Below are 72,089 nucleotides of genomic sequence, written 5' to 3'. Positions count from 1 at the left end.
TGAATCCCCTGTTGCGTTCACCACGAGGTCACTGAGCCGACATTAACATATTTAAATGACCACGTGTACTGAAATAACATGGCGGATATCGCATCGCATTTACATTCGACCGAAATCATTCGTTTACGATGAAACTAAGTTGAATATTACTTCCAATTCATAAAAATTCAACGAATTATTTTTTTGTGCGTATTATAATCATTACTGAATAATAATAAACAATTGCAATACTTCGAAAACAAGTAAGTTATTCACTTGCGAAACACAGAATGACCAGATTGTGCTACCGTGATCATTTGCTACCGGTACTAACAACTAAGCAATGTATTCGTGTTTGTATTTATTCGAAACTTCTTTTAGAAAATACTTTACTTTTCGTAAACTTTACTGAATTTTTGGGGGGATTCAATTCCAACATTTCGCGATGCCAAACCAAAGGCCTTTCACTCTTTGAGTGTGACACCTAAACCAGAAGTTTTATGGTGTATAAACTGGCACTAAATGAAAAAGCCGTTGAACCTTATTCAAATTTATAAGTACATGTTATTATGTATTTAATTATGAAAACTGACTAAATTAAATGTGATCTTATTTTTAATTTGAACAGAATTATGATTTATATCAGTAATGACGTTTTCATCCAATATTAATAGTGCAATTGTTAAAATGCCTACCTACACATTTATTGTTTTTGTTTCTGTTGCCCTGAAATAGACATTTGTAAAAAAAAAAAATTTAAAAATCATGCTTGATTCAAATTCAAAAAAAAAAGATGTAGCCATGTAGCCCCTTCCTGTTATCTGTTTCCAACTTCTTCCAGAGTAAAACTGGTGAAGCCATGTAATTGCCATACAATCATAAACTGTGGGAAAACTTATATGTTATTGAAAATCTTTATTTTGTTGTCTGTGAATTAATATAATATTTGAAATGGTGTAATGGTGCAAAATATTCTCAAGCAATTGGTTTTCTGGTGGCACTACACTGTGCATTTATGCATGATCTCAGCTTACTAAGTGATGATGGTGGTTGAAATGGAAAACTGAATACAAAAATCCAGTAACATCTCAAACGAATTTCCGTCTGCTGTGAATGCATGTTTCGTTACATCAAATAAATAACCCAATTTTATTGAATGTATCCAAAAACATGGTACCAATGATCTGAAATTTCAGGAGTGCTCGCTGAAGGTTTATCAATCTTGCTTATTGTCTTGTTCTTTACCAATCCTGCATTTCAGTTACTAGAATTTATACTAAAAAAAAATAGTTTCTGTTTTTCTTCTAATAATTCGGCCACTCTCAAAAACAAATATTTTTCCATGGTCGAAATGCAAGAAGAATACAAAACTACTGTGATTGCATAGCGATACCTGTAGGGCCATTGTCAATTAGTTCGCCTGATCAACACAGCGTTATACATAGGGCTGATATTGAATCACGGAGAGTAAAATCTTGTGATACTAATCTTTAGAACCGCTCAGATTGGTACATACCGGTATGTCTTATGAACCCACATGTGTATATCTTTAACAATACTCATTTTAAACTTTTTTTTTTTTACAGTGGTGCTGTGAACTGCTTCAATTTTGCAAGGCAATTTTTTCTGGGTTCCTACAACATGGAGTGTCAGGGACTTTATTGAAATTTCATAGAATCCTGAATATATCTAGAAGTGAAAATTAAATGGTTTACAGTATTTTATACCCATTAATAATGATGAAATGTAATAATATCACTGCACTAAAAAGACTTCAAACAATTATTGTTACTTCTCCATTGAAGGTTATGAGCAGACCAACCTTTACTGGCTTCCTTAATTATTACATGTACTTGCTCTGAAAACATAGCTTTTACAATTGTTTAAATTAACAGATGTTGTTCTATGTACAATGAATACATTTTAAATAATAAACCTTACTGTATTAATAAAAAATTGTATTTGACAACATGAGAATGATTCTGATGCCCAGTGGTGATGTTGAAACAAACCCAGGTCCTGGTAATATACTAAGACCTGATTAACAAAGAAGTCATGTACATCAAGGTTCACTCAGATTTATGAATGCAGTTTCTTGAGCAAGTATACATGTATGACAAATAGTTTTGTTGCACTTGTGTACTCTGAGATTCTGAACATGGGTCAGTGGAAGTTTTTAGTTGTCAGTACAAAACTAGATTATGGGAAATCACTTTATGATGAGTTGTACCCACATAGAGTACATATTCATTCACCTGTTTGCAGATGTTCCTTGTACTACTTTATAATCAAATAACGGGGACTGTGACATTTCATGTCTTGTTTTGAATTATAAATACTCGAATGTTGTTGGGCATTGTAACTCAATTTGCGCGACATAAATTTCATCGTTTAAAAGGCTATTATTAAACTTCCAAAATTCGGGACCTCTTCCACAATCAGGAATTTCAAAGGTCATAAGAATCATGCTATGATCAGTACGAATGCTTGGCATAATATTACAACTTTTGACTGAGTTTTGTAACTGTTCTGGTGACCATTAAAGTAATCTAATCGTGAACCCAAATTTTCTTTATTACTTGGTACATGTATGCAGGGTCAATGGATTGACTTCCATGAGATGTGTAACAAGGTGGTAATAATTGTAATTGTCATGGCAACAGCCAATTAAACTATGTTTGTGATATGGTAAAAACATCATGGAAATCTAATAACAATGGCAAATATTTACCATCTCACAGCATAGCAAGTTTGACCATTAGGTTGCTAGTTTTCAGTTCAGTTTTCTCTTCTGCACTGATCCACTGGCAACTACTGTAAAATACTTTCGCTGAATATTAATTTTCGCAGTAAAGACTTTTTAGGTATTTTGTGTGTGATTTATTTTCACTGATATTTGACAAGTTGAATGTAAAATATATGAAAATAGGTATATTCGCTGTATTTTATTTTCACTGACTCATTCCTTAAGTGAAAATAGCAAAAGTATTTTACAGTATCCAAAAAATGTCTTGTTCCTGAATATGTATCCTAAATATTTACAAAAGTAATTATTCAATCACTCAAGCTAATCTTTTAATAACAACACGAAAAGGTGGTTATTGTGCTGTGCATGTGCGACATTTGTGTTGATAAATATTGATTTTCCCACAATCCAATGCGTTCTTCAAATGGAAACCACAAGTACATGTATGAGGGTTGACCTGGTCGTGACTGAATACTGCCCTTCGATACCTTCCAATCACCTAAAATTACGTAATTAAAGCTTGGAAACATCTGTTTGTACTTGTTGATCTGCGCAATAGTCAAAGTCGCCATCTTATATGAGACCCATATATCTCGCGCATGTGGGGCGCGACGACTACTGTCCTTTAAGTTCTTTCAATTTGCATTGTTAAATATGACTGGTTCCTTGTTTTACTCAATTTCCCACTTTTTTATATTGACAGCTAGCTATGGCAGGCCAAGATGTACCAAGCAGTATATCACAATCAGATCACAATGGGTACTATCAAAACTTCTTGGAAAGTAAGTTCAAGCTCAGTAAATGGAAATCCAATCATGTTGCAATGAAGAGAAAATCTACCACCATTCTCGAACATGAATTAAGAAAAGTTACATGTTCTGACGATTGTTTGGATAAACAGCAGCGAAAGAGTGGATATGACAGTGGTCTTGAAAAATGGCAGCAAGGGAGTGTAAATGACAATGGACTTGAAAAATGGCAGCGAGGGAGTGGAAATGACAATGGACTTGAAAAATGGCAGCGAGGGAGTGGATATGACAGTGGTCTTGAAAAATGGCATCAAGGGAGTGGAAATGACAGTGGACTTGAAAAATGGCAGCGAGGGAGTGGAAATGACAATGGACTTGAAAAATGGCAGCGAGGGAGTGGAAATGACAGTGGACTTGAAAAATGGCAGCGAGGGAGTGGAAATGACAGTGGTCTTGAAAAATGGCAGCGAGGGAGTGTGAATGACAGTGGTCTTGAAAAATGGCAGCGAGGGAGTGTAAATGACAGTGGTCTTGAAAAATGGCAGCGAGGGAGTGTAAATGACAGTGGTCTTGAAAAATGGCAGCGAGGGAGTGGAAATGACAGTGGTCTTGAAAAATGGCAGCGAGGGAGTGTAAATGACAGTGGTCTTGAAAAATGGCAGCGAGGGAGTGTAAATGACAGTGGTCTTGAAAAATGGCAGCGAGGGAATGGAAATGACAATGGACTTGAAAAATGGCAGCGAGGGAGTGGATATGACAATGGTCCTCAGAAACAGCAGCTAGGAAGTGGGTATGAAAAAGGTCTTGAAAAATGGCAGCGAGGGAATGGAAATGACAATGGACTTGAAAAATGGCAGCGAGGGAGTGGATATGACAATGGTCCTCAGAAACTGCAGCTAGGAAGTGGGTATGAAAAAGGTCTTGACAAATGGCAGCTGGGGAGTTTAAATGGCAATGGTCTTAAGAGATGCCAGAAAATTGAAAATAGAAATGGTCTTGAGAATCAGCAACTAAGAGTTGGCCATAGAAATTACTCTATTAATAAACAGCATCTGAAAAGTACATGCATGTATGAGCAGGATCAACAGCAGGAACATAACATCGATTTAAGCCTGCATTCGGGTAAAGACTTTCTAAATGTAATAAGACCATCTTCTGGGATTATTAGTTCTGTTACAGAAAGACATACTACATGTATGTATACCCCACAATTTCCATATGCAAATTCTGCATTTGCTCGTCGTGAAATGCTGCATGAGAATCAAGTAAGGAATACTGGTCCAGTGAACTTTGACCCAAGAATACAAAATCTGCCTCTTCTTCACCAAAATGGAATGTCATCTCACTATGTCCCAGACAAATCTGATGAAAACCCCAACCCTACTCGGGGCAATAGCAATGGAGTTCATCATTTAAACACCGACGCAGTGAAACTACGTCATCAACCAAAGCATCCAAATGCTAGACCATATAGTCAACTAAATCACCCATATCGCAGACCTCCCAGTTCGAATCATGGTTTCAAGCCACATAGAGCCCCAATTTACATGCCATTGGTGAACCAAAGAATTCAAGTGCCTTCTTGGTGTCCTGTACCCTGGGCTAACTCCTTTAGCACCAGTCAGTTTCACTCACAACATGAAAGGAGTATTAATTCAAATCAGAAATATCAGGCAGAGGCGCAAATAAAACAATATCCAAGAACTTTGGATATAGGGCAACCAAACAAAACTCCTAATGTAAGTGCTGCTGGATACTCCTCTATAATGCTCCCAGAGGAAGATACATACAAATACACTCATAAACAACTGACAGTACATGAACACATGATAAATACTGACAAGAAGCCAGCTGATGAACATCAGACCTCCCCTGTTACAGTGGAAATTGCATTACAGAGAACCAGGGCTAAGCTACAGCAATTGCGGGAGTTAAAGAACCAATCTTCTGGAAACTATGAACGTTGCAATAGTCTTGGGCAGATACAAATAATTAATGTAGTAAGCTTGAAACCTTATCTTGGTGAAATTGATAAAATGGAACTGATGTCATCAAATGATAACTTGAACACAACAAGCAGTTGTAATACAGATGCCTGTAAGTCCAGAAATTCTCTTGTAGATACAATGCCCAATGAAAGTGGTCAGTGTTTTTCTGACTTCAGTTCTGATGCCAATTCTTTATCTTCTGTTGGAAGTTGTGCAACTTCTGACAATGTAGCAACACATAGTAACAGCCATTTTGCTGAAAACTTGACTATGCAGAATAATGATGTAGCAACACTTAATAGCAGTCATCTCACTGGAAACTTGATTACACAGAATAGTGATGTCGCAACACCTAATAGCAGTCATCTCACTGGAAACTTGATTACGCAGAACATTGATGTTGCAACACCTAATAGCAGTCATCTCACTGGAAACTTGATCACGCAGAATAATGATGTGGCAACACCTAATAGCAGTCATCTCACTGGAAACTTGATCACGCAGAGTAATGATGTAGCAACACTTAATAGCAGTCATCTCACTGGAAACTTGATCACGCAGATTAACGATGTAGCAACACCTAATAGCAGTCATCTCACTGGAAACTTGACTATGCAGAAAAACAATGTGGCAACACCTAATAGCAGTCATCTCACTGGAAACTTTATTACAAGAACTGACAATGTAGCAACACATAGTAACAGCCATTTTGCTGAAAACTTGACTATGCAGAATAATGATGTAGCAACACTTAATAGCAGTCATCTCACAGGAAACTTGATCACGCAGAATAACGATGTAGCAACACCTAATAGCAGTCATCTCACAGGAAACTTGATCATGCAGAATAACGATGTAGCAACACCTAATAGCAGTCATCTCACAGGAAACTTTATTACACAGAATAACGATGTAGCAACACCTAATAGGAGTCATCTCACTGGAAACTTGATCACGCAGAGTAACGATGTGGCAACATGTGATAGCAGTCATCTCACAGGAAACTTGATCACGCAGAATAACGATGTAGCAACACCTAATAGCAGTCATCTCATAGGAAACTTTATTACACAGAATAACGATGTGGCAACCTGTGATAGCAGTCATCTCACAGGAAACTTGATCACGCAGAATAACGATGTAGCAACACCTAATAGCAGTCATCTCACTGGAAACTTGATCACGCAGAGTAACGATGTGGCAACATGTGATAGCAGTCATCTCACTGGAAACTTGACTATGCAGAAAAACAATGTAGCAACACCTAATAGCAGTCATCTCACAGGAAACTTGATCACGCAGACTAACGATGTGGCAACCTGTGATAGCCGTTTCTCGGATCTAGGTCAAAATGCCAAACTGAATACAAGGGATTTCAAACCATTTGAACAATTACCAATCAAAAAAGAGTTTATTGAAGTGACTGGTAGCAGTGATAATAAGAACAATGAATCTATGGATATTTTAATTACAAATATTGTATCCTGTGAAATGGTACCTGCTGAATTCACTGTGAAAGAGAAGTTGAATTATGAGTCGTATATTAAGACTCATGGTCAAGAAAGTCTGAGTGATGAATCATTAATAACAGTAAGTAGCCCTTTGCATATGACCAACGAAAAGTGTAATAATAAAGTGGAACCTAAAGAAATGAGTCATTTGGCCAACTCTGATGAAACCTTTAATGAGATTAGAGCAGTGCAGATCACAGAAGAAGAGTTTAGTAAAATAGGCAGCGTGGAGGATTCTACAGAGAGAAATCTGTTTGCCAACCCTGGTGAAACTTTTAGTGAGATTAAAGCAGTACATATCACAGAAGAAGAATTTAACAGAATGGGCAGTGTACACCCAGTATGTGATGGATTGGAACTGAATGTGTTAAACTCTGATAAGTGTTCTAAGGAGAATAGCACATCACCAGCACAAGGGCATTTTGAAGAATTTGGCCAGCTAACTGTTAGAATGAACTTTATTGAACAATTTGATGGCAAAAGTGAAATGCCAGTATTAACACCAGAGTTGTCAGTTTTCAACTGTAAATACGACACATCAGTAGATTCAACTGATATGCCAATACTAGAGTGTGAAATGCTTGATTCAGTTGGCTCCTCTAACACTACAAGTTTAGTAGAACCACATGGTTCTAAATTAGTATTAGATGGACCATCAGTGGTAAGCACAACTGGAAAGGAAGAATCAAACATAGTGGAAGCGTCCATGGTAGGTGAATCCTCCCAAGAATCTAGTCACAAAGTTGATGCTGGACCAGCCACACTGCAGTATATGAATTGTGAAACTAAACATAACTCTCCTTTGCAAGGAGTGAGTACCGGTACTTGTCTTGCCATTGAACCTTGTGAATCAGCTCAACACTCTGATAATGATTGTACCAATAAATCTAGTGATCTGGAGATTGCAGCCACTTGCCATGAACAACACAGGTTCAAAGATGTTACAGTCACTGATTACAATCACAATCTATCTAACAAAGATACAGTTCTTGTGCTATCAGTGGAAGAAAGTAATTCGCAAAAGCCAAGCATGGATAAATCCCATTCTTATGTCAAAGATTTCCCTTCAAAACAAGAATTTATGAAAAGTTTTGTTGTGCAAGATTTATCAAAACTCAACCGAACTGAATCTGTGGCTGAATATTTGAGTTCAGGAAAAAACAATTCCATTTTACCACTACTACATTTCCCAATCTCTACTCATGTGAAGTGGAAGAAAATTTCAGTGCTAAATAAGATGCATATACTTCCATGCATTCTGTATGGGAATCAAACCTATTGTTTGCAAAAACTGATCATAGATGTCTTCTTTTCATATGTGGCCTCAAATCCTCATAATCTGTTCAACCTATTTGTTAAATGTCTCAAAATCCATGAAGGAATTTATGCAGAAGGCAGTCAGGCAATATATTGTGAATTATTACCAGCGTCTTATCGCAAGCACAAAGATGTCATCAATGTTGGAGACGTAGAACAGCATGCACTACTTTTATCTCACCTCTGTAATCCTAATACATGTATCCCAAGATGTTTACGAAACTTTGAAATTCCAAGCATTGAACGTGGTGGGATTATTATGATGCCTACCTTATTAGTCAAGCAGACTGCATTTCCTGAAGTGAAAGTTCGTACATTCAGGGCTTCTCTCCATGGTCTAGGTGTTCTTGAACGATCAATGTCTCTGCATGAACAACAATATTTGCAAGCTGTAGCATGTTCAAATGTTGGTACCAAATTGGTCCCTCTTTTAGATGTATTGATACACTTTGATGAATTGACTGCCATGTAGTGGATTTTACTTTATAATATCTACTTAACCTTTTTACCACCATTTCTCTCTTTTCATCACAAGTCCTGTTTATAGTCTGCACTTTCTGTCAGAAGATAGGAACAAAAATAGCCAAATTTTTTGAATAAAAACTGCAAATTGACTTAAATTCGGTCTGTTTCATATTGAAAAATATATGAAAAAAGTGCAGACAAATTTGGATGAGAAAGTCTGGTGGTGAAAGGGTCAATCCTTCAATGCGGTCACAGACTTGCATTCCATACACCACAGCAAAACACTTTTATTTTAATCGAACAAACTTTTGGGAAGAATCCAAAATTTCTAGTTACGAGTTAACACTGAGGGCGCTGTTCAAAATCAATGATGCCATACCAGTGCAGGGTTCATTCAATGTTAATTTACCTTCTATTGCATTTATTGTATGCTAGATTATTAAAATAAACCATTTATATATCTCTATTATTTATGTAAGCACATGCACTACTAATCACAAATGCACTATGTTCTTTTCAGCAGATATTTTTGTACCAAGTTAATTCTGTTTAGTTGGCATGAAAATTTACAAAATGTATTTCTGTTCATAATAGAGTTGGATAAAAATCATTTTTAGGTAATTTTTACATCTTGATATCTGTAGATACTTTATATTTCTGAGGGACAACAAGCAAGTGTGTCTATTTGACTGGATGCTGTATAATCTCAGATTTGTTTTACAGAATTAGTAATTTACTGTATATTCATATGTGTAACAACCCCCCCCCCCCCCATTTTTATTTTATGTGTATCTTATTAGTCCCTGAACTAGGACTTGTAGTTTAGTCTTGTGTGTGTGTGTGTGGGTGCGTGCGTTTGCGTGTACATCCAAGACTGTATCTCGGCAATACCTTGACCGTTTCTCTTCAAACCTTGTATCTACTTGACATCTGGTGCAATACATATGCTAGACTGGCAAAGTCGGGACTTCTTTTTTGTTTTGGTTGCAAGATTAATCATTATGTGTAGTTGATGCATGTCACTCTTATTTGAAAATTCAACTCGGGCTAGCCAACTGGCAGCCATTTTTCTGTTCCATGCATGCATGAGTATCTTGCACATGATTCAAACATTATACCTAGATTGAAATAATGACCCACATAAAATAATTTGGTTATACATGATCAAAAATGACGTACTACTGACTAAAATCTGGTGTATTGACATGTCAAGAACCCGATTATGTGTTTTCTTCAAAATTTGTAGGAGTAGCCATAACTAGAGGTTGAAGCACGTCACTTTGATTTGTAAAGTCTTTGTCCTTTTTAAACAATATTCAATGTAATTCTGTCACAATCTATATATTCTCTGCTCTTTTATACATTTTTTTTTTCAACGCTTACTCCATAGTGCTATTAGTAAATTTCATGCATGTTTTAAAAATAATCTATATTGTATAATTTTCTTGACTTTTTCTGATCAGTGTACAATCATAGCTTTTTGTACATGTATGTAGTGGAAAAAACACTTTTCTGCATTGGGCAGTCATTTTTATGGAACTTTTTAAGAATTTCTTTTCATGATGATGTAGCAATAACTAATAACATTCCTTTTGCCCATTAATATATTCATTTAACCTTTTAAACTTTGTATTTATTTTTTACAATATTTGTTACAAAAATAAAGTGTCTAGTTATTTTAGAGCTGCAGTGTCCAAAGTCTTCAACTGTGACCTGTCTGATAGTAATTTTGGCCCCAAGGAAGCCATAGAATGCTCCATTTAGATTCAGAATTATCAAAAACTCCACACCCTGGTAGGGAGAACCCTATCTCCCCAAGCTGATTAAAATCCGATGTAGGTATGAGGCTTCAATTTTTTTTTTCATGACTCTTTATATTATATTTATTAGCTCCGCTGTCGACACAGCGAAGCTGTTCATATTACTGATTGTCCGGTGTTGTCAACTTTACAATTTCAACTTCTTCTTCAAAACTGCAAGTCAGAATGTTTTCAAATTTAATATGCAAGTACCTAGGTTGGTTCTTTCTCAAATTTGTTCATTTCATGTCAAAATCTCAAATTCTCTATTTTTTGGTGAATATTTTTGTCACTTTTTTGGTAAAAAGTGATATTTTTGACTTCTTGTAAAAAAACGCAAGTCCGATTACTTTGATATTACATATATAGGTACTACATGTTGACCTCTCTCAGATTTGTTCATTTCATAATGATATCTTCAATTTTCTAATTTTGATGAATATTTTTGGTGAAAAGTGATATTTTCGACTTCTTGTTAAAAACAGCAAGTCCAGTTGCTTTGATACTATATATATTGTTCATTTTCTAATGATATCTTTAGTTCTTAATTAAAATGTGCATTGCTAACAGCGGAGCTATCTCAGCCGACAGGCTGCTTGTTTGAATATGTCAATTTCTTTGGTTTTTCTTGCCATTATTCAGTTCTTAGAAAATAGTGTCCCAGTTGCCAAGAGGGTCATAAAAAAAAAACAAGCAGCCTCTCGGCTGAGATAGCTCCGCTGTTAGCAATGCACATTTCAATTAAAGAACAGAAGATATCATTAGAAAATGAACAATATGCATAGTATCAATGCAATGGGACTTGCTGTTTTCAACAAGAATTCAAAAATATAATTTTTAACCATAAATGATTGTGGTTTTTAACGAAGAAAATATCACTTTTTACCAAAAATGACAAAAATATTCACCAAAATTAGAGAATTGAAGATATCATTACAAAATGAACAAATATGAGAGAGATCCACATGTAGTACCTATATATGTAATATCAAAGCAATTGGATTGCGGTTTTAACAAGAAGTTGAAAATATCACTTTTTACCAAAAATGACAAAAATATTCACCAAAATTAGAGGATTGAAGATATGCAAAACAACCTGTAACAAACAAATCAAATATTGTTATAATGGAGTAGTATATAGGTGAACACATTGTTGTCTCATATGTATGTTGTACATTACAGCAACCACATGACATGTCAAATGTGTAATGTCGAAACCATAGCAGCATACAATGTACAATGAATACATACTTTGCTTTCTCTTGTTGGAAATATACTCTTTAGAGTTGACGATCTTCTTTTAACAATTCAAACTCTTCTTCCAATGCAGCTTGAACTTGCGCACTACCAATGATTTCTTTGACAACATCTTCAGTTAAAAATCGTCTTAGAACCCTAATACAACCATCAAAACATTACACAATAGTGACTAACAGATTCATACACACTTTACAACTTAAGAACACATCAAAGTTAAAAGCTAGTTAGTGGCAGAATGAGTTCCTGTTATTACCTATCACTGGTGTAATCAAATTTAAATCTCTTTTCAAAGGCTTGATTTGATGGTTTCATGGAAGGCATATCTTGGAACTCTACATGAGCACCATCTAGACCATCTTCACCATATCTCAGCTGTACCAATGCATCATTACTATTACGTACAGTACCATCATATCGTACCATAACACTTTCCATAGCTTTAATCAAACGTCGCTGGATATACCCTGCAATAAAAAATGTTATTTTAATATTAGTACAAAAATATATATTAACATTCAGTTTCATCGCACCACACATAATGCTATAAGGGTTCTCCCCAAATTTAAATTTAAGATAAACAATTATAACAATAGATACAATGTAGATGATTAGCATATTTTATTAATGTGTAAATTAGACAATAGGCTATGCTATTTTCCTGGGGAAACACTGGCTATCATTTATTACAAACATAGAATGCACCGATACTGCTATGTTTCTTACCAGTTTCGGCAGTTTTGACAGCAGTATCAATAAGACCTTCACGTCCTCCCATAGCATGGAAATAAAATTCTGTAGGTGTCAAACCAGCAAGATAAGAGTTCTCTACAAACCTTCTACTTTCTGGACCATAATCATCTTTAATGAAATGTGGCAGTATTCGATGGCGGAAACCAAATGGGATACGTTTACCTTCAATGTTCTGTTGACCCACACAAGCAATAACCTTGGAAAAACAAGTACATGTCCATATTGAGAGATATTGCTCTGGAACAGCATTCAAAATCAGCCATTTTGATTACATGTATATATATATAACTTATAACGAATATATAAAATTTAAATATAACAAGTCATTGAAAATGACACAGTCCCCGTTAAGTTCTCTTTGTGCTTGTCATATTAAAGCGGAGGTTGTCGCAAGCGTGTCCTTGAAACTTGAGTTCCAAGTGGCGTATACAACAGATTGTTTATTTACATGAAAACACGTGTTTCGTGTCATAGTAATATGGCCAAAATAAAAACAGCCGTTATTCAGCCATCTTTGATCTGAATATGAAACACAGAGATATGTAAGATGTATGTGCCAAATACGAATGAAAATGGTACATAAATTGTGGAAATATAGTAGTAAGGCCAAAAAGTCAGATGGCTGTCAAACGGCCATCCTTGACCAGATTTTGAAACAAATTGTCATGGACATGCATCCTAACATGTATAAAGTACATGTATTTGCCAAATTTGAATGAAAACTGACAGAGCACATCCAAGATACCGCATAAAAAAACAAAAACAAGATGCCTGCCAGTCGACCATCTTTGATCCAATTGCGAAATATATCGTCATGGACATGTATCCTAACATGTATAATCTATGTACCAAGTTTGAATGACAACTGACAAAGCATGTCCAAAATACAACATTTTCAAAAAACAAGATGGCTGCCAGACGGCCATTTTGAATCGAATCGCTAAATCACTGCATGTGCATATGTCCCACATAAGGTACTAGGCACATGCAAAGAATGAACGGAATCGGTCCACAGGATTCTGAAATATGACGTTGGATAGACTGACGCACGGACACACGGATGGTCGGACGGACTTCCTCAGGAACTCACGGACGGTCGGGGACATGTATCCTAACATGTATGATCTATGTACTAAATTTGAATGAAAACTGACAAAGCATGTCCAAAATACGACATTTTCAAAAAACAAGATGGCTGCCAGTCGGCCATCTTTGATCCAATTGTGAAATAAATCATCATGGACATGTATCCTAACATGTATAATCTATGTACCAAGTTTGAATGAAAACTGACAAAGCATGTCCAAAATACAACATTTTCAAAAAACAAGATGGCTGCCAGTCGGCCATTTTGAATCGAATCGCTAAACCACTGCATGTGCATATGTCCCACATAAAGTACTAAGCACATGCAAAGAATGAACGGAATCGGTCCAAGGGATTCTGAGATATGACTCCGGACGGACGCACAGACGCACGGACACACGGACGCACGGAGACCGAATTATAAGTCCCCGTTTTTGGACTTCGTCCGAACGGGGACTAATAAGTCAAAGCATTTAAGAGATATGGCTCTAGAAGCCCAATCATTAAAACAAAATGGCCGCCAGTCAGGCATTTTGAATCCAATCTGAAAAAGAAAATGACGAGCATCAGGAACCCGTAATGTCTAATGCATGTGCCAAGTTTGAACGAAATCCACCAATAAATGCCAGAAATGCTTGATATTTGATGATTGTTTAGCACAAAAAAGGCCACCATTTGGCCATTTTGAATAGGATCGTCAAACCAGTATATCTGTCTATCTATGACATGATGTATAATGAATATTTAAAATTTGAACATAATCAGTGAAAGCAAGTCAGAATATGGCACGAGAACCACATTCATTAATACAAAATGGCCGCCAGTCGGCCATTTTGAATCTTATCTGAAATACAAAATTATTTGCATCAAGGTCCCATAATGTCTAATGTATATACCAAGTTTGAACAAAATTCATCTGTAAACAGCCGAGAAATAGTTGATTTTTAGGATTTTTTAGCACAAAAATGGCCGCCATTCGGCAATCTTGAATCAGATCGTGAAACAAATTGACGTGCATATGTATAATATGATGTATGTGTGAAGTTTGATTGTGATTGGTCCAGGCATTTCTAAGATACAGGTCCGGACGCACGCACAGACGCACACTGCGTCCGAACGAGGACTAATAAACAGTGTAACTTAATTACATGTATTTAAAACATTTCAGTAACAATTACGGAAGTGCAACCACTGAAAACTGCTTTACACATGCCTGCCTTAAAGTAAAAATACTGAATATTAAAACAAGAGCTCTTACTTGTGAAATGTTAATTTTGGAACCTTTAGATCCAGCGACCACCATAGCTTTGAAATTATTTGAATTCTGATAAACTTTTCTGAGCTGAACTTCCAATTTTATCACGGGCATCATTCAACAAACTATTGACCTGAAAAGGAAATTCAACATGTATAAAAACTTTACATTAGGTTCAATGATACATTTATATATTCAATTGATTTCTGGCTCTGCCGGCAGATAAGGCACTGGGAAATCTAGGTATTTACATCGCTTGAAACAAATTCATTATGGAACATGCACATGACTTTGTTTTGGTATAAATCTTGAATGAACTAAGAAATGCACCAGAACTGATAAAATGGTTTTCAAACTATGTTGAACAAGGGAGAGTGCCTAGTTTTTTTTTCACATACGTCTGTCTCAAAGTATTACCAGGGGAGGGTTCCAATTCATCATTATGAGCTTTCTCAATAACTTCTATCACATCTTGTTTAGCTTTACGGATTGTATTCTGAATATCATCATAGGTCTGAGCATCAGCAATACAGTCACCCATTCCAATAGTATGACCTTCTATAAGCAAGTAATTATTTACTACTGTCTGAATGTTTCCATAAAACTCTTTGGCAATTTCATGTCCCATTTCCACAAATACCACATGACCCAAAGATCCACTCAATATACCTGAAGTCTTCTTGCATAAAATACCAGATAAAACTTCTCCATTCTCAATAAGCACCTAAATAAACCATAATGTAGTATTTATTAGTACCAACAATTCTACCAATGTTGCTATGGACGAATGTCGCAAATGCACATAGCACAACTGTAATAACCATGCACACGGCAAGTACATTATATTTTATGCAATCAAAATTAATAAAAGCTTGAATAGAGTTATTTTATGTTTTAAATGCTTAGAACATGGCATCTCCACCATGAGTAATTAACCTACCTTAGTATCTCCTGGTGATATCCATTTATAAGGACCAGTGTCTTCTTCTGTGGGAAGTCGGATTTTTGGACGTAATATTCTTTATAATACCAGCAGTCCAGCAGTCAGACAAGACAAGTACTTTCAAGAGTAGAACATAACATAGAAGAGCCCTGAAACAATTACAATGGATGCTTATATACCCTCGTGGGGATTCTGAATTTGAGCGGGGAAACTTAGATACAAGTATACAATACTGTGATTGGTCAATACAAATATTGTGGTGTTGCCTCTCACGTTCGCACATAGCACAGTGTTCAAGGTCGTATCCCGTTTTGTTACATTCAAGCTTAGGCGGTATATACGATGTCTATAGCAGTATAATAATATAAACGATACACAATATCAATAATAATAGTAAACAATAATTCTATCCATATCTATTTCTGACATCTTCATCAGGATGGGTTTACCAGGTACAATCAGAGACATCAATTGTTTACCTGTCCATAACGGTTTGGGTTTCAATATACATGGTTGAGGCATTTTACCATCCCATGATGGCAACCACATTAATAAAATCATTACATCTTCCTGCAATACAAATTAACACTAGTTTTAGTGGTTACGAAAAGCCTAAAGTTGTCCTCATCAATTTTCAACAAATAAAAAGCAGATTGACAACGTCATAAAGTATGGTGTAATGTATGATGCAACAATGGTGTAAATCGTGAAATTAACAATGGAGCAAACAATGGTGTCAACAACAATAGTGTATACTCCTAGGCATTGAAATACAAGTTACCTTTTCAAGGAAGACATCTCTTTTTGTAAATTTTCTGACAGCTGCTAATGAATTCTGAATACCCATGACTGCTTTGTTGGATTGTGGAGTTATAATCTGTCTGGGTACTAAGATAATCTCACTAATTTCAGCTTTAGTCTCCAAGGATTGTGGTACATGAAGATTCATCTCATCTCCATCAAAATCAGCATTGTATGGAGTAGTTACACTGCAAACAAACAAACATAAGTGCCTTGCAAATCATCTAAAAAAGTATATTAGTAAAAAGTGAATTAAACATCTGCCATGATCTAAACTAACTGGTTAACAGAAAGCATTTGTGTAGTTATTCACAATTTTATGTGTCTGACATGTACTTGTATGTATGCCAAATTATATTAGTCTGCACAAACATGCTCGTTTTTTTTTTACTATCTCACCATATTTATGATATATAATAGTTGATGCAATCTAGTTTTCAGCAGATAAGCCTTCACATATTCATTTATTCAATAGATAATATAATACCTCAGATTAAGTCGAAATGTTGACCACGGTAAAATCTTGATACGATGACCCATCATAGACATTTTATGCAGCGTAGGCTGTCTATTGAATATAACATAGTCATTGTCCCTGATATGTCTCTCCACCTGTAATACATAACAATCAGCAATGATAAACAACATGTTTTAGTTTCAAGGTCAGACAATCATATTACAAAGATGTCTTTAAAATAACAGATGTTAATACAACTACATCTTAATGCCATTTAACCACACTGCATTTTTTTTATGGATTTCATAACAGAATAAGAAATGCAATAAATGAATAAAAATTTCCTACAAAGCCTAAATATGGTTTTACTTCATACTTCAACATGCACCGACTAGAATCATTTCTTACCCTATATCCACACTGTAAATGTAAATCACTAGCTTTGGGATGAAATCTCAGATCAATTCTGTCACCATTGTCGCGAATAATATACTTCGCACCAGGATACTGGTTATTGCCTCTTTTAACCAATTCATGCATTCTATAGAATCAAATATACAACTTTATAATATTACACATACAGTGTACATTATAGGCAGAGTATTTGCTTTTTACAGGTGTATAAAGCATCTCAAGCAGAAGCACGACTTCTAATCAAAGTCATGATTACATGTATGACAAAAGTGACATGTACCAGTGGGGCCAATATTGCTATGAAAATGGATCCATATGCACATAAGAATACAAGGACAGTTTGAATTAAAAGAATGTCAATTTTGATACCAGTGATCATGTGGAGAGGGGGTGGGGGTGGTCATGGCTGGAGAATGTCTCGGTTTTATTATTATAAACAATGTTGTGTAACATAATAGAAGACAACAATGACATTTTCATGGTCTAAATGACATTCAAAAGCTAAGTATGCACATGTGACCATGCCAGTCTTACCTGTCAATGTTGAATGGAGTGACCAACTCTGGAAATGTTAAGTTCTGTGCAATAGTCCTAGGTACACCAACTTGGTCAATAGAAAGATTGGGATCTGTAGTAATAACGGCTCGGGCTGAAAAGTCAACTCGTTTTCCCATCAAATTACCACGGATTCTCCCTTCTTTGCCTTTCAGTCTCTGTTTAACCGACTTCAAGGGACGTCCCGATTTCTGCATTGCCTAAAAATGTAAAATAAACACAGAATACTGCATTAATTGCACCATGGAGTAAACCCTTTCAAACAGCCACAAAGTATTTGTAAAATGTAATACCATAGCAAACTTACCCTTGGTAAACCTGGTTGTTCATTGTCAACCATAGTGCAAACGTGGAATTGTAACATTTTAGTATCTTCAGCAATAATATGTGCAGCGGCTCCATTCTGTTCATTTCTTTTTAACTGGTTAGAGGCTTTCACAATATCTGCCAACTTATGCTTATGGGTCAAATCATCCTAAAATGGTGAATGGAAGCAATGCATATTAGTTTGCATGGTATGGTACAAAGCATACATTGTTGAATTTGTCCACATTTATTAAAAGTAAACAAAGATCTTTGATCTCCAAGATTAACAACATTTCTAGTTGTCTTAACACTAATATTACTAAAGCGTTGCTCAGGTACTGGCAGTATATTTATCCATCAGAAATAAAAGTATTACAATTATAGTAATAACCTAGATTTTTAGCTGAACCATTCATAACTACAGCTGGTCTTACAGCTAACGGTGGCACTGGTAACACTGTTACAATCATCCAATCAGGTCTAGTATACTGAGGATCCATTCCAATAATCAAAGACTCTTCATCTGATATCCTTTTAAATATTTCTAAAACACCTTCAGCTGTAAGTATGATCTTTTTTTCTTGTGAATCTTCATTAACATTTTTCCATTCAGCTGTCAACTCTAAACCAGCCCTCCTGATACTAGGTTGGTATCGACCACATCCACCATGACCCTGATAACCCAAACAAATTATTACATAAATACCATAGCATGATCCCTCTGACAAGTGGCTGAAACCTTGGGCATTGACTATAAAAATAAGATTCAGATTTTGCATGGCGAGTAAAATGTATGCCTTCGAATATTGACTCTGAATGTCTGAGAAATGCACATAATCTATAAATCAGAACTAGCCATAGATACACTCATACACATGAATACTAGTATGCCTAACTTACCTTAGGTTTGGCTGGTTGATCTGCTTCATCTTCTCTTTGTGCCAAATCAGCATCAAATTTGTGGTCCATCTCCTCGCCGCCCTCGCACACCTTTTTACCTTTACACAGTTCATACACATGTTCCAGTTTTTTGTGAGGTAGCCCTTTGGACTTGATTAAAATCTCTTTGATTTTGGGATGATTCTGGCAATAAACACACAACATTAGGTATATGTATTTGTATATCATAGAGGAATACTGCATTCTGGGAGTAAGCATGTAGGTACAGAATGTAGTACATGTAATACAAATAAAATATGGCTGAAGTTACTAATTTACCATTTCACTTTATTATTTTTAGACTAAATTTACAGTTTAAAAAAAAAATTATTTCCAATTCTGAATTAGATATTTACATTATCAACCAACAACTTTGAACAATAAAAGCAGAAACATCTCAAAACTTTAACAACTTTGGCAATAAATCCAACATGGAATACAGGCTTGGACAATTCTATGTGACCAAAATGTCCGTGACAATCGTGCATATTTCCTGCACAGGTTTGACATCGTGATAATCTGTCCACTACACCTTGTAGTGGGTCAATCAAACCCAGTAATTTAGGTCGTCCACCTTCTGTAGTTTCTGAATATCGGATGCCACCTTCAGTTACAGACATTCGTTTCTGGAAATAATGGTATCGTGTTTTTATTTATAATATCATGGTCATTGTTTAGTGGAGCTTACAATATATCACCCATGAATGTTAATTCAATTACTAACAACAAAATATGGTTCATGCATTGCGCATCTCGCATAGAATTGAATTGTCAATCAATTTGTCACAGTGAGACATTAATATAAATACCATCAGTATGTGTTAAGTGGTTAATCCATGGTGATATCACCTATTTCTGGTATGTGTTGTGTCTTAAACCTAACCTGATATGTAACATGTCTCGACTGGTAGTTTTGGTTTTAGTACATGTACATATGATCACTGAACGTTCTGCAACATTTTGAATTTGAGTACACAAAGCAGATACAGAGTTGGCATACAAATATAGTAACAATGCAAGGTGATAGGTAGACTGGCGCAGTCGGGGCGATTAATTTGTTTTTGTAGTTAAAAAAAAATAAAGAAAATTCGTGAAATGGAAGTGTTGGGGATTTCGCGCTAACACCTCTATTTCGCGAAATTGTTTATTTTATTTAAACTACAAAAACAAATTAATCGCCCCAACTGCGCCAATCTAGGTGGTGGGCAATAAACTACTGGTAATGACTGTTGTGTAAAGAATATAATAGGGTTTCATACCACCACCCCCACCCCCCCACCAGAAAGAGTTCTTTATGGCCTCCTCACCCCAAACCTAACAATCAAGGCCCCCATTGTAATTCAATACGCCCTTTCAAATAACTTAAGTGTGGTATATACAATTGAAATGGGGGAGGCAATGGAGGGTCATGGTTAGGATTAGAGTTATAAGTGAGGGGCCCTAAGGAACTCTTACTTCCTAACCCTACCCTCAAACACTTCCCAATTTAATTGCATATGCCTCTTTCATAAGGACACCTATAGGTATTTAAAGGGGGCATACACAAATAAAGTGAGGGTTATAGGATCTTATAATTAGTGGTACAAAAAAAAACTTCCCACACAAGCGGTAATGTCATCTCTTTATACATAAGTTTACTATCATGTAATTTTATTTTGTTGATACGTGTATGCCAGATTTTAGTTCACCAGGCTATACAGCAATCTTCATGTTGCACTGTGTCAGTCTGGATTATATACTAGTAGTCGTTATTGGGATTAAAATGAAAGCACAAGCCAAACCGAGCAACTCAGAATTGAAGAGGCACCAACTAACTAAGTTTGTTTTAAGAAATCTGGATGACGTCATACAATAATAATACAACTTGCTTTGCACTGGCGGATACATCTCGCGATCAAGTGTTATTATAGCAGCATGTTTACCAACTGCGAAGTTAACTACAAAGAAATAAATACAAATAATAAGAATCCGTACTATTTCATCAGGACTCAATATGCTGAACTGCACTCGTACTACTTCCCGTAAAGGGGCCTTTGAATCGTTGCACATTTGGTTTGCTGCAGTTTAGCAGCTCTTATTGGCCGCTTAAGCTATTTTGATATTACGTTGCGGCCATAGAGCTGCAGATCGCGTCCATTGAAAACCGCACAGTTCGCCGCCCCGGGATCCCGGGGCGCACGCTATTTTTACCTTGCCCGTACCATCAAAGATGGAAGGGAAAGGTATATTAAGTCGTCGTCGTTAATAATTGTTATTGTGTGCATAATAACTTTACTAATTCTATTCCAAACTTTATCAAACTTGGTCACCTTATTCATCAGTATAAAGTCTTTCCTGAGTTTGAACAACAGATGTCCTGTATGAAAATATCATGCAAAAATTGAGAAAATCTGATAAAATATTTTGACTGTTTCTATTTGACTGATCACTGGTGATACACATCAAAGGTCACTGATCTCAGTGGAAATATGCATTGTTGTATGTGTTCAATGAAGCAAATGATTTATCTTGTAATATATCCTTGGTAATGTATCTCAGAATCCCATACTGGGTTTCAAAACCAACTAATGGAGAGATTGCACAGTCTGATACACATTTGCAAACCTACCAATAAAATCTTTACAGAAAACAAGATGTCAGAAAATCAATATAAGCACTCCTATGAACTGGGTGCCTAACTTTGATCAAGATCTGAAGCTAATAGAAAATCTGTTTAGTTCAAAGTTATCAAATCAAAAACAATACATAACAAATACATTAAAAGCAAAACATTTCATCCACATTTTAAAAAGAAAATTATTCTAAAATATATGTATTCTGTATTTGACAAACAGTTCATTCGACAAATGAAAACTCACAGGAATATGTTTCAGCTATTAGAACAGAATGATAGAGTTTTTATAATACTAGTTTAAAAACGCACTTCAAAGATTGCAGTGTTTGAAGATGTAGATTCTCAGGAGGCAACAGTACTGTTGACTTCTCCCTCCACTGGACACCAACTAACTATTTAAGTTGATTTGCATACAAAGCAGAGCTTGCAACATGATAGCTATTCATAAAGGGTGTATTTTTTTACTTTTCATATAATACAGTAGTCACACAATGAGGCAGTTCATATTTGTCTCAGTGAATCATTAATTTTTGACAGACACCTGTACAAAATACTTGGACTAAAGCCAGCTAAAATTTTCTGTTATCTTGCATGTTTTATGAATCTATTCACATCTAAATGCAGCACTTTTTTTTTGCAATGAGACATTTGTTTTTATACTAAAATATCTGAATTACTTTGAAGAAAGCTGGAAATTATGTCCCTTAAAAAAATTAAACAAATAAGCCACCAATGTTTTTGTAAGATATTTACATCTTTTAAGGACATTTGGTAGACTGATTCCCCACTGTTGGTTCAACCCCAAAACTTGTTTGTATTCATAATTAATTATGACAATGCATATTTATATTGAAACAAACTATGATAAAGCAAATTATATTATATAACAAAGGGCAAGGTCACCAGAGTTCAACTATGTTTTATTCTGTATATAATAAATTCAATGTTTGCATTAGGTATGTTACTATTGGGGAGGTTCTTTTAACAAAGCAAATGTGTTGTGCATCTGAGCAAGAGACATGATACATTGCATAAATAATCAGTTACTTGTTACTAAAATATGCTACACTAACTTATTTTATTTTATTTTTTGAAGTGCCCTGGGAGATGATTTTCAAATGGGGACACTGGTACCAGGTTTGGGAATGATAATTCTTTTTATACTTCACTTGAGGAAGAGGGAGAGATTTAAGCTCATTCAGTCTCTGAATTCAGTACAAATGTATAAAAATGGATGTAGCCACAAGGTAAATACCAATTACTGTGCTTGTGAGATAAACACCACATGGCTGCTAATATCAAGCCACTTGCATCAAACAAAATTAACAGAAATGTTAATAGTGATTTATTTAATTAACCTATCATTCACATAAATGATAGGTAGTGATAGGTTGATATCTTCAGACTTGTGGTAGTGGTCTTGTCCATTCTATTTATTTCTAGTTATTCCAGTGTTTTAACCACATTGGAATATCCCTTGGAGTGAAAGGTACAAGGAGTACTATAGATAGATTGAGAGACGGATTTGATTCAGAAATCAAGATATGGAAAAGTGCAATACAGAAGGCAAGTATAAGTGAAATGTCAATACTTCAATTTCAGTGTTTTTTATGCACAATCTCCCCTTCCCCCCACCATGTTAGCCTTGTTCATGTACTTAGTTATGAATTATTTTCATTCAAATTTAGTATGTAGAGATTATGCAAAGTGGTTTGTTTTGTTATCCAATCATATTAGGAGACATTTTCAGGGAAAACAATTGGTCAAAAATTAAGAGGAAGATGACGTTTTTGAATTCTTCTTTTTAAATGACATTGGGTATAGTTTGGTTATCAGTTAGTTGTTTTAAAAAGACTCATTCATTGTCAACAATAATGATGAGTCTGTTTAATTTTTTATTCAAAGGAACTTGGAGGTGATGATACTGTTGTAGAACATGTTATTGACAATGGAAACTTGGATGTAGATTCAAGCGATGATGTTGAGAGTGAAGGTTAATTTTATGATTTCATTTTTCCAGTGACAAGGCGCCACTGGGTTAATTTGGTCAGTCTGTTGGATTGACTTGTTTTGTTTATTGACTTGGTTTATTTGCCAGGTCCTGTCAGGTTAATATTGTATACCTTTTGATAGTAGGCCTCAATTGTGTTATGTGGCGAGGTTAATGTTGACGTTATTATATTAAATTGGCAGTATACCTGTCTCTGTTTATAACCGAAATATATGTGTTGGCTGGTTTTTTTGGGTTGACTGACTCATTCCCCGACTGTATCTGCATGCCAACTCCTCTACCCCGGACCATCAAGCCTGTCTTTGGTACACGAGACAGCCCCTGTGATTGTGAGGAGGAAGACTACTATTGGTATCCTGCGGAGTTTATTTAGACTGGTGAACGGAAGTTTCATCATCTGCCTCGCCCCGTCGGAGTCCCATGAACGCCGGAGGGCGGGGGTGGCAATGAGATTGAGGACAGTCAAGATGATAGCAGTGAGTATGATACCAGTAGTGAAGGTGATGAACTGAATAGCTCTCACAGTAGAAGAATGCTATTTGAAGATGCAGATATTGATATTCAACCGCAGTCACTTGAGAAAAGTATGTACTTTTAAACACATTTATTTATATAAAAACTGATGAAAACTTTAAATATTCTGCTATATTAATAACTTTTCCCTGTTTGTTATTAAACAAGTAGTAACAATAGAGGTCAGTATTCAGTTTTGATGATACTGAGGCAGTTATTGTCTGAGACTAATCTTCTGTTTGTTTTCTTAACTTAATTTTGATCAGTCACTGACTGAGCTAACAATTTGTTTTATTATATTGAGAATAAGAGCTGTAGTATAAGTTCAGTTAGAATTTCACCTATTTACATACTTGTGACAGTCAGCAACTCAGAGTAATTACACATTATTTTGAATGTTTGGTATTATATAGTGTATGTATCGACTGAATACTACATTTTAATGTTTATGCAGAGTAGTTTCACTTAAAAGTTTTCAGTTTGTATTCTCAATCTGGATATTAAGGTATGTCACTGATTTCATTGAAGTCTGGTACTTGTGTTTTATGAATTATCAACATTACAAGTTTTAGCAGAAGAGCTAGTGTGGTGTGGTTGTGTCTTTCCATCTTCCTTTATCTCTGAAGAAATTTATACATATGATTTCTGGGATGTTTTGATTGTGTGAATAACACATAAAGGTCTTGTGAGAAATGGATCTGTAAAATTTAGATAGTTTGTGGCAAGTTATGAAAATTTAATACAATTTATAATGCAAGGTATTGTGTTTTATCACAGATCCAGGATATAGCCTTTGCTGGGACAACATACAGAAATTGAGTGTATCCAGATATCAAACGTCTGAAAAACAGAATAAATTCATGCAATGGGCAATGTGTTTTGCTACTCAAAATAGAATATCATGCAGAAATAGTGATGGTGATGATGATGTGATGATGGTCTCTAATATTCCTATCTCCAAGTTTCTACCAGATTACAATGACTGGCTAATGCTGAAGAATCGAATGGCAGTTTTGGTAACACGGATAATATGTAAACATCTGTCACACTTTCAGCAGTATTATAATGATGTGGTAACAATGCATATCATTCATGAATTCAGTCAAGTATCCAAGAAGAAAAGTTCAGTGGTGAGTTTTATTAGCCACCATTCAAAGTCTTCAGACAGGGTTCTGTTCATCTCTTTGTTTGCCCATTCATTTGTTTTGATAGTCCACCAGTGTGCCAGACTTTTATTTAATATTGGGATTCTGATCCTACATGGTCAGTTGACTGCCATTTTTTAAAACTCCCATAGCATTCCATTTTTTCAATATTTTTTTGATCATATTTTATGAGGTATGAACACAGTAGTAATTACCGTTGCCTCATATAGAAGGGATCATTACTTTTAATATTACTTTTTTATGAATAGTTCCATGTTCTTAAATAAGCTTATTGCTATATTTACAATTTTTCCAATATCTTGTGAATTTAGTTTCCACGTTGGATTATGTTTTAGGTTAATCTTGGCATTGTTACTGAAAACCCATAAAGTGGTAAGGGCTTTACAGAAATCATGAAGCAGTTGAAGGTACATGTGCCAGAACAGTCGTCTTGTATACCTTATCCCATTCTCTGTAATGGAGATCAGATGTCTGTTGAGAGAATGGTCCATTCGCGGATAACAATGGCTGGGAGTGAGGAACCTCGCAACAGGCTGACAGGTTAATTTGGAGCCAAATCCACATGAATTTCACAAGAGATGTACATTGTTACAGGTAAATCTACTATTATCTCTAACTTACATTTTACTGGCAGTTTGGATAATAACCAACTGTGGACATCATATTCTGAGTAAACCTAAAAGGTTGCTTTTAGTCAATACTTTACACAGAATTACATAATTTTAACATCGATTTGTTTATGCATTCTTTTCGGTTTGTATGCAGCTGATTGTAACAATAAAAGCATGATGATATGACTAACTATGTAGGATACTATGGATTTGTATTATACAGCTAAGAGTTCAGCCAATGTTTGTACTTTGTATCATATTAAAACACTATACAAGCATAAGAATGTAAAGCAGAAGGTTATGGAAAATGTGAATAGTGTAGTGGATCTGTTGAATTTTACTACAGATGGTTTTGTGAGTCTTTTGTGTATGAATCTACTTGGTATGGAGTCACATGATGGTATTCCAGAGGGTCACCTTATCAGCTTTCAAAAGATGAAAGAAAGGGATATTTGAATAATGTTGGAATGCAGATTGTTGAAAAGTTGCAGCCTGATATTAACTATCAGTCAATAACCAGCATCATTGAAGCACATGCTAATCTTCGAACTGTTGATGACCGTTCATATTGCATATGTGACCCAGATGAAGGTATATGTAACGTTAATGAATGTCATATTTTCAACTTTATAACTCTTTCTATCAGCTTTCTATTTGCACAAGATTTTGAAAAAAATACCAATTCATTTTTCAGAAGCACACCTACACCTTTGATATTGAGGAAATATAGTAATATAAACCAAATAAGAGTAGGCTAGCATACTTATTAGCAGCTTATTGTGCACCTGCCATTCCATTCCATTAGGCAGGATAATATGGTGAAATACAGAAATTTGAGATTTTATTTTGTCATACCATGTCAAATATTTTTAGTAAACCCATGTCAGTTGCTCTGGGGTGCAAACATGTATACAGACAGCTTTGATTGCCAAATTCCCCTCTTACCCGATACACTCCTTCCTGGTCAAATGCACTGACATTACCTGAGGAAGTATTTTTTATTATGATAGATTAATTAAAAGGACACAGTCACACAGCCTGTGCATTCAAAGTCAGTCCAAACATATGATGCCAGCACAAATGTTGAAACATTGTTTATTTACATGAAATTAGAACGCACAGTGGCAGTGTCCCATTAAAGGCCCAGGTATACTATAAATACGCTTCTAAACAATAGGGATTATTTCCTTGCTTGTCACGCTGTAGTAAACAGCTCCAGCCAAGCTCCGGTAAAAACGCATTTTCTCAAACTTACAGGTCAATTATGTCGTGCCAAAGTGGATGTACGTGGCTATGAATATCACAGCAGTGACTGTGTGTAATATTTATGATAATAAATAGTGTACGAGTTGAGATTTTGGCGGATAAAAGTCAAAAACACAAACCGGGGAAAGGGACGGGCTACTAATCTTGAATAATTAACAGCTGTAATTCAACGTAACACGATGTTGTATCGCTGAAACAGGATGCATCATAGGCTATGCAAGTGATTAACAACACTTATTAGCACCTCCGGGGCAAGTGAATTGGGCCTTTAAATAAACCTTACAAATTGCTGTTTTGCAGAAATTGATTGTCCTACTTGGATAGAATGCACAGCTGCAGGTCAGTGCTACCTGGGCCAGTGGTATCATATTACATGTGTTGATATAAGTGAAGATACAATACCAGATGGAAATTGGTGGTGTTCTCTCGATTGTGAAAAATTTGTTGATTTTTGTTGCAAACAGAATATACCACAAGCAATTGTCAAGTGTGCAAACTGTGAAGAAAAATATCACTTGTCCTACAGAGGCCTAGAAGAATTACCAGGTAGGAGGGGGGGAAGGGGGAGGGAGGGGAGGGGAGGGAGGGGAGAGGGGGAGGGAGGGAGGGGGAGGGAGAGAGGGGAGGGGAGGGAGAGGGAGAGAAGCAGATCATGGATATTCTCCGCCACATGACCTGTTGAGCCACTCTAAGGATAATGTGAAATATTACAAGGAATTTCCTTGAAAAAAAATCAGAGAACCAGAAATCCAGAGAGTAGTCAGGCAAAATACAAGTATGATTAAGAAAATATTTATAAGTATGATAAATAAACAAATTACATCTTGTGGTTAATTTATTTTGTTTGGCACTTTTTAAAAAAAAATATTTTTCTGTCTCAAAGCTGAACTTAAACTAAAAATTTCCTTGATAGAAATTTTGTTGGCAGTCAAAGCAAAAAAAATAATAGTTTGTAATTTGCTCATTAATTAGTGGTGTTGTATTCAGTCATCTACTATTTTCAAAAATATCTCAAATTTCATACAGATGGTATTGTGCAGAGAGTTGTAGTCCCATGTCAGATGATATTGAGTTTGACCATATTCAAGAGCATAGTAGATCGCTTGCATTTAGAGGGCTGTACCACATGGCACTGAAGGATGCAGAAAGAGAGAACGATGGAAATGAGATAATGGCACAGTGGAGACTGAACATGCTAGATTTCTGGAAGGGAAACCATTACAAGTACAGCATTCTGGGCCATAGAATATTGTGTGGTAAATGTCTACAGTAATGTTGCTTAAAAACATATACCGAGTATATCTGTTTCTCCCAAATATTTTAAAATGAAGCTGTGTGGTGACTTTTATTTTTTGTTTGCTTATGATACTCAATTAAGATTTTATATCTGCAAGCAAACTACATGTATGGTTTCCTATTACATGTATATTGGATGGTTACATTTTATTTGAAATTTTTTTTCAAAATGTCCCTGGGACAACTTTTTGTGGGAGATGGGTTAGGAACGAGAAACGTTTTCTTTTTAGGTGAGCTTATCAGGAGAGTTTTTAATCCAGTTTAAGAAACACCAAAATATTGTTATGGCTGGTTGCTGAATTTACTTCACAAGTGCATATACCACAAGCTATCACTGTTTTATAAATCGATTTGAAAATGAGAGATCTGCATCGATTTTTTTTAATAGCTAGTTGTGTTATAGTCGTGGTTAGAATTTGTTGATATCATTGGACATAGGGCCAATATGGGCCTTAATAATAGCCTGTCTGATTAGATTTGTATGCTAAATATTTCCAGGAATTAATGGTTGGCTTCCGAAGAGACTGTCAAAGGAAATGATATGGAACAGAACAGCCAATATTATCGGAGGTGCTGGCAATAATTTGCCACTTGATCTGGTTAATGAATTTCTTAATAATGAATTCAAACGTGAGTGTAACTGAATAATAGTTTATTAGAAGAATGCTGTACGTAGTATTTGTAAGTAGTAATAATAATAATAATAATAATAATAACAATCTTCATTGATAAATGTATCCTTAATTTGGATATTCATAATACAATAAAGTGAAATTTAAGTATTTGTTAAAAGTGCCTCATAAACACTGCATACATAGATGCTGGATCCATGTACTATATTTGCTCAGTTAGAAACAATTTTCAAATAGAGGCACTCCTGAACCAAAAAATTGCATTTATTGTATGTTACACCTGTTGTAGAAATACTGTACTGCATTGAATTTGTTTACTAAGTTGACACTTTATCAATCTGATTAAAATAAGATCCTGATTGGCTTAATTTTTTTTTTAATTTTTTTTTTTAATTATTATTTATTTTATTTATTTACTATTATTATTATTTATTTTAATTATTTTTGACGTTACAATTATTTTGCTGCAAGAATGGTTTTGTTCGTGAAAGCCACCGGGATCTGAACAACCCGCATAGGAACTCTTGTTCCAGAACCAGGCAATTTACTCAGCCAATCACAGAGCGTCTTACAAAGCGGTTAAACTCATGTTTTGCGCAAGCGTAGAACTCCAGATGAAAAAATGGCTGATCACACATGTACTGCTGCAGAGGTGAAGTTCGAGGTAGGTTTAAGCGTGTTTCGATGAATTTCGTAATTGTTACTGACAAACAATCGTTGTCTCCTTGCATACTTCGCATATTGTCTTGTTTGTAGCTGTTGTCCTGCAGCGTAACTTTGCGTTCGATGGCTACTAGTATTTAGCTTCTCGGATGCGTGCCTTGGCATAACTTGCTGTTAGTTGGTTGACACATGTTAACCCGAAGATTTCAGAACACACTCGCATTTATCTGTTTTATGTGTTTTCGTAATGTCATTCAAGTCGGCCAATTTTCGCCTGAGTCACAGCATTTTTAGTATCTTCTACTTTGGTCTACGATATCTATGTACAAATGTATATGAATACATAGTGAACACATTTATTGCAGTATTTGTCATTATTTTGATTTTCGTCAAACGGTCAAATGGCGGTGTTGGCGCCAACAGTGTTGTTGTGAACGTTTCGTAGTTTTTTGTGTGGACATTGCGTTTGAAAATTTGATATACTCACGCAATTAACGATTGAAGTCATTTAATATTCAACAGAAAGCTGCAATAGCTTGCATATGTTTTGTCGCAATTGTGGAGATTATTTAAATATAGACAGTACTGATGTTATGTCATTATTAATTATTTAATGCTTTACAAAAAATTGTTCACACTCCTTCCAAGTTTCAAATCCTCAAGCCCCTAAGACAGAGGAAAAATGAATTACCAGTATCTATATTAAAATAAGTGTTGTGTAAACACATATTGAGTATCTTCATTTTTGCTCTTTACAGGGGAAAGCCGACTATTGCTCAAAGTAACAAAGGCAGACGCAAGGAGCAGGAATGTGCACTTAGAGAGTATTTTTCCTATTTAAGAGAACTATGATCCTATTTTCCTGATGTGCATTGACCGCAACAGCATCCAAATTGTTACAGTCACAGATCAAGGACACAGGCTCCATTTCAGACTGTAATAATATAAATGTTTGTCCCAATAAAGCTAATGTTATATATGGTGTTTTGAAAATTGTATGTGATATCCCCTCAACTTTTTACTGGATGGTTGATAAGTTGAGAGAGGAAACTGACCAGTTTCCACGTCTACTGTTTATCACTTGATTATACATCTAGATTATATGATTACTTTGAAGAATATCCTGCCTCAATTTCTTACATTGGGATGTACCACAGCGAATCTGATTCTGTAGTATAAGAGTCTCACTTAAAAGAAATGACGAAAGTGTCACATACAGAGTTGCATATTATTTTTTGTACAACAGCTCTTAGAATGGATATTAATTGATATGAAAAATTTTCATCATGATATTCATTTGATAATAGAGTTGTATGTACAGGAATTTGGGAGAGATTACAAACCATCTCATTTCGTTATTTTGTATCATACTTAAGAAACACAAATATATGCAGACGAGTGAAACTTTATGAAGATTTTGCTTCAAGTTTGGAAATAAATCAATTGAAAGACAAAGTATTATATCACAGTTGTTGTGATATTTGTGTATCTAAGTGTTCATGTGGACATGGCAAAGATGAGAGTAGTTATATTGAAAGACATCTTATTCATTACTGTGCAGATAGTGATAGTGTTAGCAGTGACAATATAGAGTCTGATGCAATAATTGAGAATAGCTTATCAAGCACTGGTAAAGAGGACTGAATGTGCCATTGATAATAGCAGTGTGAAGTTGGTATAATCAGATTGGCATTGTATTTGTATTTCATTGTCATCTGATTAAAAACATTTTCATAATGTTATTCATTGGTGAACGAGAATTGATCACAATTTACAAGTGTGACATGAGGATCTGTATTTGTTATCCAACAGATTCAAACAAATATCTGAATGTGAAAATTCTTATTTTGGGGATATTTTTAATCAAATGTTGATACGATGCCAAGTAGATTTTGACAAACTTCAATAATAAATAACTAAATTTGTAAAACCTTTTTTTACCCATTTTTTCCTCAGTATGAGTCAGACATGTTATTTGTGATTGACTACAGAAATTGTAGTTAAAAGCTCTGTCTTGCATATGAATTATTACTTGTAGTACAACATTTTCTTTTATTGGATCTGTCCCCATGCTGGGAATACAAAATGTACATGTACAGAGACATCAGTTATATTATTTTTAATAAATTATTGACAATTGCCAATGTGTCTTAATTGCTGTGAAAACAGTTTTATATTTTGTTACCTACACACATTTAGAACTATAAAACCATGTACCTAGGGGGTGATCCTTGTTGACAATACAACTGCATTTTATTTTTTGACCAACAAATTGATTCTAACTGGCTAAAAACAATCATATCAGCTCTGCTGGGCACAGCCAACCATTTTTCAATCCAATAATTTCATCTGTATTCCGGAGAATCTTTTTTCTGGTGTATCCACTGGCAAGGTTTCCAGCTTTATTCAAAAACTCTTTTTTTAAAACCAAAACTGATTGTTTATTGTATCAGCGCCTTTGATCTTCATATGTTGGAATTGTTGCGCTTAATTAAATAAAGTTATTATTATTATTTATTTAATTTAAATAAATATGTAACAATAAATTAGCATAAACCACAATAAATTGATTTATAAAGACACTGGTATTTCAGTTGTCAAAAGGTAAGCTACAATATTACAATACAAGCAGCCTCTCGGCTGAGATAGCTCCGCTGTTAGCAATGCACATTTCAATTAAAGAACTGAAGATATCATTAGAAAATGAACAATATGCATAGTATCAATGCAATGGGACTTGCTGTTTTCAACAAGAATTCAAAAATATTATTTTCCACCATAAATGATTGTGGTTTTTAACAAGAAAATATCACTTTTTACCAAAAATTACAAAAATATTCACCAAAATTAGAGAATTGATGATATCATTACAAAATGAACAAATTTGAGAGTGGTCCACATGTAGTACCTATATACGTAATATCAAAGCAATTGGACTTGTGGTTTTTAACAAGAAGTCGAAAATATCACTTTTTACCAAAAATATTCACCCAAATTAGAGAATTAAAGATATCATTACAAAATGAACAAATCTGAGAAAGGTCCACATGTAGTACCTATATATGTAATATTAAAGCAATTGGACTTGCGGTTTTTAACAAGAAGTCGAAAATACCACTTTGTACCAAAAAATGACAAAAATATTCACCAAAATTAGAGAATTGAAGATATGATCATGAAATGAACAAATCTGAGAGGTCTACCCAAGGTACATATACACCAAGTATCAAAGCATTCAGGCTTGTAGTTTTCAAGAAGAAGTCGAAAAAGTAAAACATTGACACGAACGACGGATGCCGGACAATCACTCATATGATAAGCTCCGCTCGACAAAGTCGACAACAGAGCTAAAAATTGGAGCCTCATACCTACATCGGATTTTAATCAGATTGCCCATCTCCCCCACTTGGTGGCGCCAGTTATGCTGCTTTCAAATGTTAAAGCGGGAAATTTCAAATACAAATTTGATTATCGTTATTCCAAAGATTAAATTTCGTGAGACAATACAGCAATATTTCACTAAAATATGTGATCAAAATGCAGCTTAAATTGTAAAAAAGTAGTATCAAGTTCTGTGTATAAACCACTAGTGTAAAAAGGCGGAGGAGTGCTATTTTACCCAAAATTTGCTAGTAAGGCATACGATACAGGTCTGAAACAGTGCTTCCTGTGACGACAACGCCCCAGGTGTATCAAGAGTTTTGAGGACAAACATGTACTATGCCTTGTCATGCAGACCAATAACAATTTTAGAATAGATATGATTCAATTCAAATTCTAGATGTATTTGGCACTTGTTAATACAGGGAGTTTTTTGAACAGGGGCCCCCCCTTACCCACTTGGTGGTGCTGCTAAAATGCAGTACTCCCTCTTTTTCAGTTTTTTTTTCTAGAAAAACCCCTGTTAATACAAAGAATACTGTACAACTTGGCATTATAGACTGTTGGACAGCTGCATAGATTTCACACTAGGACCCATGTTATTAGATTGTTTTCTCTGGTAAACCAATCAGTATTGTTCAAAGCGGAAGGGTTATCACCTGTGCGAGAATTGAGTCCTAAACGACAATAACAATACACGCTAAGAATGCAAAGGCTTATGAGTAAACGCTTGTTTGTAAACAATGATATGCTATGGCTACCTGACGCATGCGTAGGTGACAACTCCCTTGCTTTAAATAACATGTAGTTCAAAAATTAATAAAGGTTACAAATTCTGCCTTGCGGCATTAATTACAGAGGGATTGGGTGATTTTATGACACATGGTTGTTTCTACTTGGTGATGTCGGCATCATTTTGTATGTAGTGTGGATACCAAGAATATTGTGCATGAAAGACGTGAATACTTCATAAACATTTTACATGTTTACTACAAATGAAACAGACCGTAAGTTGTGATCACCACAATAGATGTGTCCTCTAAGTCAATATAAGTGTGCCTTCTAAGTCAATATAGATGTGCCATTGACGCACAGAGATTTGCTGGAACAGAAAATCATACATTGATAAAGCGGTCTTTTTCTTTACTATATAATAGTTATAATTTGAACAAATTTAATTCACATTATCCAATAAAAAAAGAGGGCTACAATATTTTTTTTGAAAATTGACTTTACAAGCAGTCACTAAACTGACTCAAATTGATTTTGGATAATCCCTACAAAATCAGTGCTATTAGAGGGCATACTGACTACAATAATAACAAGCCATGGCACAGTCCCTGTTAGTTATCAAATTTAAGATATATAGTTTTGTTTATAGTAATATAGCTGGAATATAACCATGTCAGGAATATAATTTTTTTTAACATTAAAATGATTGACATTTGTATCTGATTGTCAAACAAGTATTTGTTCATATTGAGAGATATGGAACAACATTCAAAATCAGCCATTTTGAATACGTGTATATATACAACATGATGTATAACGAATATATAAAATTTAAATATAATAAGTCAAAGCATTTAAGAGATATGGCTCTAGAAGCCCATTCATTAAAACAAAATGGCCGTCAGACAGCCATTTTGAATGCGATCTGAAAAATAAATGATGTGCATCAGGAACCTGTAATGTCTAATATATGTATCAAGTTTGAACGAAATCCATCCATAAATGCCAGAAATGCTTGATATTTGATGATTGTTTAGCACAAAAAAGGCCACCATTTGGCCATTTTGAATAGGATAGTCAAACCAATACATTTGTCTATCTATGACATGATGTATAATAAATATTTAAAATTTGAACATAATCAGTGAAAGCAAGTCAGATATGGCACGAGAACCACATTCATTAATACAAAATGGCCGCCAGTCGGCCATTTTGAATCTTATCTGAAAAACAAAATTATTTGCATCATGGTCCCATAATGTCTAATGTATATACCAAGTTTGAACAAAATCCATCTGTAAACAGCCGAGAAATGCTTGATTTTGATGATTTTTAGCACAAAAATGGCCGCCATTCGGCCATCTTGAATCAGATCGTGAAACAAGTTGACGTGCATATGTATAATATCATGTATGATGTATGTGTGAAGTTTGATTGTGATTGGTCCAGGCATTTCTAAGATACAGGTCCGGACGCACGCACAGAGGTCAAAACATAAGTCCCCGTTTTCGGACTGCGTCCGAACGGGGACTAACAACCTTCTTCCCGTTCCAAAAGAAATTGATGCACTATATTATAACATTATGGTATATATTTATTAATTGAATCATGTATGCTTCATGTTCTCTCCAATGGTTGAGAAACATTTTCTGTTTATGTCAACCATTTGTTAATGTTAAAGGAATAATACTGGCTAAACACCCACCAAAACAAGCACCCAAGCAATATATTCTTATTAAATTAAAGTATGCCTAGGTTCTATACAAACATTTTGAAAATGAGGGGTGCCCAGGCAACTGCTAAAGAATGTTAATACCCAGATAAAAATGCGATACTAGTAGTTTGTTCTTAGTCTAGGCTCATTGCATCATCATCGTCTTTTCCAGAGTTTTTCTTTTTATCTTGCTCCTTGCTATCTTTACTCTGCATAGCACCAACAAATGCTTCTAAGTCTGGATGAAAAGAAAAATATACAGATTTTATACATTCAGTCACATACAGTCAGTGTAGCGCCTTCTAGAGATGAAAAAATTACATAGACAGGAGAATGAAAACATGAAGTAAAACGTTGACACGGACGACGACAGACGGCGGACAATCACTCATATGATAAGCTCAGCTCGACAAAGTCGACAGCAGAGCTAAAAACTTAGGACACTTACATCTCTCTTCATACGAACTTACCTCCTTTATTTGCAGCATCCACAGCTCCTTGATTTAAACCAAACTGACCCATCAATGGCCCTAACTGACCAGACTGGAGTGCAGCACCAAATAAACTCATTGCCTGTTATAGAGAACATGAGAACTTGAAATATTAGATTCAGCATAATTTCTGATCACAATCACACAACCATTCAAAAAATACCACATAAAGCAAAAAGAGATAATTCATAGAATGTACATTGAATAAGGTTGAGGAATTTATAGACAATCCAAACTTTACCTGTTTGAACTGTGATGATTGTAGAGTGCTGTTGAGTTGTTGTGAATCCTGAGGTAGGGATTCACCTTCAGGTAAATGCTGTATTAATCTTTGCCTTATATCAGGATTAGATAGTATTGGAGCCATCACTTCAGGGGATATAGCCTGAGACAGATCAATGTCTGGAACAAAATAGTAAGCATGTTATCAGTGAATGAAACTGACTCAAATGAGTTAGGTTAGTCTTGCAATCAGTGTATGAGACTGGGTGAACAGATATTGACTCAAGTGAGTTCAATTAGCCTTGCAAATCAGTGAATAACATTGACTTGAGCGAGTTCAGTTAGCCTTGCAAATTTGTGTATGAGTGGATACAGGGATGAGAATGAGAATTTTAATTTTCAACTGAAAGTAAAGTAGCCGGGGTCTAGGCTGACATCGCTAACGACTTCCGAGTCTACGTCCAAGCCATTGGTTCCGCTGGGCGACAGGGCAGCTCACTTAGAGCAAACCCAGCCAATCATGTTAATTGTTACATATTACTTCGAACACTTGGAAACCACTTTGGATTTTAAGTTTGCACTGAAAAGAGTTGCGAACATGCCGCATTGGAGACACCGCGAGTTGTCTCCCTTCCACCACACACTGATACAGACTTCTTGCAGTTGACAACAATGACCAAATAGCATGTTTACTTCCGGTGAATAAACAAGAATTGTATTCTTACCACCCTCCTAAAATTTTCTCCTCGGATTTAGGTGTTTCAGAAAATCTACCCCTAAGGCTTGTTGTTGGTTCTTCTGTTTTTAAGTATCTAAGCTAATTCAGGAATGATGAGGGAACTCGTTTTGACTCTCCCACGGCGTGATTAACGCAATGCTTGTGACAATCACTTCATGCATCTAGCCATTGTTTTTTGTTTATTTATTCAGCAAGTTTTTCCCCATACATCCAATCCATTGTCCTAGGCGTATACAACATATTGTTTATTTACATCAAATTCGAATACATGTTGCATGACGACCTCTCCAGTTTAAGACATAGCAAAGAAAAACATAGATCACAAGTGAAAGCATGTCCAAGTTATCACATTTTAAACAAACAAGATGCCGCCAGTCGGCCAAATTTGATCAAATTGCAAATTGAATCGACATGTACATGTATCCAGTCATGACATGCTAAATATCAATGAAAATGATACATGGGTGACAGAGATATAGTAATATGGCCACAAATAAAAACAGCCGTTATTTGCCCATCTTTGATCTGATTAAGAAACGAAGTGACATGTATGATGTATGTGCCAAATATGAATGAAAATGGTACATAAATCTTAGAAATATAGTAGTAAGGCCAAAAAGTCAGATGGCTGTCAATCTGCCATCCTTGATCCGATTTTGAAACAAATTGTCATGGACATGTATCCTAACATGTATAAAGTATGTGAAAACTGACAGAGCATGTCTAAAATACAACATTTTCAAAAAACAACATGGCTGCTAGTCGGCCATTTTGAATCGTATTGCTAAACCATAGCACATGCAAAAAATGAACGGAATCGGTTCAAAGGATTCTGAAATATGACTCCGTACGATGGGACGCATGGACGGAGACCGAATTATAAGTCCCCGTTTAATAAAAAGAAAACTTACTTGTTCCAGAAGGATGACCTTGGTTTCCTTCATTGGCTGGGACTGTGGAAAAGGAAAATTATTTTAATCAATTATCCATAATAATATAATGAATGAGAATGTATGTATTCATAACATTTAATGTGAAAACTACAGGCGTAGTCATTTTACACAACAATTATGAAATAAAATCAACTCACTGTTCATGGTTCCAAGTATATTCTGAAGTTCACTGAGCTGTATTGGTTGTCTTGGTGATTGTGTTGGCAGGGCTGCTGCAGCAGTTGCAGGACGTTGCTGCGACTGGCTGGTAGTTGTACCACTGCCACTACTGGCAGTACCGGTACCACTAGCTGTCCTACTACTACTAGTTGGTCTCTGTCCACCAGGAGAAGATTGAACACGAGATGGACTGAACAGAAAGAACAATAGTATTAGGGATGTGACCAAAATCAAACTAGTCGGTTTCCTGTGGGGTCCGCCAATGCCCGAACCAGCTCGGCAATACCGTAGTTTTCCTCGGTCCCGAGCTTCCCCAGGAGTAGTGATTCACATGTGATTGGCGGTACGAACAACGGATTTCAGAACAAAATATTCAAAACAAACACGATGGTACAATTACGTAGTACGGCGCGAGTTGGGAGTGTTGTCATTTTAAAGTACGATATTAACAACAATGGTGTGATATAGAATGAGACTGTAACTTTATTTATTTTTTCAATCGTGAAACTCAAATTCAGCATTTCGAAGTTCAGCAGGCCAAGGAGCTTATTCTGAATTCCCGGGTGTTGGTGGAGCCCCGCAGAAAACCAACCAGTTTGATTTGGTCACTTCTCTTAGGGAAAGTAACATCACACAACTAGGACTGCCTGGTTTAATTCACAATTACTGCAATGTAGAGTACTAGAACCACAGTAAAATAAAATTCAACTTGTATGGATTTACAGTCGCCAGGTAAAACACTGGTAAAAAGGAGTAAAATTTCTGGCAGTTAGAAGTTGTATATCATTATTGTCACATGAACAAGGCACAAATTAATATTGCAATTAAGTGCAATTTTTTTACATGATTAGATGAATGAATACTCACACAGATGAAGAGGTAGACTGAGCACTACTAGCTCTTCCTTCACTGAGTAAAGAACCAAGTCCACCTAAACCTCCCATTCCACCTGAAAATATGATTAATCCATGATGAGATAATATTCAGTCTAAAGCTGATAGCCACACTGAAATGAGATCAAACTTTCTCATCCAATCTTCAAAACTACTCTTTGGTCTTCATAATAAGAATACAAGTTCATTTTTTGGAAATGGTGAATACATTTCGCAGACAAAGTAAACATTCACTTTTATTTTTATTGGGCTTGAAATGTGAAATTTATGAAAAATAACCTGTAAACATAATGTACATCAAGATATTGTGTTTATGTGCATATTAAATCTGAACAACAAATGTTTACAAACATAAAAATGAGACGAAATCAAAATATCCAAAACAAAAGCCAATAAATAATGAATGTTTATCAAATAAAAGTATTTGGTACCAACCTAGAGCACTTAAGCCACCTCCACCAAGTAACTGCATCAACTGTTGCTGATCCATATTACCCAGCATTCCAAGACCACCTTCACCTTATATGTAACAAAATACAAAATGTAAGTCCATATTATATTTAAATCTATATTTAATTTTTAATTGTTTTTTAGGACAAAAAATGATAACCAGTCGAACAAATTTCATTAAAAGTTAGAGGTTGCAATCCTTGCACAGTAGAATTTAGAGGTACTGAACAAATGTGACATAATTTCTGAACAACTGTTGACATAAACAATCATGTGAAGTGTTTCAATCATTTATAAAGATGATGACAGCACATCATTTATATTCATGAACACAAAATGGTATTAAACATCGTTTACTCATTAATAATATGTATCAAATAATACAAGTTTGTTCATTATTATTCATGAATTGATCAATAAAATTAATCAACAATAGAGTATAGTCAGTACCTCTCACAACACAATCCTTAAAAACCTAAGCCATCATCAAAATGAAAACGTGTTTACAATTCACATGAAACAGTGTATATTCAAATGGATCTTGTGTGAACACCGAGAGATTTATAATTCGCATACATGTAAATGTGTTTTTTCTTGCTTAAACAATTTGTCACATGACTAAAAATGTTATAACCAGCTAATAAACAAACCTCCTAAAGCAGATAGTTCAGGTGGTATACCTCCAGAACGACTGCCACTAGATGTACCAGGTGGTGGTGGGTTGTTTAGATACTCGTTAACTTTCTCACAATTGTCTTCGTCTTTGTCAGTTTTCGGTTCCTATGCAATACAATAATATAAAATATTACTGTTGATATGGTACAGTAAATGTCATGAATTAAAGGTCTGGAGAGAGACTCCAAGAAATGTGCTGATTTTAGGACCCATAGGTGAATACCATATTTGAGTGACATATACATTCAAAGCAGATCATGACCGAAATGCACCTGCATATGTACAACACATTGTACTAAATCTGAACAAGTCATGAATGACACTGCCTTTGCTAGTTATCATTCTAAAGTTGCATGGACATAAATTGGAAAACGTTATTTCTATGGCATTTTCAAGTTTATAGCACTCTCCATCCAGGTCAGCATTATTCTCAGCAAGGAAACCAGATAGCACCAAACCAGTACAACAGGTAAAATGACAAGGAAGTATACAAATCAGATCTGCAAATATGTAGAGTCAGTGTTGTGTCTGTTTGGATAAACTAGTTTGTTGCCCTGGATTGGTTTCAATATCTCTAAATAAGGACAAGATTACTTCTCATACGACGATGATACAAATAAAGTGCAAAAATCCAGAAAAATATTATCAAGTTTTTATTATCATACATTAATATTAACAAATCGTGTGAAATTTTATGTACAGAGAAACACATATTTATGCTTTGGTTGACAGAACTACTATACAATTGTCAGACACGCAGTGAATAGTACCGGTATGTTTTTGTAATACATGCAGTTCTAGTGGCTTTGCTTTCTGAGAAAAAAAATCTGGCTCTGCACCTGAAAAAAAAAAAAAAAAAAGAACATTTAGCAGAGGTTGTAGCATATGTGCTCCCATTGGCTGTTAGATTTAATTAAAAAAGATATTTGAGTCTTTTTAGTACGAAAAAATATTACTTAATAAATTTATACCAGCCAGAAAGAAATTGCAGTTCACACTGTACTATTTTAAACATGTTCTACCAAAGTCTAGCTTGAACTAATTCAACAGTCTGTTTCCACTCTACAAAGTTGTCAAATTAATATTTACGGGATTCTGCAAAAATAAAATATTAAGAATGTGCAAAAAGCCAGAGTACTTGTGTTTTCAATGTCATTAAAATCTGATCAGGGATATGCCAAAAATTTCACTTGAGCTGAACCAAATGGATGCCAAGCTATCAAAAGAAATAAAAAAAAACTATTGAGAAAAATACAAAAAAATACATTTAATATAAAAGCAGATAGAAGTGCATAAAAAACTAATCAGCAGAGGTAGTGATCATGTAACCTAAGTGTATATCAAATTTCCTTTGAACTGGATTGCATTGTCTCAGATTGGCTGCTAATTTGCATATTAATTTGCATACTAATTAACATATTGTAGTTGTATTGAAATAATATATAAAATAATATCCAAAGTTTTGAAAAAAAAAAATTATGACTTAAGTCAACATCATTAAAATTGATGATTACGTGAATTTGACCCCCTCCCTAATATTGTTTCACATATCCCCTAAAAACATGGCCGCCGTTAAATCCATCTCAATCAAGGTCCGTAATTTATTTTCCTGCTCATAATGGAGATAAATTATGGTAGCTAAACATTGAAATTGCCACCCTGACTTCAGTACCAAAATACATAGCTGATTGGGAAAATGTGTCTCTGTTGACAGAGGTTCGATTTACCAATAAACTTCAACACCGCATGGAGCATAGAGGTCCCGGTCACGATGTAGTAACGCACTCGGGTATCATATTTACTTCAAAGGTAATTTAAAAGTGATGATAGATTCATTGATATTGAATTACAGTACTTTTCAATTTCATCATTGCTTTCAAGCAGTCACGGTTGGCCGAACTTGACTTGTGTTTTCTCGATAATTCTAGTCGTCACGAAACCAAGTTTCAATCTGCTAGCAGTTGCCAATGAACACCAGAAATAGCAATCGTACATAACAGAATCACGATCAGCGTGTTCTAAACTTTTACGTTTTTATTATTCCAGTATTTTATATGCCAAACGTTATTCCCAAGCCTCCTAAATGAAGAGATAAACTTTCGATTTACACGTTTTATAACCAGTTCTTGAACTAGTAATAGCAGGACTGATTTTCTGGCAAAGTGTGACACTGTGCGATCGCTAGTTTCTCACTAAAGTCAGAACACAAAAGGATAAATCAAAGTTCATAATAAATACCATAAGCAGTTTCTTACCTTTGAGATAGAATTTAATCTATGTAAGCCTTGTGCAAAGAAAGATACAGTCCCAGAATACAATATCCTCAGAAGAAATCAACGGCGTTTTCCTCAGCAGTTAGACTGGCGCATGCGCAATATTAAAACTCAGATTTTTCCGGCAAATTTTGGCATTTGTACTAGTAAAATGTTGAAAATCACAGAAAAACACAATGAAACTTTGGCGAATCAAAAAAATACTTGGCGTGCATATGTATGGCATTGAGAATTACATTTGCACCAACTTTGAAAAGGATGAACGGACGGACAGAACCCAATCTATAAGCCTTCAGCAGACTTCGTCTGCGAAGGCTAAAAATATTTAATGCATGTATAAGCTGTGAGGACCAGTGTACATATATAATAGACAGTACATATACATGTACATATGGTATGAGATTAAAAAGTGTAGTTAATGAAGGACTATGATTAAAGCGGGGCAGTCGTCACGTACGTATGCGTCAGATGGCCATAGCGTGTCATTGTTTACAAACAAGCGTCTACCCATGAACCTTTGCGTTTTTAGCATGTGTTGTTATCGTTGTGTGTTGTTATCGTTATCTTTAGCATGTGTTGTTACCGTGTGTGTTGTTATCGTTATCTTTAGCATGTGTTGTTATCGTTGTGTGTTGTTATCGTTATCTTTAGCATGTGTTGTTACCGTGTGTGTTGTTATCGTTATCTTTAGCATGTGTTGTTACCGTGTGTGCGCAGGTGATGACTCTCCAGCTTTAACTGCAACCATTCAATTTTGTTGTTGTTTATTTATTAATAACCATATACCTTACCTGAAGCCAGAAAAAAAACTTTCTACTGGAGGACTTGAACTTCAGGATATATACACGACCGGTGGTACATTGTGGAACACGTTTGAATTCACAATCATCAGGGAAAATAATTAAATCCTAAAGAAACAACAGAATATACTGTAAATGATACGAGACTTTGTAGAGAGCATAGTGCATCATTTGTTACATCACATGTAAACTTTATTTTAGAAGGCAGGATAATAAAAGACCAATGGGTTGTTGTATATTCAAAGAAACATGTAAATGGGCATGTAGTAGGGTCTAAGTGTGATTAGCTCAGATGTGTTTTGATCTGTTCAAGCTGCTCAGACAAGTAGAAATTTGTAACAAGTAATTCTATTATACACAAGTCATTGTCAATGACACGTCCCCGTTCCATTCATATTTGAGTGACATATACATTCAAAGCAGATCATGACCGAAATGCACCTGCATATGTACAACACATTGTGCTAAATCTGAACAAAATCCATCCATGCATGACTGAGATCCGGTTGTGGAATTGTGAAAATACGTGATTTTGATGCATTTTCGGCCTTAAAATGGCCATCATTCCGCTATTGTTAAGCAGATCATGAAACAAATGCACATATCTATTTGTGACATGATGTACCATGTGTGTGTGAAGTTTGAACTTGATCAATCCAGACATGTCTTGGATACGGATCCAGAACTGAATTCTTTAACAAAATGGCCGCCAGTCGGCCATTTTGAACTTGATCCGAAAAAAAAAAGACGTGCATCAAGGTCCTATTATGTTTAATGTATGTACCAAATTTGAACAAAATCCATCCATGCATGACTGAAATCCGGTTCTGGAATTGTGAAAATACGTGATTTTGATGCATTTTCGGCCTTAAAATGGCCATCATTCCGCTATTGTTAAGCAGATCATGAAACAAATGCACATATCTATTTGTGACATGATGTACCATGTGTGTGTGAAGTTTGAACTTGATCAATCCAGACATGTCTTGGATACGGATCCAGAACTGAATTCTTTAACAAAATGGCCGCCAGTCGGCCATTTCGAACTTGATCCGAAAAAGAAAAAGACGTGCATCAAGGTCCTATTATGTTTAATGTATGTACCAAATTTGAACAAAATCCATCCATGCATAACTGAGATACGGGTCCGGAATGGTGAAAATGTGCGATTTCAATGCATTTTCGGCCTTAAAGCGGCCCCCATTTGGCTATCGTTAATGAGATCATGAAACAAATGCACATACATATTTGTGACATGATGTACCTTGTGTGTGTGAAGTTTGAACTTGATCAATCCAGACATGTCTCGGATACGGATCCAGAACTGAATTCTTTAAAACAAAATGGCCGCCAGTCGGCTATTTCGAACTTGATCCGAAAAAAAAAATGACGTGCATCAAGGTCCTATTATGTTTAATGTATGTACCAAATTTGAATGAAATCCGTCCATGCATAACTGAGATCTGGGTCCGGAATGGTGAAAATGTGCGATTTCAATGCATTTTCGGCCTTAAAGCAGCCCCCATTTGGCTATCGTTAATGAGATCATGAAACAAATGCACATACATATTTGTGACATGATGTACCTTGTGTGTGTGAAGTTTGAACTTGATCAATCCAGACATGTCTCAGATACGGATCCAGAACTGAATTCTTTAAAACAAAATGGCCGCCAGTCGGCTATTTCGAACTTGATCCGAAAAAAAAAATGACGTGCATCAAGGTCCTATTATGTTTAATGTATGTACCAAATTTGAATGAAATCCGTCCATGCATAACTGAGATCCGGGTCCGGAATGGTGAAAATGTGCGATTTCAATGCATTTTCGGCCTTAAAGTGGCCGCCATTTGGCTATCGTTAATGAGATCATGAAACAAATGCACATACATATTTGTGACATGATGTACCTTGTGTGTGTGAAGTTTGAACTCGATCAATCCAAGCATGTCTCAGATACGGATCCAGAACTGAATTCTTTAAAACAAAATGGCCGCCAGTCGGCCATTTCGAACCCGATCCAAAAAAAAAATGACGTGCATCAAGGTCCTATTATGTTTAATGTATGTACCAAATTTGAACAAAATCCGTCCATGCATAACTGAGATCCGGGTCCGGAATGGTGAAAATGTGCGATTTTGATGCATTTTCGGCCTTAAAATGGCCGCTATTCGGCTATCGTTAATCGGATCATGAAAAAAATGCATGTGCATATGTCCCATATAATGTGTGATGTATGAGTGAAGTTTGAACTTAATCGGTCCATGCATGTTCGAGATACAGGTGATCACGGACGCACGGACGGACGGACGCACACAGGGCAAAACATAAGTCCCCGTTTTCGGACTGCGTCCGAACGGGGACTAAAAATAAGAAGCAAGTTTCTCATAGAAGTCACATTGCAAAATTGCATTTCAAATATTTGTAAATAACAGATGAGTTTTAGTGGTCATAATATTAAAATAAGAAATATTTCAATATTTTTTGTGCAACAATTTTTGGTTAATATGCTTCTAATAGATCAAATACGGTTGTATGCTGGATCATTAAAATACAATTTATCTTGCTTTGACCTTCAGCATATATCTGCAATTTATGCAAGTGTTAGTGTGACCAGCAGAGCAAATATGGTTGTATGCTCGATCATTAAAATACAACTTATCTTGCTTGACCTTCAACATATCTCTGCGATTTATGCAAGTGTTAGTGTGACTAGCAGAGCATATTGGTTAGTTTATGGCACAAATTACTTCATATGGTAATGTTGTATTGTCACAGTTTATTAGAAGCAATTTATATATGCAGGGATATTCCTCAGATTTTACATTCATTTGTTTGTTTGTTTAAGGAAATATTACACTTCATTGTTAATTGTGTATATTCACATGATTTCAAGGATTGGAAGCCTTATTTTCCTCACAACAGGATTTTTAAATACAAGACTAAGAAGATAGTATGATCTTAGTATGATCAGCAATCTGAAATAAAAAAAAATATGGATTACTCGGCCAAAACGCAGCCCAGCGTTTTGACAGTTATTCGGCGCGATTACGGTATTAGATTTGAGTAGCGGCACCAACGGCATGAAATCCTGTTTTATATAAATGTGGAAGTGATGTGGTAATTTCCCACGTTTTTTTCTTTTTGTGTTATTTTAGAATCTTGGGCAAAAATCATAATTTAAAACGATTAACTAATATGCAGGCTTCAAATGCAATGTTGTCCTATGGGTTTTCGTTCAAAAATCAACGAATGTATTAAAATGTCATGCAATTTACAATGACCTTTGTATTCACCTTTCAAAATCAAAACATTAATTTTGGCATTTTTGTAAGTGTCGCATTTTTTTTATAAAAACACTTTTTAATTTTCTGTTTTGACTAGGACAAAAAATGTGTTTGAATTCATATTTAATATAAAAATATCACTGCTACACTCAGCGGACGTTGCAATTTTAACCTTTGCACTGGCGTATATGACAAGCCACTTTCTGTCTAATGATGGCATAGCATGACATGTTTATCGAGCAGTCTCTGAATCTTTTAGTGTTTGGCTGTCTTCTTGCTGAATTTAATCCGAAGCTTTTAGCAAAGAGACCAGTATTGCCTACTAATCGTAATGTGGTGTTTTCAGGTCAAGTTGAGGGTTTCAGTGTATTTTGTTTTATTCATCCTCATCTATAGGTTAACATACACGGTGATGTAGCGTGCATGGTACACGTTTATTTTCTTGAGTTGGAATTTCTTAATCTCGAATTCTCGTTGAATAAGTTGTAAACTTCAAAAAATATTTGCGTGAGCTCTGACTACTCGGCACTTGTTTCTGGAGTGTCGAGCTTGAGAAAGAAATATATTTCTTATGTCCGGCTAATATAAAGTTACGTTTTTAGAGTTACCAAAACAGTCATTTTCATAAAAAGGATTTAAAACAAGCAGCCTCTCGGCTCAATCTGATTAAAATCTGATGTAGTGTACGGGCTTTAATTATTGTGGCTATAAACTTATTTTAATTTTATTTTTTATTACTTTTGTTATTAATGCCCTTTTATTTTATTATTTTACTTTGATTTTGATTTTGTGATTTTTTTTTAATTCTGCCCTACCTACATCTGATCCGACGCCTATGTAAGTCCCGTTCAAATCTCACATAAGTAACAGCCAATCACAGCCCCCCTTTTATACAGGCAGTCAGTTGCTTACTTTTCAGTGTAGCGATACTCTACAGGCAATCTTTCTGTACATTATATTTTGCCCACTTGAATAAACCATTAATAGAAAATTGATAGTATATTTTTATTTGCAAAAAAAATTCCACAGCATTTTACAATTTTTGTCATTACATTGAATATTTTTTTCACTTCCAACAAATGTGTACACTTCCAGATACATCTTCGCCAACCAAGGTTCGTTCATTCAGTCATCGCTTCAATTTTACATCACTGAGCATAATTATCTAGAATGGAAGCAAAAAAATAAGTAAATCGTAATGATTAGAACACTGTAAACAGCTATAGTAAACAATGCAAACTGCTTTTAAATTGTATAACAGTCACCGGCCCACGGCATCGACGCAGAAAATTGGAGCAAAAAAATATTTCCTGATCAATTGCAATGTGTTCCAAATAAAAAATATTTTATTCCAGTCCAAATCAGCTCAATTACTTTAATAAAGAGTTATTGTATAATGTACAAAATGATGATACAATTTGATGAATATTTACAGCTACGGTTTCAATACCGTAGACGATGTTGGCCCGATCTTCAACAAAACATCACCCGTCTCCAGGGCAGGCGACTGGAAAAAGACACTGGTGTTCGGTCGAAACGGCGGAAACAAAATCGTCACTCCCAGAATAACTATGCAAAATAACGATCTAAAGTCGAACCATTCGACCCACAATATTATATCGTTGCATTTGACAATGATAAACTTACCGAAAAGCCGTGTTATTCTCGGTCGCTAACGTCGGTATAATCCGCCATTTTATTTGAGTGTGTTTGCCACCCTATTCCGCCCGGTGACGTCATCATGTGCGCTATAGAAGGAGGTATGTGATTCGTTGACTAAAATCGTCGATAGTGGGTCTCGTTGAAATCTCGTTACATAGGCATCGGCTCAGATGTAGGTAGGGCATAATTAAAAAAATCACAAAATCAAAATCAAAGTAAAATAAAATAAAATAAAATAAAAGGGCATTAATAACAAAAGTAATAAAAAATAAAATTAAAATAAGTTTATAGCCAAAATAATTAAAGCCCGTACACTACATCAGATTTTAATCAGATTGCCTCTCGGCTGAGATAGCTCTGCTGTAAGCAATGCACATTTCATTTAAAGAACAGAAGATATCATTAGAAAATGAACAATATGCATAGTATCAATGCAATGGGACTTGCTGTTTTCAACAAGAATTCAAAAATATCACTTTTCACCAAAAATGACAAAAATATTCATCAAAATTGGAGAATTGAAGATATCATCATACAAATGAACAAATTTGAGAGTGGTCCACATGTAGTACCTATATATGTAATATCAAAGCAATAGGACTTGCGGTTTTTGACAAGAAGTTGAAAATATCACTTTTTACCAAAAATGACAAAAATATTCATCAAAATTAGAGAATTGATGATATCATTATGAAATGAAGAAATTTGAGAGTGGTCCACATGTAGTACCTATATATGTAATATCAAAGCAATTGGACTTGTGGTTTTTAACAAGAAGTTGAAAATATCACTTTTTACCAAAAATGACAAAAATATTCATCAAAATTAGAGAATTGAAGATATCATCATGAAATGAACAAATTTGAGAGTGGTCCACATGTAGTACCTATATATGTAATATTAAAGCAATTGGACTTGTGGTTTTTAACAAGAAGTCGAAAATATCACTTTTTACCAAAAATGACAAAAATATTCACCAAAATCAGAGAATTAAAGATATCATTACAAAATGAACAAATCTGAGAGAGGTCCACATGTAGTACCTATACACTAAGTATCAAAGCATTCAGGCTTGTAGTTTTTAAGAAGAAGTCGAAAAAGTAAAACATTGACACGGACAACGACAGACAATCACTCATATGATAAGCTCCGCTCGACAAAGTCGACAGCGGAGCTAAATATAAGGAAATAACAATGTCTTATGTCATATGGATACATTGAAAGTGTATGAAGAAATAGGTTTCGTTATCACAAAGCCACGAATTCTAAAAAGTTTGGCTTTATAATCAATTTTCTGACCGCATTATTATGTTAACATATATGTCATGGCAGAAACATATAAACGCATATTACGATTGAGGAATGGGCATGTTCTGTAAAATGAAAACATTACGGCGGATCTGTTTACAAACGTCGTCTAGGGAAATTTACAAGTACAAGAACACATAACAAATGACTGAAAACAATCAACAAAACAAGTACAACACAGGCCAACACATCATAGTCTAATCAGTAAAAAAAAGATATATGAACTTCATGATATTTATCAAGTAAAAGCACACTATAGCGTGAAATCATGGATGGATGGATCTAGAGTACAAATAATCAAAAATACCATTTTACTCTCATCGATTCGGAAGTGTCGCATTTTTGTTATAAGCAGAGCGATTTTTAAGAAAATCACTGAGCTTAAAGTCGATATATTCAGCTTTCTAACAATATCTTACTTATCGTGCTACACCGTCTACATGGGAAGATATAGCACTATGAATAATAAAAACTCGCTCTGATCACCCATTTTTCCCTCGCTAACAACGAGGAAAAATGATGTGTGGAGATTCTAAAAATACGGCTGGCACAAATCAAGCGCACTTTTTAGCACACAAGAACTAGATTTCATTATACATCATATATGGCAGAAAATTTCAAATTTTCATAGACTACAGTGTTAAAAATAACAGTTTTGCTGGAAATACGTAATTCTATAGTCGACATTTAAAAATTGTCACATGACCTATGTTTAATAAGCGCCCTCTGTGACAGTGGGTTGCGTTTCAGCTGACTGACCAAATTATTGTGCTACACAATAGCCTCGAGTACCCTGATAGGAACTTATAAATTAGCCTTACTTATACTCACCGAAGTCAATTTGGAGATACAGTACCATAAAAAGTTTAATAAAATTGACTGATTACAGAAATGTGCTGTTTTTGTTCTCCACCCACCTCAGATTTTTTTACTTTAAACAATGGGCTCCGATAGACTAAATTGCTTTTCTAACAAATGAGGCACCTGCATGTATGGCATCTAATGTTTTTGTAAACACTGATTTTTACTCAATAAATTCAACCATGTTGAAGAGTGTGACAAGTGCATTTTTTTAAGTTGTCTTATTGGTGTTGGTATAGGATAAGAGTGCATTGTAATATGATCTCAGCAATAAAAACAGTGCATACCAATTACTTTCTAGATTAAACTTCACATGGAAACAAATATTGTACGATATTAACTATTTATCAATAAAATAACATTCAATAACTTTCAACAATCCTCTTTGATTGCGTTGAATGCAAAACGGCAAAAATGACAACAGATATTACAAATTAGTAAACTAGGGGTAGGTATGCAAGACTGAATGTTGACAATTTACCCTATATTTTATTTACATGCTGTACCTTATACCTGCCCCTAAACCTAATACCAAAATTATCAAGAAGTAACATCATATTTTGTTTATGTGTGCGCACCAAAATATGTGGCCCTGTTGAATCACAGTAATCCTGTATTTACTAGTTCACTAATAACTGGAATTTCAGGGCATTTTCTTCATGTTTAGGCAACCTAGTTGTAGGTTTTTTTTTTTTTTCAAATTAAAAAGGTCATTGTGAGGTTTAGTACCTCAAGAAAGTATTCGGTAATAATAATAATCTTTATTGCATAATCGTATCCTTATTTGGGTATTGACTCAGAAAAATAAAATGTACAATTTATGTATTACAAAAAATTTTACACACCCATATTCTACATCAGCATCGTCTTATCTGTACATTTTTATCTTTCTTGAACGTGGCAGTGGTAATATCTTTTTCCTGTAACACTTTTCATGCACATTTTTTTCTCTGTATCTAACTTGTATTGTAATTTTTTAAAACAAATCTTCCACCCTCCACCATTCAAACGGTAGATCCCTAAAGAACTCTTTCCACCAAATTTTTTAAATAATTCATAATCAGTGCACAACGTTACGGGTTTCTTCCAGTAAAAAGAACCGCAACGTTGCAGAATTGAATACCATATTGTGGTGTAAATTTCAGTTTAAACGACGTGACATAAAACTACAACCATGACTGGCATAATTGGCTTTTGTGAACTCAAGGACAAAGCCGACTCACGTCCTCCACCGACCCGGTGGTGCGATCCTTCCAACAGAAGTGAACCAGGGAGTCGTCCGACTGGTGAATATACAACAATCCTTTACGCTTGTCAGGGGTAACTGTTGTTCCCTTCAAGTACATTTTCCCGGCACGAAATTCAACCAAATTCTTGCTTCCAGATCTACCGCCAGTGGCAGCAGAACCAAATAAAGCACCGGACGCCATTTTTTCGATACTGATGAAGAAAATAATGTTATATTTTCAGTTCACGCGAACGTGGAGCACACTGTTTTCCCTGTTTGCAGAAAAAAGAACTATCCATATATTTTGATTAATATTTAAATTTATTTTAATACAAATACATGTATTTTGTTGACATAACAATTAATATTCCTTGAATGCGTGACTACAAATACAATGTTACATTTCGTACATAGTTACTTGCGCGTTTTATTCATCGTCGTAAACTACGCCCTCTTTCGGCAACTGATGCTTTTTTTTGAGTGGGGGGGGGGGAATACTCTGGCGGGCGAGAATGGTTTTATTCGGCTCAAAATAACGAGATGCTGAATTGTTCGAGTTACGGACATCAAGTTACGAACACATCGCCTATATTTCAGAAACCACGCTCACTTTTGCGACACCAGGCCCAAATTGTAACTCGGTGTTCTACCAGTTAACATAACTTCGAGTTACGCACAACATAGATTTAACTATTAATTTAAGTTCGAGTTACTAAATATGGACGTTCAACAAAAATAAAGTTGCCCGTTCTGTTAACTGGTAATTGAACACAAGTTACAAGTTGGCCGTGGTTTCGCGAAAGTGGGCGTGGTTCCTGTAATATGGGCGTGGTCATTTCTGTAACTCGATGTTCGTAACTTGATCAATTCAGCATCTCCAAAATAATAACATTATCAATGTGTGAACAACAACCATACTATAACACGACAAAACAATTCAACTAATTTGCCAGATAATTAAAAATAACAGCAGCCAGTACAATCCTTATTTGTTAATTTACTCTCTGTTCTTGGTAATCTGGAACTTGTGATATTCCCGTCATTTGTATTCAGTACGAATGTTGATTTCATTTAGATATGACGTTGTCCCCAATCGATCTAAGTGGGACCAATCTTTTTGAAAATAATAACCATGGACTGATTATACTTACGCTTTAATTAAATTATTGATTGCTTTTATTTTTCAAATACAAATACATCGTGTTAGGAGTTATTTATTTTTCTGTCGTTCATCAAACGTGTGCAGAGTTACCTTCGTTCACCAACTGGCACACCGCAAACACCCCTAGTAGGAATTACTGACATTGTTAGAGGGCGCGATTTTTAGGTAAGGCGTATTTCCGTCTCACTTTCAATAGACAAATCCATATTTCCATAATCAACCAACCAAACATCTGCTACTTCGTACCCCGATCTGATTGAAATAAGATTCTAGTTTGATCTTTTTCATTGTTTTTATGTACTTAATTATTAATTTTTCATATATTTTATATTTGGCGCTTAGAATCTGTCAGAAGCTGGACAAATGCTAATGTTTGTACGAATGTCTATGGTCTACGTTAAACTATCCAGCATCTACAAATAAGAACATACTAATTTAAAAACGTATTTATGTACGTGATAAATTCAACAAGTACGTAACTTCGTACGTAGTGTGGACATGAGGGTGTTGATAATCCCGTATCTGTTAATCTTGTTTTAATGAATTGTTGTATTAATATGACAACCGATTATTACGTGTGGACACGCCAGTAAAGTGTCAATAAAGCATAGTTTATGTAGGACAAGGTCAAGATTTCCGGCAATGACGTGACAGATTAGACAACTTTGTAACATATTACTTAAAGTATAGTATAGATTGTCAAATATACCACCAATCTATTTTCATAAGACAGTGTAATAATCTTGTCTTCCTCAAGTTTGGTAAGCTGTGAATTAACACAAATGATCGCCAAAAGCCAATGAGAGACTCATTTTGATAAAACGGTTGTTGCACTTCAAATTCCCCCTTTAACTATACATCGAATGGTCATTCCATATATATGTATTATTGCACGTGAACGTTTTACGACGCCATTTATTACAATTAATCTTGACGCCAAACTTGAACAGCTCATTGATAGCTTTGGTAAGTGAGTGAATTCAAATGTATGAACATAGCAGCTTTGACGTCAAATCAAATCTGATTATGTATAACAGCTGCAAAGCATATAAATGAACACTTACTTCTCAGCTACATTGAGTCACGGGGAGGGCATGCCGGCACACTACATCAAGTTCAAGTAGTATCAACAATATTGCTGATCTGTGGTGAGTTTGTTTTCTTAAATTTGATGATGCATTGATGATGTTTTTTTATTTGTATCGATCCAGAGTCTAATTATATTATATCTCTGCTTCGCTGTTTGGCTTCCGCTCCGTGATCGCCCAGAAACCCAAGAATGACAGTTATCAACGGAATTCAGCAATTTACCATTCCCACCAACCCAAACCAAACTAGTATAACAGAAAAGTATTGACATTATCTGTCACTAGAATTATTTTACCATTTCTTGTATTTATTTTTTGGTCAGCCTACCAGTTATTTTCCATTTTAGACGCGTCGCAAATGTTAAAATGGAAAAAACAAAAACTAGATCACTCCATAGAGATTTTAACAATCAGTGTCACCGTCAGTCATTATGGTTGCATAGTTATGATTGCAAACGTCAATTCTGTAACGTTGCTCTTTAACCAGATCTTGTGATCAGCTCGCGGAATATGGGTGTAAAATTTAAAAGCGATGAATATTTCTTTCTTGAGATATATTACGAACCCTTATAAAGGCACATTGAGATTTTGATTTTCTGCCCCTGGTCTTGAAAATATAAATGAAATCAAAACCATAATTCAGAGTGCTTTCATGTTTGTTGTGTATATGTTTATTGTGATATCTAATATTATTGTTATGTTATGTTATGTACGACATCATCTAAATGACTGACCAGACAGTTATTGTATCATATAATATAACATGTAGTACCGATCGGGTGTAGGTAATTTGTGTAACTGCCTGTATAAAAAAAATATTTGACCATAACCTGAACATTTTAGTAAACATTATTTCATCGCTTATATAAGGTAGCGTATTTTGGAGATTTATTTATTAATAAATGTATATAAACAGTCCATACGTCGCATATGATACTCACATGTTATTGCAGTAAGATGTCATCTACTGTGGTGCTGTGACAAGTCATTAGCTTATTACACCAATCTATGTCACCGTTAAATATCAGAGATAGAAAACAGGCATATCAATATGCTCTCAACACATCTCTGTTTTTTTTAAGGAATTATTTTTAGATGTGCGCTGAGTTTAAGTTGGAGAATGAAAGATCTTCAACTTTGAGAAAGTTAGTGTTATAACACTAACACACCAGTATACAACTGGGACACAAAAAAGATCAAAACTAGAAGATTATTTGCATTAAATCCATTATGCGACATAACATATTCCCGCCATATGAATACGGATAAAATTTAAATGTCACCGACTGAAATGATGAAAATATACCACCAAAATAAAACAAAACAAAACAACAACAACAAAAAACCGCGGCTTTAATTAACTTGTTACATTTCCGTTTATAGTTTTTATATTCATTATCAAAACCTATTGGATGAGGCAAGATTGTTTCAATCATTTGCTGGTATAGTTTAGTTCTGCGCTTCTCTAGCCTAAGATAGATCGGTGTGATAAGCAGGGTAATAATATTCGATATTTCCATACTATGTAATACTATGTAAATCCTAGTAATCTGATTTGTCCATGTAAGCAGATGAAACTTTGACGTCATGAGACTATCAGGGGGAAATCCTTTTCCTCGGGGGTTCTCCACACTTGTCAGGGGGAAAACTCGTCTCGTCTCTCTATCTCGTCCCCTTGAGGTACGGGATCGGGAAAGTCACTTTAACTTTACTGTCAAATAAGGCACACACAACGAAATACGTTTCAACTCTCGTCTTAGTCGATCTTTTGGAGCACTCTATAAGACACAGCGCCCTGGGGAAAAAGTCTCCAAGACTCTCACAAGGCTGACCCAAGGCTAGCCCAAGACTGGACTGCCTCAAGGCTCGCCCCTGGACTGGACTCTCGACTGCGTCTGTCGTGGAGTATTCGCCAAGACCAACTCAAACTCTCTTTATTCATTTTCAAAACTCTAACTAATTACAAAGCAGTAAAAAGACTCTAGGGCGTAACCTTCAATCATAAAGCCAATCACACTAAGTACTGAATACGTCATATCTTTTGATTAATCGTTCACTACATTAATAACTACGGATGTCAGAATAGCGACGGTATCTTGTAATTAGTTCCAAATCACTGAGCCAAGTTCCGTCCAAAACTTCAAATAGGCCTACACGATGACAGACATAACACAGCAATTCGCTAATAATCAGTTAATTAAGTCGGTTAACAGATACGCAAAAACAAATTCATGACAAGACCATTGCAGACAATCTTTCAAAATATGCCATTTCAATCTGTTGTAGGTTTGATTGATTGGGAACTATAGTAATTTGAATAGTTCTGATAGCGGCAATAGTTGTAACCATCGATATCTTTTGTTCGATTTTTATTTTTAATAAAACTTGTACATTAAACAAAGTGAAAAAAGTTGGTCCACGTCCCAAGAAGGGCGCTATCTATTGAAATCAAGTTTTGACAAGCGAACCCCAGAGATTACAATACAAACCTCGAAGATTACAGTACTAGAGGACAATTTACCATGGGCCCTGGGAGAGATGGCAAATACGTTGCCATTTTGAGAGGCCAAACATTTCACTGATGATGTTATGTGCTATTTTCCACGATAGTTTGCGTCGTGCATCACATTTTTACGGTTCCTATCAATGACTAATTTCAACGAAATGGCGACTACTCGACTCTTAGTTTTCTTGTCGCATGTGACATTAGCCTTGTTCAGGGTCATTTTATCCATGCAATTGTGTCTAAATAAACAATATTTTGTTAAGATTTGGTCATCTTTATGTTGTTATATTTAAACAAATGTCGCATTGAAATTTTAAAGATAGAAATATACCCAACCTCGTTTATTAGTTTTAACTAAGTCACTGGCCATTTATTGCGGTTTGTGTAATAGAGTGAAGTTATTCACATTGATGGATCTAAAAATAAACGGTAAAAATGAATAAATGAGAGAAATGCTCTACGAAGTCTTGAATACTCCTTTATAATTGTGTTTATTTTATTTTTAGACACAGAAAGATGAATGCATTCTACTTGATATTATTAACAATAATTTTATCTGAAACATATGCTGATCGTTTAGAATACGGCAAGGTAATTATGTTAACCATGTCTCTCTTTTCCTCTTGACAAACAAGTTTATGAAATAACATAACTGATTATAAATTAGATTCAACTTATCATTGAAATACTCAATAAAATATAATTAATGGAAACCGTATAATCAAGATATTCTGAATGCCAGAATGTCGATTCTCAATCACTATTGAAACTTATTAATTTAAACATATAAACAAAGCTGCGGATGACCGATTACGTTTTTTAAAAACCTCAGAAAACGATAGATATTTTGCCAAAGATCGCAGAGATTTGCTTTGGATGATGTCCGGGCATAGGGGTTTCGCTATTGGGGTTCGCAGGTACATGCAGGCTCTAATAACCAGTTAATTACCCCGAAATGTGTTGCCATAATTCATTCAGGTTCAAAAGATGGTTGGTCTGTAAGTGTGCCCAGGTTGTAATATTAAATATAAAACTAATTATTGAGTGTCCTAAACTCATAACAATAGACGATTTTATCAACTTTAGTTATAGGCTATCGGGCCAGGGTATCATTGTGACTGTGGCTTCATTATAACATAGGTAGACATGGTTTATATGGGGGTTTACTTGTTTTAGGTCCAATCCCATAGTATCCATGAATACATCATCGAACTGCAAACACCCTCGATTTTTGTCCATGGGTTTGGGATAGAGGAAAAATGATCTTCAGTGGCATATTTACAGATCTTGTATTGGTTGATCCAACAGTGATGGGATGAATTACCAAAGAGTCCTGATAAAATTGTCAATACAAATTAGCTACACTGGGTCTGGAATAATGTGGCAAATGGTGCTAGAGCTTCATGGTCATCCTCATGCCTTAGACTTCTATACAAGGGCTCATTTGATTTGGAAAAATTATGCTCACAAGGTCACTAAGTGGAGATAATTCATAGCAAAACAGAGAGTGATCAAGACATTGTTTCAGGCAATTCAATGGGTCCCATGGCTTTGGTTGGATGAGACAGCACCATGCCAATTATGTTAAGCTTGCGGATAAAGTAAATGTGAGATATGTCTTACATCTGCCTTGACGCAAGGACAGTCAACTGTCTGGTATAGATTTCAGGCTCTGTCCTGTTGATGGCATAGTTTATGGTGGAATGTCCTAAATAAGCAGCAAAAGATTAAATTAATTTAGCGACAATGCATTGTAAATCTTGCTGTGGGAAGGCTGAGAACTCGGTATTGTAGATGGTGGTTTGGCGGGATTACTAGGCTATTCAATACTGATTGCTGGCGGAGTAGTTAGGTAGTGTGAATTGATGGTGATATAGTTGGAAGAGTTTTCTCTTATTATCGTCTTCTATGATCATTCTGTTTTTGATGTAATTTTGCCAATCAAAATGTTCTACAATTGACCCTGCCACTGAACTGAAGAAATGCAAGTAATATGGCACACCTTGAATAAAAAAATGAATCGGATCTGGCAATAAAATTGCACATTGACTGGTAGCCGGGTTATCCCTAGTTACCTGCATATAGCGGGACATCAAAGAATTTCTATTATTATTCTATTACGGTATATGCAAGATATGTGTCAAGTCCAGCGATTTGTCCAGGTACTGTAATAAATAACTAGTGACAGCTGATTCCAATTCTTGGCACATGTTACTACATATAATATTGAAGATTTCAAATAAGTTTAACAGTTTTAGATGTTAAATATGTGTTTTGAAATGGCGGATGATACAAAGTACTCAAGTCAAATTATCATTATAACATGGATGAATCGTTTTTATTTTCGGGCAGCTGTATACTTATTGATTTCAAACTAACCATATCACTCATTTCAATGTGTTACTTGACTTGGCTGTATGTGCGTTATAGCTATATTATTCGATTGTTTACTTTGCTATATATGGGTTTATATGTTTAATTGTGTAAAATATTAACTCATCGTATATAGAGTGATTTGCATTGTAGACATTATCACTAAGATGGTGAATTTAAATGAATAAAATGTTTTACTGATGCTTGATTGGATGGGTTATTTTCACAGGATCCTGGCACCGTAGAACGCCATGAAAGAAGTCCGTTCATGTCCAACTATCATTACTATGATAATGATAAAGATGGCTGTAAGTGTCTAAAGCCTAATATAAATATTTGTAATTACGATTATAATGCATTTTATCAAGTACAATGCTTCAGTGAATGAATACCATCGGTAACGTATATATATATATTTTTTCAATAAAGTTGATCTATGTAAATGAATTGTCTGGTCAATGAGTGAATTGGAAAATTTTGGGATTTTGTTTAAATAAAACTGTTCAACAAACGTTCAAGCCTTTTGAACGCGATAACTGTCTCATGAATTATTGTTTGATTAAATTAAATTATACTACAATAGTCTAACTATAGAAATTTTAAAATCCTGAATGGATGACGCATCATCTTTTAGTAACCTGTCGTGTATGTAGTGGGATTGGTTCAACTACAACATTAGCTAACCATGTACACCCAGTAAATATAAAGTTAATATGTCGCCCAGTATAAATATTGCTTGAAGCAAAAAATGCAAATACCCACAATTTATATTGACTATGATGGTTGAGAAAATGATGGTTGTATTTTAGTGGATAGTGACCATTTTGGCAGTATTATAACGCTTTTACCACAGGTTACTGTGGTAGAGATATCAAAATATAGGATGTGGACATAGGCTCTGAATTAAGTTTAAAAAAGTGTAAAAATGCACTTTTTAACAATATATTCTTAGTTTATGGAATTGTTCTAAAAATAACGATTTTTGAAAATTACACAAAACAATGCTATTTCATGGTACCATTGGACAACAATTCCATGATTTTACATAATATACCAAATGAATGAACATTGTCAAGCGATTTATGACTTTCTCAAAAATTATGAGTAGGCTTCTACTTTAAGGCAGTTGGAGCGGAATTCTAAATTTACATCCTGAACATGTTACTGTACACACCTACATATACATGCATATACCGGTAAACATTGTCATCCTAGAAACTGATTGCCAATGTTTTGAAATGTATAATAACAGAATTCGAATCAATAATAATATATATTTTCCATATCTGGTACCGTCGAGCACAATTGTGAAACATGAAAAACTAATTTCCCGTGAAACCTGTGTAAAAATTCAAATTTGACATTTCAGACTTTTGCATCTCGGAACACATTCCGGCAAGAGGCCACAATAATGAATTATGACATATATATAATCTTTAATCCAGCTCGAATCTCTTTGAGTACATTGACTCAGGAGTTTTGGTTTTCAATAGATATTAGTTGTGAGCAGGAATGTGGTGGGAAATTACTAGTTGATTGTAACGAAGAACCTGGCTTGACTGAGGTATACTGTTTCATTAAGCCAAAGTTTGGAAACAACAAGTGTTGTGTGTGTGAGTATCTTTATCAAAAGTCTTGCATTTTCATTTAAATTATTCTGTACGCAACTGCCGTCGACGTGGCACCGCGTTCGATATGAAGTCCAATGCGATATACATGTATATTACACGTCTAAAAAGCAGCGGTCTCTAGGCGACGACTTCGGAAAAAATGGCTGAATGACAAGGCCTTTATATCATACATGTTATCTGTGTATTCGCGCTGAAATTTGTTTTTGCAGTAAAACTTCTGTATAAAACATAATATTAAAAACTATTATATTTACATACTAACTGTTATTCATTGGCGCTGATTGGCAACTATATACTATGTACTATTTATCAGTGACATGCGAACCCTACTCTACTCCATCAGTACAAACTGCATCATCATAATTGAAATTTGCAAATTTACCTTTTATTCCACAAATATCTAAATAAGAGCTCAAGTCTTTGTGTTGTTTTCACACCATTGATTGCGTAGTAAAGTTTAAAAATGGCCATGAAAAGCCATTATCTGGCGAAAGCTTTTATTCGTCAATATTAATTCTTATCGGACGATAATACACAATTGTATGGCGAATAATGGCGAATAAAGGGACATTTCTTGTCTGTTTTGGCTGACAATTTTTCAGCAAGCGACTGTCATTCTAAACTTGGAGTATGTCGAGTTAGTGAAGGTAAAAAAGAAACGAAAGTAGCAGCGACCTGTCCAGCCGGACTTTCATGTTATGTCAGTAAGTGTCTCTTATACTTGCATGTGATTAATATATAATTACACAAACTAGAATAAATATAATGCGCAATAATTCGTAAATTCGAAATTCAACCACGTGATATTACTCTCCCATAACGACGTTAACCGAATACAGTACGCATACACGATAAGTAAATGTCACAGGTATTAAGTTGTCACATTCACTACTAAAATTTAAATTCAGGTATAAACGGTAATCATTAAATTGTGCATTGTTACAAAAGCCTGTGTTAGTCAGTGTTATACTGTTTAAATAATATAACATGTTTTAATCAATACACCATGTGTCACACAGAAAGCTGTAACGGTTGTGGTGGAACATGTAAGAGAAACGGATGCAGTAAAAACGAAGTACCATTTACAGGAAAAGTGTGCAAATGTCCCATCGGGGAAACTTGCTGCCTTAATAACGGTCTGTATATGGTAGTTAACATACAAACATACTCCTCTTCTGAAACATACTTTATTTATTTATAAATTATTTAGTGGTACTAAGTTTTATTATTCATAATGAATATTATGAAAAATATTTCAGTCGCTGCATATTTTTTAATTAATACAAAATATCAATTTAATTACAAGCAACACACATGAATTGCACCTTTCGGTCACAGCAAACGCGTTCCACACTGCGCCATATTGACTGTCCTGGATAGAATATCCTAAGCAGAATCTGGATTATATTAATACTCCCAATAAATGAGCCTTCTGGTTTTATTCACTCTTTGTTATCCGTATTCCGCAGATAATTTTCGCTGTCCCTTTCTTAATTTACAAATAATGTAGAAACTAAATTATAGAGATGATTCGCTGTGTTCATAACATAGTACTAATCACAATATACATAGACGAAAACAGCTGTGAAGAAAACTCTAATTGTGGTGGAAAGTGCATTGACGAAAATGATGATTGTGAAGCTGGTGAACATGAGTGTGTTGATGAACCCTGTGTATGTGGAGCCGGAAAAAAATGCTGCAAAAAAGGTGAAATGAAAAACAGAAAATGAATTAATTTGTCATAGATATCAAATATAGAGTTTGTCGGAATATTTCACGTTTCTAAGCGAATGCGGATGATGATCACAAACATTTCCATTGAGTTGCTAACTAACTTGGCACTGGCCATTTTTTACAGAATGTGGAAATCCTGATGGTGAGTAAATGTCCGCTATTGTTGTATTTTCTTTTCTTCAATTTGTGTTAATAGATGACAGACATATTTATACACCTGTCTATAATAAGTAAATTTTAGCGGATTTGGACATTAATATTTTTTAATCTGCATTTGATTGAATACAGAGTAATACATAGATCAGATTAAATATTCCATTACACCGCAAAGTGAAACATCTGGGAAGTAATTTCATTAACAACAACAACACCGGCTTTATTTTAATGCATGGTTTTTAAAAATAGGTATACATTTCAGGTATACATTCTTGAACATAATTAAAGAATACATAAACAATAAATAAATAAACGTATATCATATATTATAAAATTGTCATTGAATAAAGACACCATTACTTATTACAGCAATGTTTTGAATTAAAAGGATGGACCCAACTTCTCAACATTGTTAGTTTGTGTTGTTCTATTACATGGCTATCATCAGCCTCGGCAGTAATGAAATTAATTTTATATTCTCTTTGATAAATATAGGATGTGCTAAGGACTATCCAGGCAGGGGCATATGTAGACCCTCTGATGACGATTTAAACGAGCAATGCAGAAATAATGAAAAAGCAATAAGCATGGGACCATGTGAAAACAACTGCTGGTGTTGCAAGAGAAAACGTACGTATCACAGATGGATATTTGTCAACGTGTTACAAATCTGGATTTAACTTTAAAAAAAAACACATGCGAGGCAATATTCTCAATTCATCATCTCTATAAGGTTGATAACACCTCATCTCTACAAGCACATCGAAACCTCTTTTATTAAAACAACTATGACACCTCTTATTTTTAACAACCTGTGTATTATATATATGCTGTTGTACATTACCACAAAAATAAACATAAAGAACACGGTACGTTTTCCTTCATTTGTTTTGTGGCAGTTTGAGCTTGCACATATCTCTATTCACCAACGATGACGATAGTTGCAAAGACAATGGCAGGGAATCCTGCAACCCGATTCAAAATGTATTTGATTATTCTGTGTCTCAGCCAATTCTGTAAATTTCATGAAAATTCACCCATAACGTTTGAATCATATTTATTTGTCTTTTAGCGAAAATTCCCTCCTAAAATGTTCGAGTTGTCTGACAATGATGAAACATCCTCTTAAAATTGTTGTCTCCATGGCAACCATATTCGGAACCCTCCAAAAATCCAGTCGATTGAATCGACGCCTTCTGATATGTTAGTGGAACTCAGTCCACAAGGTGTTAACTTATGCTGCTGACAGTTGGCTCATTTGCCAACTGCGAGGTATATAAACAATGTAATATACATCATGCTGCACACACCCTTCCAGACAGCATGCTCAGCTATGTATGGCGAATGATAGATACTACGGACATGGCGAAATTATATCTTCAATAGTCTGGTAAATGAAAAATGTGGATAACGTCGATACAAAGTATAACGTGACAATTGTATTTCAAAGGTTCGTGTCGGAAATCCTGCCACGGGAATTGCAGAAGAAAATCAATTGGTTGTAGAGGAAATGAAAGAAGACTTGTTGATTGTAACTGTCCTCATGACAAGATATGTTGTGCCAGAAAAAGTATGTGTGATTAAATTATTGCAATCTTTGAAAGTATTTTGTGCATATTTAAATGTTCGTCTATCATGTTTATTATAATCATATTATTTATTTTTCTTTGCAGGAAAGAAGCGTATGTACATTAATGGTTGTATATTGTAAATATTTGTAGCAGCTAGCAGCTATATAAAAATGCAATGCATGCGAATGAATGAATGCATAACAGTTTATACCTTGCCTGTCTCATTTTCATGATATATATGTAGTTGTCTCTATACACAAAATATCAAACAATATTATAAGTAAGTAAATATTATTATGAGAACTTGAGATCACGGAGAATAACGATTATGATTACAAACAAATAACGTTTAGTGAAAAAGAATCTCTTTCAGAAGTCAGTAATGACATATACAAACATTCCCAGCAAGAAAGAACTCGATTACTCGCCCAGCTTGTATTCGATGCTTAAACGCTCTACAAAACTAAACTTATCTAAATGTTTAAAAATCTATTTTGTCAGTTATCAAACACTGGCTACTAACATAATTCTAGATATTGAAATAGTATAACTTATAAATGTCGATTATTTTCAAATGTGACTTTCATTAACACTATTTCCATACTACTTTATCACACGATAATTTGAAGTTGTCCATTCTAAGAAAATAGTTCTAGTAGCTACAAATACATTGTGGTTGGATACAATTCTGCCTGCTTTGTTAAGAACGAAAAATATATTTTTTTTTTCAATAATGTCATCTTCGTGTGTGGGGAGGATATATATTTTCAAAAAAGTATCTGCATCAATGTCACCAATTTACAGCAATATACCACTCTTTCTTACCTATGGAGTATACATTTCCTAGTTTACATATATTTACTGCTGAATCGTTTAAATGTTCAATCAAGAACTATTTTGTCTACTATCAAAGAGGGTCTCCAAAATTCCGTTTTAAATATGGTATAAATCAAATGTGGATATTGAACATTTCAAAAGAGGTTTGAAAATTGAAATTAAAATCACTAATAAATGTGACTTCTATCAAGGCTTTTTATTTGTATACCTTATATACTACTATAGCCATAACAAATTAAAGTTACGCATACATAACATTATCCATTAAACATTTTCATTACAAGTACATAGTGGTTAGATACGATTCTATTTATCTTGTTTAGAACAAGACTGACGCAAAACTTGTTCACACTGAAGATGACATTATCAGTATGTTGGACTTTCTAATTGACAAATATTTGTAGAGCAATTGCCTTATCATTTGGCAGATATAAGCTTTTAAAATACAATAATAATTAATTAATTAATGTATATAACTTGGTCCATATAATGTGATGGCGTGTACAGTTGTGTTGTTTGTTCTTGTAGATTGTTTTGTCTATTATTACTGATTTGTCGTTTCGTAGCATTCATGAAGTGGAATATATTCATCGCAAATGAGTATAATGAAATAGATGAATATTTACACACGCATGCACTTATTGTACTGTTAATATTCCGTGATTTTCTTTGTGCATGAAACTTTTTAAATTGCTTAGTTATGCCATTAGCACTCAATCCAACATAGTCTATGACTAGAGTATTAGTAATCATACTGCTTACGCAATCTAGTCAATATAGAGCTTTTTAACATATTTAGGTAACTAGTATTGCCAAAGCAATGCAAGTAGAACAATGCATGTTGCTTGTGAACAGTGTTATAATACAACTAAATTATGTGTTTTGTGTAGAACTGTTCAATTCTTAAATTGGATTTTCAAGATATTTATAGCATATCTGTTACATGTTTATATATCAATTACATAATATTATGTATTATGCTTATGGGAATATAATTATACCAATTTACCTGCATGGATGACTGCACACCCATTGTCTTACTGTATATATGTACTTCAGTTTAGAATGGTGTAAAAATTAAGAGTATTTAGTACAGTATGCACAGTTAAGATTTATATCTTTTTGACAACAAGTACTGCAGTGTTAGTCATCACTTATACTGTAAAACATTGTCATCCACAGAAAATGGAGAGTCCGGCGATCCTCATTTTACAACGTTTGATGGTTTAAGTTACGAGTTCCATGGACCGTGTACATATAAACTATTCCAGGATTGTACCGACAAACCACGCTTTGCTGTCCATACTGAACACATTTCTGCATTGGGACCCGGTCACAACAAAACTTACGTATATGTTGTATGGGTCATGTTACCACATACTGTAATTGAGTTACAGAATACTGACGTAAAGGTAATCATCACCTTCTCTTATATCCAATGATTGGATGAAGTGTCTCTCATTGCATTGCACCAATTACCATGGGGAATAATGCACCCGGTATTCAATCAGTACAGATTCGGTGATAGGTAGTTGGCGATTTACAGCATCGCCAATGAAAATCATATCCAAAATCAACCTGAAGACCTCTACAAATATTCGAACATATGGATGGTTATTCAGTGACAAAATTATTTACAATATGTCAAAATTGATCATCACTTATTCTAATGATTTATTATATCATATTATAAATCTCTATTTTTATTGACGAATTACATCACAAATCAATATGAACGATGTTCCTTACGCTCATTTATTTCGCAAAAATAACTTTGAGTTATTTGTGATTAATTTTTGGTAAAAACAAAGAAATAAAATGTAATAGTTATTACATATCAGCTAGAACAGCATTAATTGAAGTTTTCTTCAATTCACTCATTACATTACAATAGTCAGCATGACCATAGCAAAACGTACTATAATTTCCAGATCATGTTTATTGTTACAACTCCATTGTAAACCCATATTTAGGTGAATGGCAAATCTGTTCTACCTATGCTACCAATAACTGTTGACACTGATGTTGAAATTGGTCTTAATAAACCAAAGAATAAAATTGTTGTCACGAAGCCTGGTATGTTTTCTATTAACTGGAATGGTAACGGGGCTATCAGGGCTAGTCTGGATAAAGCATGGTATGGTCGGGTATGTGGGCTACTCGGCGATGGTGATGGAGAGAGTGGCAATGATATGAAAATGTTGTTATCTGATGGAACGCTACAGCTGACAGATGATATAAATGAATTTGGATATAGCTGGGAAGTACCGCAGAGGTAATCTATTTTTTGTATTATTATAAGTTATTTCTTCTATTATTATGCTATTGTACAAAATAGAAACGAATCTATATTTGTTAAGGAAAGAAATATTTTTTATTATTATTATTTTTAAATATTATTGCCTATCTTTGTTTATCTTTGCAGCTGCAACAAGATAAACACAGCAAAATGACTTTTACTTGATGACAGAGCAGTCCGCTGAAAAGTTAACCGTGATGAGATATAGCTCTTGTAATTAATATTAGTTGTTGCTGGATCAGTTGTGGAATGGATCATACCGACAGCATGTTGTTTTGCTTTTAGATTCATAGCAATTCTACTGAGTTTAATGAAATAAACATATCTTAAGCATATGCAAAGTTATATTTATTATATTAAGATGAAATACGTAGAAATTTTTAAACTGGAATGTCCCTGCCAAAATAAGACCATGACTCCTGTGTATGTCTTTCCTACAACCATATAGCAAAACAATTAACCTTTAAAAAATACCAAGCATATATAACAGTAATCAAACTGTAACTGGAGAAACTGGGAATATGAAACTTATCCACTGAGCATAATGATAGTGTAACTTTGTCATAAAATTACACTGATACAAAAATACGATTACTACAGTTGTAATGGTAGGGCCCAATCTCACTCACGCACACACACACGCATGCATTCATTAGTCCAGTGGATTTAGGGTTTGACCCGGAATAATTGTTTCAAACGGTGGCTAAGGTCATTGAGAATGGCGTCACCCAAAAAACCCCAAGACCTAAACCGTTGGGCAATTGTTTAGAGCATGTTAAATATTTATTGTTTTTTAGCACTGATTTTACCTACCGCAGATATTTAACCATGCAATAACCTGTATTACAATATAGTAACAATATTTTAAAAACAATGAATGAAATATAAATCTGCATCTGTAACAGATCACTGCAACATGAGTGTGAAGCCGATGTCATTTAAAAGCTAGTAGTCCAGTCAATCCAATTTGATTTTTAGGTCAACCCGGATAAAATTGCAACAGAAAGTTTCTTTGCAGATTTAGCAATAATAGACATCTATAAACAACATATCAAAAGTCTACCAAAATCGGACAATGGGAAAATTGAATTTTTCAGGTATTGATATTGCTCATATGATAGATAAACATTCAATGTATCATCACCTGCTATCAAACTGAGTAACTTGGCATACTTTAATATGGCCATGCCCTTTGACAACTACTTATAATATCCCTGGTGTTATGGTCGTTATTATGCCCATACCATGAAACGTGTCCGGACATTATGGTCAACATTATCAGCTACATGTTGTATAAATTGTCTGGGTTTGAAACCAGGAATGTCAGTTCCTTGGTGCCAGGTGGTACTACGTTCAAACTTCGTGAGCCAAACTGACGATGCATTTGAACAGCACGTCCTATTTGTAGTGAAGTCACTATAACTCGTGGGCGAACTGACTGCATGATGACCTGCCCTATGGATGCCACCTAAACATCAGTGTCTTTTCCAACCAACATATTTTGAAGTAAAACTTTCAGGGTGGATGAAAGGTACTCAATGGCTTTCTCAGTGCATTGCATTTCTTCAGTGTTGTGTTGGACGATTGTATATCATTTTTAATAAGTTATGCAGCTGTTTTAATGAGCCGATTTTTTCAGATTCAGGGTCTTCATTCATGATAGTTTAAATCATGTAAAATTGCTGATGCTGAGAAGTCTGGTTTGTACCTGTTGCACCCATTCATCTTCGTGGATCTTGAGTTTTGTTGTTGCAATGTTGCAATTCAGGGACGCGCAAATCTAAATTTATCACAAACATAAACAACACGAGTTTAGTACACACAAACGCCTTCAAATCTTGGTAAAAGCTGTCAGTGTTTGCATTCAGAAAGTCTGAAAGTGTTCAAGCAAAAAAAAGTGCGACATAATCTTCTGCTACTTAAGGTTCGTCTGGTTGCCATATAAGGAAATCATGTGATGATAATCAAAAGTCACATTGACTTTACAAACTGAGCAATTTATTATGATTGACATGCAAGGACTTGCAAATGACTTGTTTTAACTATATTAAAATACGATTACTCTAAACAGAGCAATTAATACAGAAAGGAAAACGAGAAGTAATCATAGCAAAGTGTTTATATAAGTCGTACCATAACATTTAGTCTGGAAGCTACTTCTCAAAAGCTTTCTAAAAAAGGTTTTAGCTGCACCCCACGTCAAACATTGTGGAAACAGACTTTTCTTATGCAAAATTTTCTGACTTTTTCAAAAATGCTTGTTTCCAGAACGGCAAATGCCCTAAAAGTGGTTAAAATTGACATGTTGCTATGGCAACCTGAAAATATTACGAAATCATTAAAAGTTTTATATTTTCAATATATATGAAGATATAGAAGTAAAGTTGGTACCAAAATGTAAATCGTGGATTGGCCCAATTATTTATGACATCATATATGCTAATTAGCTAATTTGCATATTCATAAATTACCAGTAAAGCTGTTTTTTCAAAGGAAATTGTATATATTGCGTGATTATTTTTTTTTCAGAAAGATATAGTCATCAAGCACACTATGCCTTGGCCTCCATCCCCTGAATGTAATACCATTTTATCTGTAGCCTTCTGCAGAACGCATAGTCCAACCTGGCAATCCCAACTATGAAAGCCTGCATAATCTACGAAGAACACTATTCTACCATTTGTTTTGCAACCTAAGAAGCATGGTCCCAAGCCGCTTGAAGTTTATGTTGTAATGATCCTTGCTAAATCTCCAGAGATTTTGCAGGAAGCAGCCAAAGAAGATTTCCTTTGGACAGTTGTTGGACAACAACCTGTTACCGGATTATTTACTGTTGATGATAGAGCTTTACAGGTCATACCAAGTAAGTAAATAATTACATAACATGATTGACGAATAATTATAAATATATCTATTGGTGGAAAAATCAAAAACTGTTATCAAATTTTGTTTTTAAAAATTTGTGAGTTGGGAATGTATATGCTTAATTCCATTATATTTTTAAGAGTTAATCTAATTATTTTCAGGTTGGACTGGATACAATGCAGCTGTCAGAGACACTGTGCCAACTCCAAACATGATTGGATTCCTGCAACCAGTCAATGAAAGTCCAACAGAAATCCCTGCCATGTATACAGTGATGAAGCGCTCGCAGTACTTCTCCAAACTCCTAGAGCTTCCAGAGGTGGACAGCGTGTATGATCAAGCCTGTTATGCTAAAGCATGTCAAATTCTTTGGGCATCTCCTGATGAATTCGGGAATGTTGTCAATCGCTTAGGTGCCTTTCATACAATACCAGTCTTCATTTCATGCATTTTCAAATTGTATGGGGATGCTGGCCTCACAGATGTCATCACAGAGTCTGGTATAGTAGCTTCTGGTTCATTGCAAGGTGTTGTGACTGGTCATCACTATAACAAGAACTCTTAAAATAGTGTATGAAGCTCTATGAAGGATCCAGTTTCAGGCGTTTGGAGGCAATCTCAACCAAGATGACATTGATATCAATCTAATTGAAGATCAAGTTCTGGAAATTCGAGACTGCCTTAAGAAAGACACAGTCAAGGTGGTTCTGCTGTCTGAAAACTTTCACAAGCTCTTTACACTGTTTGAAGAGTTTAGGCGGTCTAACGAGAAAGGACCACATGTTCTAATTCTGGAGCAACTTTCTAAGGATGGTAGAGATATTGTTAGCATTCACCAGGGCTGCTAGAGAAGGCAATTGGGAGCTGCATGTTGCAGCATTCAGAGAAATGCTGCCATTTTTTCTTTGTGCTCAATCACTCCAATTATGCGAGGTATGGGGCATACTACCTTTGCAACATGAGGAATCCATTTGCACCATGAGAAATCCATTTGCAAAGATTCCAGAGGATCAATCTATTGAGGAAACAATAAACAAGAGGAGCAAAATACCAGGAGGAATTGTTGGAAAAAGCAGAAATCCAGATGCAGTTGGGAGATAGATTGAAACAACAGCTGACCGCTCACAGATAACTGAAAACATCAGACGATATGCTGGCATATCAGATGAATGCAAATGGCTCCACAAAGAGGCAGGACCCTCCCGAAACAGATGAGAAAGATGTGAGACAGGTAGTCGAGGTCTTTGCCACCATGTTGAATCCTTTTTCTGAATCAGAGAAGTTAACTTCAATTTCAACAGGCGTAGCAGCAGAAGATAAAACAGTGAAGTTTCTATTGACTACTCAACAGATTGGTGATCAACTTTGTGAAGAGTTTGTGAACTGTGGACTGATCAAAGCTGAATCATCATGCAGAGCCTGCTGAAGCATCAATTTTTGACAAGATATCGAAACAGAAGCTTCAAACATTCTCAACACAAACAGCTGAGCGTAAACTTAAAGTTGCGGGACGAGATTTAATCATCAAGGCAGATCGTTCCTTTTTCTGCAAATTGGTGTTTCTTGCAAGGTCACGAGAGTTTAACCTATTTGAAACTTTTTCTCACGAGTTAGGTTCAATTCCATGGGTAATAGCGACACCTCATTGCACACTCTACAAATCACAAAAGTCTAAACTCCTGGAGGAACTCGAGAATCCCAGCGATTAGATGCTCAGACAACGTGGCCCTGGTGATTGACACTTTTGCCACTATCCAGAAACTCAAACCAACACCAAACAACAGGAAGCCATCAACCTTCACTGAAGTGGCTAAATCTGTGCTTTCTTCTGCATGTAAAGCCATAGCTCCACAACCTGCAAGAATTGATCTTGTGATTGATAACTACATTCCAGTCTCCACTAAGAATACAGAACGTGAGAGGAGGAGCAAAGTGACAGGGATAAGGTA

At 35.1% G+C, this 72,089-nt stretch overlaps 3 protein-coding genes, 3 long non-coding RNA genes and 1 pseudogene across 6 annotated transcripts; 3 read left to right on the top strand and 4 right to left on the bottom strand.

Annotated features, from left to right (window-relative positions):
* Positions 1–11,751: 11,751 nt before the first annotated feature.
* Positions 11,752–21,369, bottom strand: LOC102801937 (DNA-directed RNA polymerase II subunit RPB1-like). Its single transcript, XM_085507412.1, is given in 18 exon segments — positions 11,752–11,843; positions 11,846–11,949; positions 12,068–12,278; positions 12,538–12,760; positions 14,909–14,968; positions 14,970–15,038; positions 15,300–15,629; positions 15,846–15,901; positions 16,265–16,418; positions 16,630–16,837; positions 17,137–17,261; positions 17,515–17,647; positions 18,055–18,275; positions 18,383–18,552; positions 18,776–19,055; positions 19,282–19,464; positions 19,677–19,946; positions 21,295–21,369. Coding segments are annotated over 18 exon segments (2,964 nt in total).
* A 1,683-nt stretch (positions 21,370–23,052) lies between these two features.
* LOC144349983 (uncharacterized) lies at positions 23,053–26,691 on the top strand (annotated as a pseudogene).
* Positions 26,692–29,900: 3,209 nt separating this feature from the next.
* LOC146735241 (uncharacterized) lies at positions 29,901–31,088 on the top strand. The gene is made up of 2 exons (XR_014931427.1): positions 29,901–30,093; positions 30,851–31,088. It is a non-coding gene; the product is annotated as an uncharacterized LOC146735241 (long non-coding RNA).
* Positions 31,089–35,778: 4,690 nt separating this feature from the next.
* Positions 35,779–52,128, bottom strand: LOC100374268 (proteasomal ubiquitin receptor ADRM1-like). The gene is made up of 10 exons (XM_002733697.3): positions 51,914–52,128; positions 43,566–43,682; positions 40,477–40,606; positions 39,812–39,895; positions 39,351–39,432; positions 38,462–38,673; positions 38,283–38,324; positions 36,652–36,812; positions 36,390–36,492; positions 35,779–36,157 (listed from the first exon to the last, which is right to left on the bottom strand). Exons 1-10 carry the CDS (start codon positions 52,118–52,120, stop codon positions 36,054–36,056), a joined length of 1,242 nt encoding a protein of 413 aa, XP_002733743.1. The 5' UTR covers positions 52,121–52,128; the 3' UTR covers positions 35,779–36,053.
* Positions 41,140–42,843, bottom strand: LOC146735240 (uncharacterized). Its single transcript, XR_014931341.1, has 2 exons — positions 42,757–42,843; positions 41,140–41,340 (listed from the first exon to the last, which is right to left on the bottom strand). It is a non-coding gene; the product is annotated as an uncharacterized LOC146735240 (long non-coding RNA).
* LOC146735239 (uncharacterized) lies at positions 47,899–48,901 on the bottom strand. Its single transcript, XR_014931340.1, has 2 exons — positions 48,507–48,901; positions 47,899–48,024 (listed from the first exon to the last, which is right to left on the bottom strand). It is a non-coding gene; the product is annotated as an uncharacterized LOC146735239 (long non-coding RNA).
* Positions 52,129–54,155: 2,027 nt separating the features above from the next.
* LOC100374115 (uncharacterized) lies at positions 54,156–67,610 on the top strand. Its single transcript, XM_085507411.1, has 14 exons — positions 54,156–54,228; positions 57,181–57,265; positions 59,277–59,355; positions 60,541–60,660; positions 61,281–61,382; positions 61,698–61,814; positions 62,251–62,385; positions 62,537–62,554; positions 63,064–63,198; positions 64,019–64,138; positions 64,242–64,250; positions 66,159–66,388; positions 66,950–67,251; positions 67,402–67,610. The coding sequence occupies exons 2-14, from the start codon at positions 57,191–57,193 to the stop codon at positions 67,427–67,429; spliced, it is 1,470 nt and encodes a 489-aa protein (XP_085363537.1). The 5' UTR covers positions 54,156–54,228; positions 57,181–57,190; the 3' UTR covers positions 67,430–67,610.
* The last annotated feature ends 4,479 nt before the right edge of the window (positions 67,611–72,089 follow it).

Source organism: Saccoglossus kowalevskii, chromosome 13 (assembly GCF_978046115.1).
Source record: "Saccoglossus kowalevskii chromosome 13, keSacKowa6.1, whole genome shotgun sequence".
NCBI classification, from domain to species: domain Eukaryota; kingdom Metazoa; phylum Hemichordata; class Enteropneusta; family Harrimaniidae; genus Saccoglossus; species Saccoglossus kowalevskii.
Note: the sequence above shows the minus strand (reverse complement) of the source record. Positions and strands in the feature narration are given on the sequence as shown.

Excerpts from the sequence above, each read along its gene's own strand:
- LOC100374268 (XM_002733697.3), bottom strand. The coding sequence starts at position 52,120 with ATGGCGTCCGGTGCTTTATTTGGTTCTGCTGCCACTGGCGGTAGATCT. Across the intron at positions 40,607-43,565 it reads AGTTTTTTTTCTGGCTTCAG|GAACCGAAAACTGACAAAGA; the intron begins GTAAGGTATATG and ends TGTATTGCATAG. Across the intron at positions 36,813-38,282 it reads AGGTCATCCTTCTGGAACAA|ACATTGATCTGTCTCAGGCT; the intron begins GTAAGTTTTCTT and ends ATTTTGTTCCAG.
- LOC100374115 (XM_085507411.1), top strand. The coding sequence starts at position 57,191 with ATGAATGCATTCTACTTGATATTATTAACAATAATTTTATCTGAAACA. Across the intron at positions 57,266-59,276 it reads ATCGTTTAGAATACGGCAAG|GATCCTGGCACCGTAGAACG; the intron begins GTAATTATGTTA and ends TTATTTTCACAG. Across the intron at positions 59,356-60,540 it reads TGATAATGATAAAGATGGCT|ATATTAGTTGTGAGCAGGAA; the intron begins GTAAGTGTCTAA and ends GGTTTTCAATAG.